This window comes from Chiloscyllium plagiosum, unplaced genomic scaffold, assembly GCF_037043375.1.
Source record: "Chiloscyllium plagiosum isolate Xiang-an unplaced genomic scaffold, Cpla_swu_hap1 HiC_scaffold_48, whole genome shotgun sequence".
NCBI lineage: Eukaryota > Metazoa > Chordata > Chondrichthyes > Orectolobiformes > Hemiscylliidae > Chiloscyllium > Chiloscyllium plagiosum.
In genome coordinates this window covers 1,816,852-1,888,342 of record NW_028270186.1, presented here as the reverse complement: position 1 = coordinate 1,888,342, position 71,491 = coordinate 1,816,852, and the positions used below count along the sequence as shown (strand labels likewise).

The following is a 71,491-nucleotide window of genomic DNA, read 5'->3' as shown; positions in this document are numbered from 1 at the left end:
CCATGATATTGCCTATTTTGATGTCATCTGCAAACATACTAATCATGCCTTGTACATTCTTATCCAATACATTGATATAGATAACAAACAGCAATGGGCCCAGCACGGAACTCTGAAGCACTCCACTAGTCACAGGCCTCCAGTCTGACAAACATCCTTCCACTGTTACCCTCTGCTTCCTATCACCAAGCCAACTCTGTATCCAATTTGCTGCCGCCTCTGGATTCCATGCGATCTAACCTTCCAGAGCAGCCTACCATGTGGAACCTTATCAAAGGCCTTACTGAAATCCATATAGACTATGTCTACCACCCTGCCCTCATCAACCTTCCTGGTCACTTCATCAAAGAACTCTAACAATTTTGTGAGGTGTGATCTCCTGCTCACAAAGCCATGCTGACTGCTCCTAATCAAACCCTGTCTTTCCAAATTCATGTATATCTTATTTCTGAAAATCTTCTCAAGCAACTTATCCACCACAGATGTTAGGCCTATTGGTCTATAGTTGCCAGGTTTTTCTTGAATAAGGGCACAACATTCGCCACCCTCCAGTCTTCTGGGACCTCATCCATGGCTAACAATGACGCACAAATATCAGCCAGGACCCCTGTAATTTTACATCTATCCTCTTGCAGTGTTCTTAGATATATCTGGTCAGGACAAGGAGATTTATCTACCTTCATACATTCATATACGTCTACCTCCTCCTCTCGTGTAAAATAGATTGTCCCCAAGATATCACCACTAACTTCCCCAAGTTCCCAAGTCATCATGTCTTTCTCCACGGGAAACACAGAGGAAAAATAATCATTGAGGACCTCACCCATTTCCTGCATGTTTACACAGACATGACCAGTTGGCTCCTTGACGGGCCCTATTCTCTCTCTAGTTCTTCTTTTTTCCTTTAATATACTTAAAAAAACATCTTTGGATTCACCCTCATCTTCTCAGCCAAGGCTATCTCATGTCTCCTTGTCACCCTCCTGATTTCCTACTTCAGTAAAGTCCTGTATTTCCTGTATACCTCCAGGGATTCCCTTGATCCCAGCTGCCTGTACATGAGCCATACCTTCTTTGTTTCTGGTCAAAGCCTCAATGTGTCATCCAGAGGTCCCTATTCCTGCCAACCTTGCCCTTCACCCTCATAGGAACATATAGACTTTGAACTCTAGCTATCTCACTTGTAAAGGCCTCCCACTTGCCGGAGCTCCCTTTGTCTGCAAACAAACTACTCCAAGCGACCCTTGCAAGCTCCTGTCTAATTCCATAAAAAAATGTACCTTGCCCCAATTCAGAACTTGATCCTCTGGACCAGTTTTGTCACTCTCCATAACTATTTTAAAATTAATGCAACTATGGTCACTGGTCCCAAAGTGCTCCCTCACTGTCACCTCTGTCACATGTCCTGCCCTATTTCCCAAGAGTAGGTTAAGTTTTGCCCCTTCCTGAGTTGGACCCTCTATATACTGCTTGAGGAAACTTTCCTCAATGCACCTAACAAATTCCACCCCATCTAAGCCCTGAACACTCTGGCAGTCCCAGTCTGCGTCAGGAAAATTAAAATCCCCTAATAGGACAGCCCTATTGTTCCTGCAAGTCTCCCCAATCTCTCTGCATATTTGTTCCTCTAATTCCCGTTGGCTATTTGGGGGCCTATTTACAACCCGGATCACATCACTATCCCCTTCTTATTTCTTAGCTCCACCCACAAAGCCTCACTGGATGTTTGTTCAGTGACTTCAACTCTGATTACTGCAATAATACTCGCTTTAAATGCAACTCCCCCTCCCTTCCCTCCACCACTTCTGTCCCACCTGTAACCTGGTACATGAAGCTTCCAGTCCTGTCCTTCCCTTAGCCATGTTTCTGGAATGGCTATAATATCGCAGTCCTACCGACCTAGCCATGCCCTGAGTTCATCAGCCTTCTTGCACTGAAATAGATGCAATTTAATCCAACAGGCATTCCTTGCTCCCTGTCGTGTTCCAGCCTGACCTGTCTCTTCACTTTACTATTTCTGATGACTGTATCTTCTTCTTGCCTCCCTGCTGTTGAGGGTCCCACTTCCCCTGCCAATCTAGTTTAAAACCTCTCTTGTACCATTCGGAAAATCGGCTGCCGAGACATTAGTCCCCCTCCAGTTCAGGTGCAACCCGTCCCTCTTGAACAAGTCACCGCTGCCCCAGAAAAGGTCCCAATGATCTAACAATCAGAATCCCTGCCTCCTGCAGCTTTTCTTTAGCCACACATTCATCTGCCACATTGTCTTGTTCTTATCCTGGTGAGCATGTGGCACTGGGAGTAACCTGGAGATTACCACCGTCAAAGTCCTGGTTTTAACTTTTTTTTCCTCGCTCTCTGTCAGTAATCAGGACCTCATCCCTAATTCTACCCCTGACATTTGTGCCAACATGCACAATAACTTCTGGCTGCTCATCCTCTCCCTTGAGAACGTTCTGTAGCCGCTCTGAGAGATCGGAGATCCCACTCCATCCGGGTGTCAGTGTGTGATCGCTCCCAGAATCTGTCATTATTACAAACCTTCAAACAAAGCATTGACACAGCAACATTCAGGCCATTCAGCCCTGCTTCACCATTGTGTGTCAAAGTGGCTAAGCCTCCATCCTGCTTACTCCCCATTCCCCTTCCCTTTCAATTGGTCATGTTTAAAAGCATTCACACTTTAAAAGTGTTACTTTGCCGAAAAGTATCAAAGGATGCTGCTGTTTTATTCATTTGCTGAGTCCTGACAGTCCATGTCCCACCTACTCACTGTTTGAAGGCTGTGGTCATTAGGAAATCTCAGTCAGGCCACTGGAAGGGCAAGCTGGGTCCCAGGTTTGGGGGTTGGGGGGAAGGCAGAAGCTGGGTCCCGAGGGGAGGCCAAGTAGCCTGAAGCCTTGCCCTTTTCAAACCGCGATGTGTTCAGCTGCTCCCTGTGCCGTGACAGAAAGAATAAGCAATTCTCCTTTAGTTTTCACCTCTCTTTTTTTTTTCTCTCTCTCTCTCTGTGTCTCATTCTCTTCAGGATATCCAACATAAAGCTTTTAGGCACTTAAAAAAAAGAAACAAAATTGATCCTGAGCCACATATTCATAAAAAGCAGCAGTCATTGTGAAGGGGACTGGTTTCTCGTGATGTGGGCCAGCGAGCGGTGAGTGTCAGCTGAACGGAGACTCAGCGTCTACCTGAGCACCGAGAAGGAATCAAACCCCAGCCATCATCACATCCACGCCAAGAAGGTTTGACTGGATCTCCACCTCCTGTCCAAGTAACAGCCACCTTACCCAGTTAGTTCTGTACATGTGTCCGGACTGATTTCTTGAAGAATGTTCACGATGAAGAAGAAAGTGAAAAGGGAACAGTCAGAAACGATTGTGACGTTGGTTAGAGCTTGTGTTGAAATGACCAAATCTGGACTGTTGCAGTCACAGTGTTTCTGTCTCCTCCTCAGGATCAGAGTAGGCCCAAGTTCCCTGACAGTCGGCCCAGGTTTGAGGTGGAGTTGCTCCCAGTGTCTCAGGAGGAAGCTGTTTGGAGGCGAGCCCTTTTTCCCCGGGGAATCCGAGGGGAGGTGCTGCCCTGGGAGAGATTGAAACAAGTTTCTTCCAAGTCATGCCCCACCTTCATTGCTGTTGGGAAGTGCAGTTTTACTCAGGCTGACCTGTGATACCATGGTCCCCCAGTCACTGGGACATGAGGGGGATATCTGCACCTCCTCAAAGTGGGGCTTCCACACCAGAATACCATAGTGTGCTTCCTCAAGTCACTGTGCTAAGTCAGTAAGAGGCTGATGGTCTCCCATCTCCTGGATGTTCACAGAGAAATACTGGGCTCTGTGAATGGGTCATGAGAGGGACCAGTCACTGGGTATATCAGCATGGCCACAAGGACATTGGGTGCCACCAACTCCACTTGTCCATCTCATTAACCCAGGCCAAGTAGGGACCGAAACACAATCAGGGAGCACGCACACGCACGAAGGGGGTGGGTGGGGTGGGGGGAGAGGAGGAGAGAGAGAGATACACACAAACAGAGGCAGACACCTGAAATTGGGACCAGTCTGATGCACATCTGCCCTGGTTCAGCATGGTCAGGCATCGCCCCATTTCGATCCTGTTTGGGCATTCGGGGTTGATTTGGTCTTTCACCTGCTCCCAAACAGTCCCTGATTCCCAAATGGAGGACAGAGTCAGGCTGGGCTGGGATCCAGCCACAGAACTGCTCCCCTGGTTAGGAACCAGAGCCACGTGCTCTGGAGTCTCGGGCAGCTGTACCCAGGCGGAGCAAGTGACTGAATCCTTGTGGCGCACATGTAACAGAGATGGGGGCGGGGGGGGTGGCCAATAGGAGGACGAGCTCAGAGAAAAGGCAACAGTGCAGATGTGGATCTCGCCTGGCTGACCTCACCGCTGCTGATGTTATATCGTTGTATGTGCTCACCTTGTGACTGAGCAAAAGGTGATGTGTGGTGTCTGCGAGAAGCCAATGTGCAATGGAAAGTTCCTCTTGTACAGTTTGTGTATAGTACCTTGTGTTTAGTTTATTTTTAAAGGTCTCCTCTATAAAAGCTTGCTTTTAATCATTGATGAAATTGTTGGGCTGTGAGTGAACAAGCATCTGTGCAGGTCCGTGTTGTGGAGATGTTTCTGGACAGTGGGGTGGGGTGGAGGTGGCTGCTCATTCCAGTGTGTTCCTGTGTGTTCGCTCAGCTCCTCTCCCCTCATTCAACACTACACCACATTCCTGCTGCTGACTGCCTTCAACACCAACCACGTTGGGGCGTGTTGCTGTTGTCGGTGCAGCTTTGAACTTCCTGCCAATCGGGAATTGTTAAGTTGTGTGGGATGTAGGATGGAGCATTTGGGTGAGATGTACCCGCCGCTCCCACTCCGTCCCACCCTCCGGGTGTGGCTCTGTTCCCAGGTACAGCTATTGATGGCAGGAGGGAATCCCTTGTGGGAGAGGAAGCTGCAAATGGAGTCTGTGTCCAACCCAGGGATCTGTCCAGACCTCACTGATGGAGGCAATTATTTCTGGTCCCCGGGGAAATAGTTTCAGGGGTGATGCCTGTCATGGTCAAATATCCAAAGCTAACCTGGTCTCGCAGGGAGATGTGTGTGGGTCAGCTATGGTCTGGTCCCTGGACTTGCACCTTTTTAGGGAAGGCTTTTTGTTCATTCCAATCTGTCAGCCATTTTCTCAACAGCATCCTCACCACAAGTGATTGGCCAATGCCACCTCTCCCATCAATGTCATTTCTCCACAGCACAGCCTCCCCCCGCCTCAAACACATCCCAAACCCCCTCCTCCCAACCTCCAGGCGTTGCTTCGATCTGTTGACTGGGGTTTTGGCCACAATCTTTGCCAGTTTTCTACATTTTCTTCTTTGAGATTTGTTCTGTGGATTTTGTATGTCATCTTTCTCCAAGCAAAATATGCATTGAGGGATGTGGTTTGTGATTTTCTTTGTTTATTTTCACCTTTTGAGGGACCCCTTGAAGCTGTGGCCACCCAGCTCCCTGGGCCTGAGTGCCTCAGTACGCTCCATGTACAGGGACTGACAGGTCCCTTGCTGCTTGCTGAGGTTTGTGGCAGCTTCAGAGTTAAGCTGTTTTTCCCCCTCTTGAAGATGCTTGCTGATCAGGTAATGTGTCTAACAGTCACTGCGTTATTAAACAGTCCTGGCTTGGCTTTCCCGTTGTTTTCAGATCCTCAGCAGAGCACCAGGCTGTTTGGTCCATCCTCTCACCTTTCACCCTCCTCTTGAGCCTTTCCCCTTTGTGTTTTTTGCAACCTTTAAGAACATCCAGAGGATTTCTCTTCAATAGCCCGTGAGTAGCAGGCTCCAGAGCCTCAGCTGGGTCAGTTCCCCATTGGGTTATCCTTGCCTCTCTGAGCGATGTCTGTCTATACTCTCCCTCCTCCCGCTCCCTCCTCCCGCTCCCTCCTCCCGCTCCCTCCTCCCGCTCCCTCCTCCCGCTCCCTCCTCCCGCTCCCTCCTCCCGCTCCCTCATCCCTCCCCCCCCCCCCCCCCCTTCCCCCCCTTCCTCCCTCCCCCTCCTTCTCTCTCTATGCCCCCCCCCCCCCCCACTGTCTGAACCCCTCGATCGCCTGACAAGCTTCTGTTTCCTGGAGGACTGCCCCACCCCCCCCATGAGACTTGCACCATGCCCCCGGTGTTTTTCGTCAAGGGAGTAACATGCCCTCTCCTTACTCCCACCCGCTCTGCCTTCACTCTCCCACAGCCAAGGAGCAGGGATTTCTCACCTTCCCTGGGAAAGGGAGCTCTGTCTCTGTCAGGGGACTTTCCCCTATCCTGTCCCCCCTCACTCCAGGGCTCTGAACACTTGGTCTATGGGAGTGTCACAAGTTGGAAAATTTACCATAGCTTTGCAAATGGTGCTAGGAAGGAATTTTCTGACGTGAGTGAGTGTGTGTGTGTGAGAGATTGAGTGCCTGTGTTAGGGTAAAGCAGAGGAGGTGCTGACTGATGGAAGGTGTTTGGTGCTGGAGGTGACACTGGGTGACTGTAATGGCCCCATGTCCCTCTGGTTGCAGGAGAGCTGAGGGTTTTTCAGACATAACCATAGTAACTTTCTTCTTTCACATCCACCAAGTCAGAAACTGAGAACAAATCCATTTCTCCCAATCTCCTCTCAAATCAGTGCAAATATGTTTTCTCCCATTGTAATACATCGAATTACTCACCTCAACAAAAGGGCCAGTCAGTTCATCCTGTCTGTGTGTGTGTGTGTGTGTGTGTGTGTGTCTATCTGTCTCTTTCTCCTTGCACCCTTGTTCCTTTGAGCTGACACATTTTCCTTCACAAGGATTTTTTACCCTGTTTCTTTTCTGCTGCTTCTGCCAGGGAATTCTCCATCATGGCAACACGTGCTTTTTATCCAATCCCAGGCATCATTTCTCTGCTTCTTCTGCCAACTCTCCTGGAAGTGAGTGCTTCCCAGGAATCCACTCCCTGTACTGGCAAGCCCTCTCTCTGTTCGTTTTTTGTTGCTGTATTCAAGTGGTGATCCTTGTGAATTCGAGAACAAATCTCCCTCCAGCATCCCTGTTTGAGGCAAATCATCCCGGCTTCCAAAAGCTCTCCCTCACGCAGATCACCCCCATCTCAGGAACCATTCCGAGAGAATTCCTTGTTTGCTCTCTCTCCCCTCTGTATTCTTCCAAAAATCTGTTGCATTGATAATTGATGCCAGCATCCCTGAGGCCTGTAATCAAGTTGATCAAGTGGCATTTCTTTGCCGTGATGTGTAATGAGTTTGTGGTTTACGGCCAGTGCACAGAACAGACACCAGGTCCCACCCTTGTTTCTGCTGAATGGTCTGTATGCGTGTGTCTCTGTGTGTGTGTGCGCGTGTGTGCATGTCTGTCTGTGTGCGGGGGTAAGCATTCTGATTTTGGGAGACCCGAGTCTTGTCTGACTCAGGCTGAGAGCTGTGTGCATGAACTGGGAGCAGACCCACACTGATGGATTAAAACAGAGGGATGATGTCCACATCTGGAACCATTTACCTTCTTGGGGCAGGCCCCAGGAAAGGTTCAAACTTGGGCACTGTTCCTGCTGGATCCCAGCAAACGTTGCCATCTGGCAGCTTTTTTCCTTCTTTGGGTGATGGGAAGTGTCAAAAAGAACCTCCCAGGTTTGTGTTGAGCAACGTGTCGTATATTCTGCTGGCTGTCCTTCACCCAGACTGGGGATTCTCTGGGTGACTGGCAGTTCCCATGGTGTCAGCTGGCCTCCGTGAAAGCAGCAATTCAGCTTGGGTCTACTTGCATCTTCATCCTTTCAAACAGACTGCCATTTGCCTTGGAAGTTCTGACCCACTCTGTATCCTGCAGCTGGCCAGGGTGGTGGGCCCTGAGATCAGCTGGCCTGGCTCAGTTAGTGAAACCCCCTAACTCCAGTGTTGTTCCCTCTCAACCCTCCCTGAGCATGCTCCCTCCTCCTTTGCTCTGTGCCAACTCTGCAGCACTTTCCTCAACGCTGGGAAACTGGCATTTTCAATTCCTCCACAATCCACACCTCCCCTGGAGGCCACTTATTTTCCACCGCAAGGACATTTCATCGGGTTTTTTTTAAAGTTGAACCGGAGCTTGAATGTGAAACAGAGAGAGATGCACAGGATGCTGTGATTATGATGAATGAAAATAAATGAATTGAAAAAGACTTGTCTTGTGTTATAGCTGGATGTTATCTCCATGTGACTGACTTTCTTTGTATCTGCTGGATGTGTTCCAAACGCAGGCTCAGAACGCCATGGTATTTTCCCTTCACAGGCTGTGGGTAGTGGTGATGAGACCAGCATTTCCTCCTGAAATTCCTACATTTGGAAAAGTGGTCATCCACTCGGAGCCATGGGGATTGTACCGGAATCTGGCAGATGAAGTTTAATGTGGATAAGTGGGAGATTGTCCATTTTGGCCGGTAAAATATAAGGGTAACTTACTATTTAAATGGGAAACAGATTGGTCGTGTGTCACTGTAGAGGGAGCTGGGTGTCTCTCTACCTGAATTGCAGAAAAGGGGTACACAGATGCTGCATGTTTCTGTCCTTTATATAAATGATTTGGGTGTGAACATAGGAGGTAGAGTTAGTAAGTTTGCAGGTGACACCAAAATTGGAGGTGTAGTGGACAGCGAAGAGGGTTACCTCTGATTACGACAGGATCTTGATCAGATGGGCCTGTGGGCTGAGAAGTGGCTGATGGAGTTTAATTCAGATAAATGCAAGGTGCTGCATTTTTTTTTAGATTAGATTCCCTACAGTGTGGAAACAGGCCCTTTGGCCCAACCAGCAATCCACCCAGACCCATTCCCTTACATTTACCCCTGCACCTAACACTGTGGGCAAATTAGCAAGGTCAATTCACCTGACCTGCACAGGAGGTGAATTGGAGCAACCGGAGGAAACCCACGCAGACACGGGGAGAATGTGAAAACTCCACACAGTCAGTCGCCTGAGGCGGGAATTGAACCTGCACCTCTGGGGCTAGGGAGTGTTGCTGAACAAAGAGACCTTGGAGTGCAGGTTCATAGCTTCTCAAAATGGAATTCCTGGTAGACAGAGGAGTGAAAAAGATGATGGGTTACATGCTTTTATCGGTCAGAGTATTGAGTACAGGAGTTGGAAAGTCATGTTGCGGCTGTACAGGACATTGGTTAGGCCACTGTTGGAATATTGTGTGCAGTTCTGGTCTCCTTCCGATCGGAAAGATGTTGTGAAACTTGAAAGATTCAGGAAAGATTTACAAGGATGTTGCCAGGGTTGGAGGATTTCAGCTACAGAGAGAGGCTGAACAGGCTGGGGCTGTTTTCCCAGGAGTGTCGGAGGATAAGGGGTGACCTTACAGAGGTTTATAAAATCATGAGGGGCATGGATAGGATAAATAGGCAAAGTCTTTTCCCTGGGGTGGGGGGAGTCCAGAACTAGAGGGCATAGGTTAGGGTGTGAGGAGAAAGATATAAAAGAGACCTAAGGGGCAACTTTTTCACGCAGAAGGGGTACGTGTATGGAATGAGCTGCCAGAGGAAGTGGTGGAGAGTGGTACAATTACAGCATTTAAGAGGCACGTGGATGGGTATATGAATAGGAAGGGTTTGGAGGGATATGGGCCGGGAGCTGGTAGGTGGGACTAGATTGGGTTGGGATATCTGGTCGGCATGGATGGGTTGGACTGAAGGGTCTGTTTCCGTGCTGTACATCTCTATGACTCTCTGGCCGTATTTGAAGATTTCTGAATCCTCCCGCACAGCCACTAATGTTTGCAGGATGCTTTTGAAGAATTAGTGTCAGCTGCTTGGTTCAAACAAAAGGGTCTCTCATGTTTACTCCTCTGGCAGGAGAAGAAGTGATTGACTGTATACAACTTTCAAGCAAATGGTGTCCACCAGAAATATTCTCCGAGGTTGGAAGCAGGGGCATGTGGTCAGGGGTTAGACAACGAGCAAGTGCGTAATGTCCGGAATTAGGGCCAGTGCCAATTGGGTACAAAATCGAAAGAGGAGGCATGTCTGGAATCAGGGTGAGAGAGGGGCGGGTGCCGATTGCTGAGTCCCTGGGAATGGCTCAGGAAGAGATAAGCCCCTGGACAAGCCGGGGTAGCACATGTACAGAGCTGGGACTCAGGGCACTGCATTTTCCTCCTGCTCTTTGGGAAGTTTTAACTCCAATGGGAATGTGGCAACCAGGAGAGAACATTAGGAAATGGCACAAAGGTTCACCAATACTCGGAGAAGCAACCTTCCGAAAATCGGGAGCAACGGGTGAAGCTGTTGGGTTGGAGTTACAGAACAGACAATGCACTCCGAGTCTGGCTTGCGCAGTATAACCTTCACACAACGGAGGGGTCCCAGACACACACTGGGGTTACAGTGGGCACAGACACATGGCTTGGAGCTCTGGGATATTAAATACTCTGGGCTGTCCTGCCTTCTCAAAAAACAGCAAAGGGAAAAGAGGAGGGGAGGTTAATGAGAGTTGTGTCAGCCCTGGAGAAAGCAACTCAAAGCCAGGATGTTTGGGCTGGTGCTGAGGGAGGGGGAAGGGTGCTGACCAACCACAGGTGGGAGAGAGAGAGAGAGACAAACAAATGAGCAGAGAAATTACAGAGGGATGAGAACAGGAAAGAGGTGTTCTCAAGAGAGATTTGAGCAGGTCTTAGCAGAGACCATGGTCGGGAAGGGGAAGGGTTCCTCAGTGGTGCTAAGGAGAATGTCATGTGACAATCAGTATCAGTCCAATGAGAAAGGAGTCACTGGGCGAGCTGGTTCCTGGGAATGTGGTGGGGAACTCAGTGAGGTGACGGGCTAGAGACATCCAGTGGCACTGCTGAATATACAGTGTGAATAAGGAGAAACTGCTGAGGTGGGGAGAGAAATGTCGGTGCTGTCAAAGGGTAGAGGATTTCAGTCCAGTCCAGGGATGTTCCTTGAAACAGCAAAGATCAGGACAACAAAGCCAGCACTACCTACATGACCCAGGGGAGAGAAATAAAGGCTGGTTCTGACAGACAGGAAGGACAAGTGGGCACCAGGCAGAAGAATGCAAGGCCAGGGGCAAAGAGGGAAAGAAATACAATCAGTAAAGCGGGATCATCGAGCTGCTGTTAGTGCGTTCACTGTTCGATAGATGCCAACCTGTTCCACACATCAACAGCGAATGTGAAATAAAATCTGCAAGTCACCTATACGTACATCACCAGGCAAACAGCAGTCAAAGGATTCAGGCCAATTCGGGACCAGAAAGGGCAATTAAGCAAGGGGAGTAGCTGTCATGTTTGAAACATCTCCAATATACTCTCATTATTTCCACGTGGAGAGTCCTTGACACTGATTCAGCTCCCTCAGACCTCGCTCTCAGTGTGAATCCACTCTCTGACACTCCTGACTGTCAGCCAGGGCTCCCTGATTGAACCAGGTTAACAGCCCCAATCTGGGAACGCAGATGTTATGAGCTCCCCCTCCCCTGGCCGACTTCATTCCAATCACTACCATGTTCAGTGAAAATGTTGCATCTGTGCTGATCTTTAACGCAGCTGGTGACCAAACTTAAGCACGAGCAAGGCTTCTTATTGAGAAGGAGGAGGTCTGGCTGCATAAAGCAGTGATGTTGGAAGGAATGTATTCCGGGATACTGGAGGGAGGGAAAGTGGAAATTGTCGAGGCACTGGCAATGCTTTTCCAATCTGCCTGGATTTGGGGATGTGCCGGCCAGCTGGAGAATTGTAAACTTTCCCTTCTTCTTCAAGAAGGGCTGTGAGTTCAACAATTACAAATTAATGTGAAATTGCTGGCCAAACTCTGCAGGTTTGAATTATTGAATTCTTATTGAATTCTTATTGAATTCTTTGAAAAGGTGACGAAGGAGGTTGATGAGGGGAAAGCGGTAGATGTGGTATATATGGATTTTAGTAAGGCGTTTGATAAGGTTCCCCATGGTAGGCTACTGCAGAAAATACGGAGATATGGCATTGAGGGTGAGTTGGAGGTTTGGATTAGGAATTGGCTGGATGGAAGAAGACAGAGGGTAGTAGTTGATGGCAAAGTTTCTTCATGGAGTGCCGTCACTAGCGGTGTTCCGCAAGGATCTGTTTTGGGACCATTGCTGTTTGTCATTTTTATAAATGACCTGGAAGAGGGGTTAGAAGGTTGGGTGAGCAAGTTTGCGGATGACACGAAAGTCGGAGGAGTTGTTGACAGTGAGGAAGCATGTGGCAGGTTACAGCAGGATATAGAGAAGCTGCAGAGCTGGGCAGAAAGGTGGCAGATGGAATTCAATGTAGCTAAGTGCGAGGTGATTCACTTTGGGAAGAATAACAAAAAGATGGGGTACTGGGCTAATGGTCGGATACTTGGTAGTGTGGATGAGCAGAGGGATCTTGGTGTCCATGTACACAGATCTCTGAAAGTTGCCACCCAGGTAAATAGTGCGGTGAGGAAGGCATATGGCGTACTGGCTTTTATTGGTAGAGGAATTGAGTTCCGGAGTCCTGAGGTCATGATGCAGTTGTATAAGACTCTGGTACGGCCGCATCTGGAATATTGTGTGCAGTTTTGGTCGCCATACTATAGGAAGGATGTGGAGGCATTGGAACGGGTGCAGAGGAGGTTTACCAGGATGTTGCCTGGTATGGAAGGAAAATCGTATGAGGAAAGACTGAGGCACTTGGGGCTGTTTTCACTAGAGAAAAGAAGGTTTAGGGGTGACTTGATTGAGGTGTACAAGATGATTAGGGGGTTAGATAGGGTCGACAGTATGAACCTTTTCCCGCGTATTGAGTCGGGTATTACAAGGGGGCATAGCTTTAAATTAAGGGGGGGTAGATATAGGACTGATGTTAGGGGTAGGTTCTTCACTCAGCGAGTCGTTAGTTCATGGAATGCCCTGCCAGTAACAGTGGTGGACTCTCCCTCTTTATGGGCATTTAAGAGGGCATTGGATAGGTATATGGAGGATAGTGGGTTAGTGTAGTTTAGGTGGGCTTGGATCGGCGCAACATCGAGGGCCCAAGGGCCTGTACTGCGCTGTATTCTTCTATGTTCTATGTTCTATGTTCTATGTTCTATGTTCTATGTTTGATAGCATCTGGGAGAGAGACAAACAGAGTTAATGTTTCAATTCGAGTGAACCTTCATTAAAACCGTTTTTCCAGCAATTACTGTTTCTGTTTCTGATCTCCAGCATCTGCTGCTCTTTGGGACTGTTTTAATGACATGGAAGATGTGGTTGATTCAGCCAGCGTCTGTTCAGAAAAAATAATGTGGATCATGTTGGCGTCTATCGAACAGTGAACAGAAAAGCTCTGTGGCAGGAATTCGATTGATGTGATGTACACAGACACCCAAAAAACAGTGCCACACAACAGACCTGGAAGCAACGTAGGAGGTCATGGAATAAGAGGGACAATAGCATTGTGGATACCAAATAGTCAAAAAGACAGGGAGCAAAGAGAATGCCCGATTGCTATTTCTCAGGCTGCAGTGAGATTCCCCAGGGATCAGTCCTGAAACACTGCCAGCTGCTGATCGATAGAAATGACTGAGGCCTTGGTGTTCAGGGGATAATTTCCAAGTTTGTGAATGTCACAAAGCTTGGGAGAATTATAAAGTGGTACATGGATAGTGTCGAACTTCAAATGGACATTGACAAACTGGATTGGGTGCTTGGTGGCAGACCAAGTTTCTTGAAGTAAGGGGGAATATAATTTCTGGAAGATAATCCAGAATAGGTCTTTGTAACTTCTCATTGTCTTCTTGTAGGAATACAGCACCGGCATTCACATCACTCACACTGATAGCCATCTTGAATGGCTTTGTGTAACAAGGTGTGGCTCACACTGAGGTAGTGGTTAACACAGCTTTCACGCTCTCTAAATGCCTTCTGACAGTCTTCATGAAAGAACTGAAACCAACATGATCATTCTAAAAGATGAGAGATTTAACAAACAATCCAGGTCTTTTTCAAGATATAATTTCAGTTACATCACACTGTAACCTTTTGCTATAAATTCTGTGTCTTACAATCTTATTCTCCACAACCACCTGATGAAGGAGCAATGCTCCAAAAGCTGGTGCTTCCACATAAACCTGTTGGACTATAACTTGGTGTTGTGTGGTTTTTAACTTTGATTTCTTGGCAACTTTCTGTTTCATCACATGCTGAGTTACTTTTAAATGCTGTCCAACCACTTACCTGCTCTAATCAATCTTTCTCGAAAATTTGACACTTTGTTCAAATATGTTGTCTCTGACTCACCAATTTCTCCTTAATGAATTTTAGTGGGCCTCTCCCTTTCTGCCCCAAACATAATTGAAATGGGCTGAATTTGGCAGATTGTCTTGGTGCAGCCCTAATTGCAAAAACTATCAATGGAATCCTTGTACCCCAAGGATAGTCTGGACTGTAAATCTTCAACATGGTCTTTAAAGTTTGATGCCATCATTCTAATGCTCTGCGATCCTGGAAAGTACATGGTGGATTTGAATTGATTTATTCCGAAACTATCTCGAATGTCCTTGAATAATTTTGATGGAGAATTTGACCCTCAATCTGATTGTATGTCTGTGGGTAGTTTGTATCTCGTGAAAAATTTGAGTCACTCTTTGACAATCCTTTTAGCTGACATACTGCGTAATAGAATGGCCTCCCAAAATCTTGGAGACACAGCCATTATTGTTAACAAATATTGAGCCTCACTCTTTGTTTTACATTGGGGTCCAGCACAATGAATGAAGACACTTGTAAAAGTTCCTCAATGGGGGTTAAGGATGTTGATTTTATTCCCTGACAGTCATGACATGTCCAGCAAAGATTAACCACGTCCTGGTACAGTCCAGGCCGGTAAAAATGTTTTTGTATTTCAGCTTTGAGTTTTCCTTCCTCCAAATGAGCACCTCCTGGTAAGTCATGCACCACCCACAACACCTCCTTTCCATAACCCATTGGTATGACAACATGATGAGCTTCTGCCCATTTCTCGTCTGCGTGAAAATGTGACAGTCTCCATTTCCTCATGGAGTCTTTGTTTCTGAAACTGACATTCTGGGATACAATCAGATTCTTCTTCTGAGTACGTGTTTGATATAATTGCTTTGTTGTTCATGTTTCTGTCATGATTCAGGTCAATCCTCTGAACTAAAACTATCCACTTTGTCCTCTCACTGTTGCTGTTTTTTTCTTCAACTGTTCAATCAAATATGCTCTCGAATAATGACACTTCAACTTCCTTGTCTTTACTCACTCATTTCTCCTCCTATTTCTTTGATCTGTGGCTTTGTGACCTTGTCACCATTTGGTCAGGAAAAATCCCAGGATACACTTCCTGTAACACCTCAGTTGCCTGATTTTCAACTGGCTTTTCAACCACGGTAGGCAGCACTCCTACCAGTGAACCAGCTTGTCATTAGCAAGGACCATTTGTATTCCTGGAGCTGAGAGTTTCTCCAGTATTCCTACCACAACTTCCCCACTCTTCACTGGATATTCCAACCCCAGTTTATATCATGGAACATTGCCCTTCTCACTATGAATTTCACATATTCCCACATTTTCTGACAATACTCCTTCTGAATTACATATCTCCTCATCCTACAGCATCACAGATTGAGAAGATCTGTGTCTCTTCATATTGTAACCTCTTTACCTGCGGCTCCTGGCCAATGTGAGTAAACTTTACCTTTGCAGGTGTATGGTTTAAGGAGATCTGGCACTTCATCCTTAACCACCCTTTGACCAGGTTGTATATTCTGGCCCAACTTTTTTAGCATCCACTGTGCTCTCCATTCCCACTCCAACAAAATTCACTGGCTTATCCTGTTTTCCTACATCTGTCTTCCCAGTGCTTTTCCTAACCCACCAACACTGTGTATTCATATGGCTACTTTACTGCAATGATAACACCAGAGCTTTTTAACTTCTCTTTTCCCTTCAAGGGTTTCCATTTTATCCTGTGGTAAATTATCCTTGTGATCTTCACCAAGATCTACCTTTCCCTTATTATGTGAGGATTTCTCGTTGAGCCAATTTCTATCCCTCACGGAATGAAATAGATTTTGGACACCAAACTTTGATTTATGAACCAACTCATTATCATCAGTCCTTTCAGCTGTTCATCTTGCCATTTTAACTCTCTGCTCTTCCACGTGACTTCTCACTAATTCAGGAAGTGAATTTTTGAACTCCTCCAAAGTAATCATTTCTGTCAGAGTGTCATGGGTTTGCTCTATTTTAATGCCCTTAGCCACCTATCAAAATTACTTTGTTTGTTCCTTTCAAACTCACTGTAGGTTTGACCAAGGTCCCTCTTGGATTCCTGAAACATTGTCGAAAGGCTTCTGGCACAAGCTGAAATGCACTTAAGATGGCTTTCTTTACTTCCTCATATGCCCAAAATATCTCCTCTGAAAGTAATGAAAATACTGGGCTCTAACTACAAATTTTGTTTGCATCAACAAAACCGATATGGTCACTGGCCCCTTCATTTGTTTAGCCACCTTCTCAATTTAGATGAAAAAGGCTTCTACATCCTTCTCATCAAATTTAGGCAATGCATGAATATGTTGACACAGATTCTCACCAGGGTTTTGGCTAACCTGGGTTTGCTCATCCTCACTCTCTTCCTCATCAAGCTTACCTTCACCTTTCATCTCCATCCTTTAAAGCTGACTTTCCTGTCTCAGTGCCAACTTGTAAAATTCACACTTTCTCTCTTCCTTTTCTCTTTCTTTTAGTTCATTTCGGGATATTTGTTTCTTTTGTCTCTAATTTCCAAGGATTCTGATAGAATTTCCAGCAATGTTGAATGTTGAGTTATTGATGTAATGACCTCCCCTGTTCTCCATGGACCAATGCGAGCCCAACTCCAATTGGTTGGCCAATTCCAACATCTTGACATTGGTCACTTCCTGTAAAGCTCCCATAGCCATTTCCTCCACTCCCTGGAAATTCTTAGTGAGCAGAAGAGCCATTACTACACAAGGCACACCCTGTTTAAGTTAACCAAATCCAACACCTGAAACTAAAGATCCAAATACCTCCCATTCACTGCCTGCGGGTCCAACAATCCGAAACCCAACCTGGAATGAGAGACTTTAATCCTGCCAAGTGCCCCCAGTGTGTTACGAACCAGACCGAGCCCCCTCAGAGTATTTTAGGAAGATAGTCTCCACTCTCATCTTTTCTTATTTTAAATGTAGCTGTGGAGAGTGTCTTCCAGATGTGGTACAACTGGTCAGACTAATTGACGATAAGCAAAACACAATTTATTTAAACACTGTTGTTAAAATACAAACAAAAGAAAGAGGAATTGAGAATAACAACTCTACTGGAAAACTTCACAGAGGTTTAGAATTTTTAAAGTTTTATTTAGAATCTCTACAGTGTGGAAACAGGCCCTTCGGCCCAACAAGTCCACACTGACCCTCTGAAGAGTAACCCACCTAGACCCACTCCCCTACCCAGTTATCCTATATTTACCCCTGACTAATACACCGAACCGACACATCCCTGAACACTTTGGGCAATTCATCACGGCCAATCCACCTAACCTGCACATCTTTGGATGATGGGAGGAAACCGGAGCACCCGGAATAAACCCATGTAGACACAGGGAGAATGTGCAAACTCCACACAGACAGTCACCCGAGGGTGGAATTGAACCCGGGTCTCTTGTGCTGTTGTGCCAACTACTGAGCCACCATGCTGTTCCCACGGTAGACACAGTAACTATTCTGAATACTGTTCCAATATAGTAACATCTCATAAACACACCTTTGGCGAAAAGGCAAATTCAGAACACACATTTTCTAACATGCAATGCTTGCAATAGGAAGACACATCTCAGCTTCTACCTTCTGCTTAACCCTAAAGCTAAAGAAAATGTGGAAATCCTGGATCTGTGAGAGTTGAACCACGGCCATCCAGGCTGCTTCTATTGTTTCAACATCTGAAAGCAAGCCCTCAGACCTCACTGACTGATTATGTTCCCACAGACTGCTCAGCACCTCTTGTTCACTCTGCCTATGAAAAGAAGCCAGAACAAAATACATTTCCTCAAGCCATTCCATGATCCTTCCTCAGATGTAGGGGTCATGGGGACCCACCTGGGTTATCCCAGTTATGACTTTATTGCTGGAACAGCACAGCAGGTCAGGCAGCATCCAGGGAACAGGAGATTCGACGTTTCGGGCACAGGCCCTTCCTCAGGAATCATCTTGGAGTTTCGGCCTGTGCCCGAAACGTCGAATCTCCTGTTCCCTGGATGCTGCCTGACCTGCTGTGCTGTTCCAGCAATAAAGTTTCAACTTTGATCTCCAGCATCTGCAGACCTCACTTTCTCCTCTTATCCCAGTTATCCCTCTCTCGTGTGGGGTCTATGCAACATTTTTGCTCTCTCTCTCTCTCTCTCTCTCTCTCATACATCGAAGATGTTATCGGTGCTATTTTCTGTTCCCAGGTCCCACCTTCCATGGGAATCAGTGATTAATTTCTTTCAATCTCACCTTCTGTACCTGCTGCTCATTAATATTTACTAATTCGTTCCCAGAATGTGAGCATTGCATTTATTACCCATCCCTAATTGCCAAGGAGTTAGTGTGGGTCATTGGAATGGCATGTCAAGCAGACTGGGTGAGGACAAGCAGACTGTCATCCCTCTAGGACATGAGTGAGCCAGACAGGTCCCTGTGTTCACCCAGTTACCATGTGGCCACATCGCTGGTCTCGATTATGGTTTAGAGGGGCTCGTGTTCCACAACCATGGGCAGCCAGAGTCACCACTTTATACAGCACCTCCACTCTGACCGAATCTGTGTGAACGAGTCCAACAGTCTCTTGTATTCCTCATGATTCCTGTGTGTGGATCAGACAGCAGTCTGTCACAGGGCTCAGGGCGACAGGGAGAGCTGGTTATGGAGTCGGGACTTGCTTGTCCTCAAACCCTTACTCAATGAATTTATGTCAACACTGCATCAGGGCAGCTTCAGACTGAGCTTACTCTCCTTCCTTTTCCCATTAGGAAGTGCTTTTCACAGAGAAACCAACACAACACTCTTCCAAGAGGCAGGATGGAACATATCTGGGACGGACCTCAGGAATGACACATCAGGGCAATTAACAAGAGGTTAGCTCAAAGTTCCTGTCATGGACAGGCTGAGAGGAGGAGACCAGCTGAGTCAGAGGGGCTCTCAACAAAACACTCTTCTTGGTAGAGACAGAAACAGAAATTACTGGAAAAGCTCAGCGGGTCCAGCAGCATCTTTGGAGAGAAATCAGAGTTAATGTTTCAGCTACGGTGACCCTTCCTCAAAACCTGCTTGAGTTCTGGGTCCACTACTTTTCGTCATTTACATAAATGATTTGGATGTGAGTATAAGAGGTACACTTCGTAAATTTGCAGATGACACCAATATTGGAGGTGTAGTGGACAGCGAAGAGGGTTACCCCAGATTACAACAGGATCTGGACCAGATGGGCCAATGGGCTGAGAAGTAGCAGATGGAGTTTAATTCAGATAACTGCGAGGTGCTGCATTTTGGGAAAGCAAATCTTAGCAGGACTTATACACTTAATGGAAAGGTCCGAGGGAGTGTTGCTGAACAAAGAGACCTTGCAGTGCAGGTTCATAGCTCCTTGAAAGTGGAGTCACAGGTAGATAGGATAGTGAAGAAGGCGTTTGGTATGCGTTCCTTTATTGGTCAGAGTATTGAGTACAGGAGTTGGGAGGTCATGTTGCGGCTGTACAGGACATTGGTTAGGCCACTGTTGGACTATTGCGTGCAATTCTGGTCTCCTTCCTATCGGAAAGATGTTGTGAAACTTGAAAGGGTTCAGAAAAGATTTACAAGGATGTTGCCAGGGTTGGAGGATTTGAGCTACAGGGAGAGGCTGAACAGGCTGAGGCTGTTTTCCCTGGAGCGTCGGAAGCTGAGGGGTGACCTTATAGAGGTTTATAAAGTCATGAGGAGTAAGGATAGGGTAAATAGACAAAGTATTTTCCCTGGGGTCGGGGAGTTCAGAATTAGAGGGCATAGGTTTAGGGTGAGAGGGGAAAGGTATAAAAGTTGCCTAAAGGGCAACATTTTCACGCAGAGGGTGGTGCGTGTATGGAATAAGTTATAATTACTTCAACACTTTAAAATGTATTTTGAAGAACTGAGTCTTTAATGTTTATATTTGTTTGTTGTTTCAGTCTTGTGGAAAAACGGTATTTTGTTGAAGGTTGGTGGAGACTGGCACAATGACAACATTTAAAAGGCATCTGGATGGATAGGAAGGGTTTGGAGGGATATGGGCCGGGTGCTGGCAGGTGGGACTAGATTGGGTTGGGATATCAGGTCAGCATGGACGGGTTGACCGAAGGGTCTGTATCAGTGCTGTATTTCTGTGTGACTTTAAGACTTGGTTAGGGAATTCCCAACCTTTGAGCCAATCCCCGAGGCAGAATGGAGAGAAGGGGGATTGCTGACAGGCCAGAATTCCAGAGTTGAGGACCTCTGTACGGAATGCAGGATTTCTGTAGTATTCCCTGGACTGATTTGAAAACAGTGATGGAAATGAGTGAGTCAGAGCCGGGCCAGTGCCGATTCTCCAGAAGTTTGTGTGAGTGATACATGAACAGGTTGCTTCTGGAGAATGGGGAATGGGAAATTAACCAGGAGACACTGAGGGAAGTGAGCTGAGAGGGAACAAAAGCATTTTTGGGCCTTCCAGCAGCCAGCTGAAATGAAGCTGTGTGACAGAGATGGAGATGATCTCACGTTCAGATGGTGAGAGTCTGGTGTCGGGGTGGGCTGTCGTTTCCCCAGGATTGTTCCAGTCAGGAGTCTGGTAACAACCTTCAGACTCATGCCTGGAATAGACGCTTCATTCTGGGCAAGATGTCATTCCGACAGTTTGGAAAAGTGAGCTTTGGAAAACGCTGGGACTACTTTGTTGGGAATAAGAACTACTGGAGGGAAATGGTCAATGGGTGAGGGACAGGAGGAGAGCAATCTGAACTGTATTCCCTCAGACATGAGAGTCAGACCCTATCACTGCTCCCTCAGGTATTGGGCAGTCCCAGTCTCTGAAGCGGTGGATGGCATGTCACCCCAGTATTCATTTGCAATTTTTGTCTCTCCACTAACATTGCAAAATGCAACGAATGAATCACTGATGTCCATCCTGTTAACAGGATCGATTATTGCATATGCAAAAGGTCCTGACATTACATCAACAACATTTCCACAACCTCTCAACAGTGGGGAACTGCGTAAGGATGTGTTGAGATTGTGAGAGGTGCTATGTAAATGCAAGTTCTTTTTTGATTTAGTGGACAGTGTGGCCTTGAAAGGGTTAATGGGTGAAGTCTTTAATTGATGTTAATCCCCAATCCTGTTCAGCTGGCCTCATGGCCAATTCCTTTATAAAAACCTGAGTGGGGGCATTGTTCCTGTTTTTAATTTGTTCCATTTTTGGATTAAAGGAGGGTAAGTATATTTTTTTCCTGGATGGTTTCTTCACTGGGAGAAAGTTTCTGACTTTTATGCCTTTTTTTCTTGATGGATGCACACTGTTTTAATTGGTTTGGAGAGGGCTTTCTGTTGCAGGTGGTGAGGGGTAGAGAGCTAAGTACTTCTAGGTTCCCCAGCAGGTTTTTAATTGTTATTTTATTTTTTGCTTAATCTCACTTGTGCCATTCAAAAGTTTCATGTTGTGTGCACCCAAGTCTCTCCCTCTCCTTGACTCTGTCCCCTGTTGTGAGTTTTTTTTCCCAATTTGATTTGTCTGTAATCCAAGTCCCCTGGCTGAGACAGGATTCAATGGGAGACTTTCCTCGTGTGTCTTCAGTTTACTGTTGCTGGGAGCTGAGGATGATAGAATTGTCCCTGTTGCCCACTCTGTGAAGTGGGAGGGGGGGTGTGGGGGTTTTCTGTGTTTTTGAACTTACTCTGTTTTGAGCTGGCCTTTACATTCTCCAGTTCAAATGTGCTGAAAGATTTTTTTTCTGTTTTTTACCTTTTAGAGCACCCAAGAATGACTTCAAATAAAAGTGTAACCAGCAAGTCAGACAGACCCATTGCTGTTTTATGGAGTAAGGGCGGTCAGGCCTTCATCCAACTCTGTTTTGTAAACTTGATTGCTTTACGGTTTGTCCTCCTGGTTTGGTCACCGCTATTCTGATGTTTAACTTCCCAGTCATGTTACATTCCTGTTTCTCTGTTCGAGTGTTGCTTTGGTAGAGACCTGGGAACACTAAGCTTTTTGATCTTAACTGTCTCCAAGCCCAAGGGGCAAGAGGCTATGCTGTCTGCTCAGTATGGGTGGGTGGTGGTCAGGGTTCTGTGGGAGCGTGGGTGTTGTGTGCAGGGGTGGGGGGCCTCCTGTTTGGCTGCCATCTTGTTTTGTAGAGTCACACACCACAGAAACAGACCCTTCGGTCCAACTCCTGGTACTGGGCTGTGTACCCTAATGGGAGACTGATTGATTTGGTGATGTTTCCTGTGGAGAATGATGCAGCAATTGGCCATTTCAGTGACTGCTTTCCCCATACTGTTGTGAAAGTAGGAATTCCTTTTTGCTGAAATACAATGGAATCCTGCATTACCTTTGCACACATTGGAGGCTAGTTATCACCCTGCTGAGTTACCTGGTCATGCTGAATCTGTCTGCACTGTGATTTCAAACCCAGTCTGGTTTCCTTGGTGAGTGTTGCTCAATATCAGGATAACCTCTCTGTGGGACCTCTCATTGAGGGTTATATACCACATCCACTTGGAGACTGTTCCCTGCAGTGGTTAAACCCTATGTTCTGCCGTTTGTTGGACTTCATGGGACCACACCAGAGTCTCAAGGCCAATACCAGACTGTCCCTTTCTGGTGCATTGTTTCCTGACCAAACCCTTGTCTGTGTTTCCATCAGCCTGCCTGATCAAAGAATAACGAGACACAGCTCCATGTTAAACTGCATCTCCATGGCAACAGCAGTGCACCCAATCACTGTTGCTGTCTTCCTGGCTTCAGCCATGTTCCTTTCCTAGGTTTCCCATGCTCCTTTGCTGAAGAGGACAGGGTGAAATCTTAGAAGTGCTCTCCTTCTCTGAATGTTGACTGATGTCACCCCCCCTCAGTAGTTGCAGCCCTTCCTCTGGGAGTCCTTGACGGTATCTCTTGTCTTTGGGACAATTTATTACCTGCCCCTGAAAGTGCACCAGGTTCATGCTACTCATTGGCCTGAGATTCCTTATTCATGGACGCTATTCGGAAGCAATTGATTATCTTATTGAGTTGGTTGAGATTGGTTTTGAGTCTGAGTCCTAAGGACAGAGACAGGACCATCCATGCCAAACCTAAGTATCCATCTAGGAGAAAGTGAGGTCTGCAGATGCTGGAGATCAGAGCTGGAAATGTGGTGCTGGAAAAGCACAGCAGGTCAGGCAGCATCCAGGGAACAGGAGAATCGACGTTTCGGGCATGAGCATGATTCCTGAAGAAGGGCTCATGCCCGAAATGTCGATTCTACTACTCCTTGGATGCTGCTGAGCTGCTGCGCTTTTCCAGCACCACATTTTCAGCTTTAAATATCCATCTACTCTAACTCCAGGTCCCTGCACTGGACCCATATCCTCCTTAACCATATCCTAAAGTCCAAATGCCTTTATTTCAGTGTGTTGCTGTGTGCTCCCAGCATCTCTCATTTGACATCCTTTCATGCTTAAGATGGTTCTGAAGTTCTTTCTGAATACCAAGGGTCCCTGTACCTGTGTTGTTGTGGGAATAGTGGGCTATCCTGGTGTAGTTATGACTGAGTTCCTTTGAGTCTCCTGGCTATAGTCAGTCACTTCTCACATGGACTGTAGTGGTTCAGGAAGGCAGCCTCCCCCTGCCCCCCAGCTTTCCCAGGGAAACTAGGGATGGGCATTATGTGCTGGTCCACCCAGTGATGCCACTGTCTCAGGACCCATTTTAATACAGATGTGCTTTGTCATGAGTGTAAACGCAGGCGATTGAGTTCATGGGAAGATGTCTTATGTTCTGACAGCTGTGACTGGGGCTGAAGGATTTGCTGCTGACCCCCCTCTCAGGGTAGCTTGGGACACGCTGAGATGTGGACTGACGGAAGGCCATGCCCAAGTGTTTGCTTCCACAGGACTTGGGCATTTGACCAGTTCACCCTGAGTCATTGGCAATGAAGTCGACCAGTCCAGGCACCATGTGTGGATCCCTGGCCTGATACCATCCCTGATCTCTTGTCCAGTTGCCATCTTGTGCTGACATGATTACTGTTTGGGACATGCTCTGAGCTTGGGCATGGTTTGGGAGAATTCTCCCTGGTAAGAATCCCACTGAGCAGCTCTCAATTCAGATTTGCATTCAAGCCACCTGCTTTATCTCTTCTTTTGGCAAGTCACGTGCTGTCCTGTAACTGCAGCCCCACAGCAGTGTTACCTCGGGACTGTTGGGGACAGGGAAATAAATGCTGTCTTTGCATTGCAATGCCTGTAGTCCATGATTGAACTGTCAAAGTGACAGAAATGTCAAGAAGTCTGTGTGTGATCGTGCCTTTCCCATCATTGCAGGTTGTGAGCTGAACGCTAATCAACTGACGCAGAAGTTGAAGTTACAGATGATGAGCTCAGTGAACATCAGCTGGTTTTGAAGACGGTAATGTGCTGGTTGTCTTCCTCCCCCCCCCCCCCCCCCCCCCCCTCATCTTGTGCTGTTTGGGGCTAGTTACGGTCTATGCTGTTTGCCTGGGGTCTAAGAAGTCATCAGCTCTCCAAATGCTGCTGAGTTGTATGGACAGTGAGCTGAGCTCCTCTCTATCCCTGGGCATTTCGGTCCGAGCACAGCTTGGCTTGCCCACCTTACTGCCTTCCCATGGGCCCCTGGGGCTGACAGGTCAAGTGCCAAGTGAGTGAGACTTCACCAATCTCTCCCTCCTGTTTGTATTTTAACAGTGAAGATAATTGGGTTCCTGGGAGAATTTGAAGCCTGGCTTGGGGGGGTGGTCTACTCCAGCATTTGGATAAAACAGACAAGAGCCAGACTGACCCCAATTTGGTATAGGGCCTTGGGGAGTCTTTTAGAACAGACCTCTGGGTTCAGGTCCATTATTGGAAGTTAGCATCACATCGTTTGGGAGGTTAAGACTGTTAGTATGCTCGCCCCCCCCCCCCCCCCCCCCCCTGTTCAGTCCTTCTAATATAAGACATTGGTGAGAGCTCCTGGAATACTGTGTCCATTTCTGGTCAACCTGTTTTCGGACGGATATGAAGTTGGAGAGGTTTCAGAACACACTTCCCACTAGGGGTTGAATGTATGGCAGAGCAGTAGGCATTGTTCACTTGTACATCGGTCTAGCCTTTGATAAGCTTCCACATACACATTCATCGAGGTAGATCATATCGGATTGTGCATGAGCTGCCAACTGGTTTGTCAGGTGCCTGTTATGGTGGACGGTTGGAGGCCTGTGACCAGCAGTGTTCCACAGTGATTGGTGCTCGGTCTTGTTTTGTTGGTCATCTACGAATGATTTAGATGAGAATGTAACAGGTGTGGTTATGAAGTTTGTGGATGACACCAGGATTGGTGATACTGTGGACTATGAAGAAGATGATCTCAGAATACCAAGAGGTCTTGCTACATGGGATCATTGAAGAGGGAGTGTCAGATGTAGTTAATTGGATGAATGCGTTTCTGAGAAAATGAAGAGGACTTATACAATTAAGAGCAGAGCCTTGGGTAGTGGTTTTGAACGGAAAGAGGTTCAAGTACAGAATTATTTTGGGTCTGCATCATGCACTGAGAAGGTGGTTAAGGAGGTGTTTCGAATGCTTGCCTGCATTGCTTCGACTTTAGACTGATTGTTGGGATGTTACGTTGATGTCCAGGACATTGGAGAGGCCTCTTCTGGATGACTGCGCAGTTCCAGTTGTCCTGTTTCAGGAAGGATATTATTAAATTGGAGAGGGTTCAGAGTTTTACCGAAGTCTTGTTGAATGTGGAGGGTTTGTGATGTAGGGAGAGGCTGATTTCATTCACTAGTCTAGGAGGTTTAGGGGTGACCTTCAAAGGTTATACAAGGATGAGGGTTCTAGACGAGGTGAAGGGTATGTTTCCTTGGCTGAGGGTGAAGTTCAACATTTGGTGGCATTTTGCTGAAGATTGTGAAGACATGGAGACAAATTCTTGTCAAGTGTTTTGTGTGTGGGACCCATTTGCAGAGGTGGTGGTGGATGTCTGGACAGTTCATGTTTGGAAGACAGTTGGACAAGTGCATGGATAAGGAACATTGGAGGGATATGGGCCAAGTTCAGGCAGGTTGGGTTAGCTTAGTTTGGGATTGTTTGGCCATGTTGAGTCTTGACTCCTGCTGACATTGTGATTGGATAGGAGTTGAGCTGTACAAACCAGGCAGATCCCATTGATCGAGGGTCTGCTGTGTTGGAATTTGAAGGGTTAGTGCCATAATCTGGCCCAGTTTACTGAATGATGTTGGGGTGTGTGAGGCTTGAGGCGGTGCTAGATTGGGATGTTCTGCAGGGTAACAAAATGATCAACAGCTCAGCATCACCACAACTATCACGCAAGTGAATAAATGCTTGTGGTCAAATGGATCTGTCAGGATATCTGAAGCCCTGGTCCAGTGTTCTCTCAACCAGAGTCAGTGTGACCTGAGGCTTCCAGGGTTTAGCATGAGCGAACTTTCCATTTGGGACACCACGGAAGGAGTTGCCTCGGAGTTGTTGAATTGAGTCTTCAACTTAGCAACTCAAGGAATTTGGGACTGACTCTAGCAGGTGTTGCTATCATGTGAAATAAGCACACAGAAAAGCTGATGGAAGCCAGGCAAATCCTTCAATATATTTCCCTTCAGTTTCACCCACTCCATGTACATGTGGTTTACCTTCTGTGTTAGCTTGAGTATTGTTCTGCATCCCTGTTTAAGGCTGTGTCTGTTTAACTTGTAGATATGTTTGGGTGTCGGTGCAAAGGATGAAGTGAACATTGTGGAAATAGTACCAGAGGATGAGAGTGCACCCATTCCTATTGCGACCTTGCAGCTGTCCATCTTACCAATGGTTAGTCATGGAGTTCCTCACTTATTGGAGCCTGTGTATGCACACAGTTCCCCCTTGAACAATGCTGCAGTTTGGCCTTGCTATGCTCCCTAACTTGTTTACTTTGAGTTTGTCTGGCTGGGTTTTCCCGAGTGTCTCTTTACACAGAGTAACTATGCCATTTGTTGCATTTTTATTCCTTCCTAGACCACCATCTGTGGTATTGAGCTGACTCCCCCTGTTACCTTCAGACTGAGGAATGGATCAGGGCCTGTCTATGTCACAGGACAGAACATGGTCTGTAAGTATCCCAGTCAGCCTCTGACACTCTGTTCTCACTCTGTCTCAGAGCTGGTTCTTCTGCACTCTGCTTTCTCTGTTCATTCGCTCCTTCAGTTGTTCATCTGAGTTGGTGACCATCAATAGTTGAACCAATTGAACATATCCAGCCAGCATGATCTGTCTGGGGGAGTTAGCAAGGAAACCTATTTGAATTCTGACCATGTAGTGACTGTCAATTATCACAAAGGAGCCATTAACTTCAAACGTGCCCTTTGGCTGCAGCGGAAGCCACCTTAGTTGCCTGGTCTGGAGTAACTGCAAATCTGTGACCCATAGCAGTGATGGTGGCTTTCCTTGACCTTCAAATGGCTGGGCTAGACATGGCAGTCAAGGGCAACTAGTCAGCCAATGGCTACAGGCTACACAAGTCAAAAGCAAAGTCCCTGATCAAGGGAGGGATGAGGCTTGCTATTTGTACAAAATCCTCCTGAAATCAGACAGCAACTGTGGAGTGAGCAACAGTTCACATTGGCATTAACAGAAAACCAAGATCAAAGATCCAGTTAGGAAGCAAAAACTGAAATTGCTGGAGAAACTGTGGCTCTGGCAGCATCTGTGGAGAGAAGCAGAGTTAATGTTTGGAGCTTTGTTCTGAAGAACAGTCCCTGGACTCCATGTTAACTGTTCCTTACTCAGGGATGCAGTTCAATGTAGCTAAGTGTGAGGTGATTCACTTTGGTAAGAGTAACAAGAAGATGGGGTACTGGGCTAATGGTCGGATACTTGGTAGTGTGGATGAGCAGAGGGATCTTGGTGTCCATGTACACAGATCTTTGAAAGTTGCCACCCAGGTAAATAGTGCGGTGAAGAAGGCATATGGCGTACTGGCTTTTATTGGTAGAGGAATTGAGTTCCGGAGTACTGAGGTCATGTTGCAGTTGTATAAGACTCTGGTGCGGTCACATCTGGAGTATTGTGTGCAGTTTTGGGTCGCCATACTATAGGAAGGATGTGGAGGCACTGGAACGGGTGCAGAGGTGGTTTACCAGGATGTTGCCTGGTATGGAAGGAAGATCGTATGAGGAAAGGCTGATGCACTTGGGGCTGTTTTCATTGGAGAAAAGATGGTTTAGGGGGTGACTTGATAGAGGTGTACGAGATGATTTGGGGTTTAGATAGGGTCGACAGTGAGAATCTATTTCCACGTATGGAGTCAGCTATTACGAGGGGGCATAGATTTAAATTAAGGGGGGGTAGGTATAGGACAGATGTTAGGGGTAGGTTCTTTACTCAGCGAGTCGTGAGTTCATGGAATGCCCTGCCAGTAGCAGTGGTGGACTCTCCCTCTTTATGGGCATTTAAGCGGGCATTGGATAGGCATATGGAGGATAGTGGGCTAGTGTAGGTTAGGTGGGCTTGGATCGGCGCAACATCGAGGGCCAAAGGGCCTGTACTGCGCTGTATTCTTCTATGTTCTAGGTTTGTATGAAATGCTGTCTGATCTGAATATTTTCACTATTCCTGATTTCCAATTCAGATTTCCCATATGGTGCTTTGTTGATGGGATTAACGCATCAGGAGGGTGATAGAGTATTCCCCACTTGCCTGTATGGATGCAGCTCCAACAACACTCGAGGCTTGACACCATCCTGGACAAATCTGTCCCTGTTTGACTTGTACCACATCCACAAGCATTTACTCCTCCTCCACTGGTGCCAATAGCAGCAATGTGGACTCTCTACAAGCTGAACTGCAGAAATTCGCCAAAGAGCCTCAGACAATACATTCCAAACCATGACCACTTGTATCTAGAAGGACAAGGGCAGCATACACATGGGAACGTCACCCCCATACCAGTTCCCCTCCCAGCTACTCACCATCCTTACTTAGAAATATATCGCCATTCCTTCACTGTCACTGGGTCAGAATCCTGGAATTCCCTCTAAGGCATTGTGGGTCAACCCACAGCACATGGACTGCAGTGGCTCACGGGGCAACTTGAGACAGGGTGATAAATACTGGCCCCAGCCAGTGACACCCACATCCCACAGGAGAGGGGAAACAGCCTTGTCATGTGGCAGGTATTATAAGTTCAGGTTGGCAGTGGGCTGTGTGGGGGAGAGTCTGAGCATCACCAGCCCTGGCCATACCTGACCCTGCACCTACTGGGGGACAGTGTTCAGCATGAAGCTGCCAGTATATGACCTGAGAAAGTCTCTCCATGTTGTCATCACTTCCCAGCTCCTGTTCCTTTTGTTTTGAGTCACTGAGTAAACTTGTTACCAGGTGGGTTATAGGAGCTGACACACTGGCCCCTGATACATGATCCAATGACAGGAACGGATGCTCAATCAGGACAAGGCTATTTGAACTGTCTGTTCTCTCTCTTTCTCTCTAGTAGAGGATTATCCATGGGGTGAGGAGGAAGAACAGGAGGAGGAAGAGGAGGAGGAGCAGGAAGAGGAGGAAGTGGAAACACCCCAAAACCAGTGAAAAGGACTGCATCCACCAAAAAAGCAGGACTTGCCAAGGTGGCTGAGTCGCGGTGTGGGGAGGGGGGTGGGGGTAGGCACTGTGGGGGGGGGTCACTGTGTCCCTGTGTGTCACGGTGTGGGGAGGGGGGGCTGGCGCTGTGGGGGGGTAGGGGTCACTGTGTCCCTGTGTGTCACGGTGTGGGGAGGGGGGTGGGGGTAGGCACTGTGGGGGGGGGGGGTCACTGTGTCCCTGTGTGTCACGGTGTGGGGAGGGGGTGGGAGGTAGGCACTGTGGGGGGGGGGGGGGTCACTGTGTCCCTGTGTGTCACGGTGTGGGGAGGGGGGTGGGGGTAGGCACTGTGGGGGGGGGGGGGTCACTGTGTCCCTGTGTGTCACGGTGTGGGGAGGGGGGTGGGGGGTAGGCACTGTGGGGGGGTCACTGTGTCCCTGTGTGTCACGGTGTGGGGAGGGGGGCTGGCACTGTGGGGGGGGTCACTGTGTCCCTGTGTGTCACGGTGTGGGGAGGGGGGGCTGGCGCTGTGGGGGGGGTCACTGTGTCCCTGTGTGTCACGGTGTGGGGAGGGGGGGCTGGCGCTGTGGGGGGGGGTCACTGTGTCCCTGTGTGTCACGGTGTGGGGAGGGGGGGCTGGCGCTGTGGGGGGGTAGGGGTCACTGTGTCCCTGTGTCACGGTGTGGGGAGGGGGGTGGGGGTAGGCACTGTGGGGGGGGGGGTCACTGTGTCCCTGTGTGTCACGGTGTGGGGAGGGGGGGCTGGCGCTGTGGGGGGGTAGGGGTCACTGTGTCCCTGTGTCACGGTGTGGGGGGGGCAGTGGTGCTGTGGGGGGGGTCACTGTGTCCCTGTGTCATGGTGTAGGGAGGGGGGGCTGGTGCTGTGGGGGGGGGGGGGGGGGTGGTCACTGTGTCCCTGTGTGTCATGGTGTGGGGAGGGGGGCTGGCACTGTGGGGAGGGGGGGGTCAATGTGTCCCTGTGTCACTGTGTGGGGGGGGGGGGGTTGCGCTGTGTCCCTGTGTGTCACGGTGTGGGGGGGGGGTGCACTGTGTCCCTGTGTCGCGGTGTGGGGGGGGGGTGGCGGTGGCGGTGTGGGGGGGGGTCACTGTGTCCCTGTGTGTCGCGGTGTGGGGAGGGTCACTGTGTCCCTGTGTGTCGTGGTGTGGGGGGCGGTGGCGCTGTGGGGGGGGGGGGGGGGGGGTCACTGTCCCTGTGTGTCGCGGTGTGGGGGGCAGTGGTGTTGTCGGGGGGGTCACTGTGTCCGTGTCGCTGAGCTGCTTCCCTTTCCTTGTCCCTTTCAGAAGAAGAGGGTTGACGCTGACAAGTCGGAGTAAGTACCTATTCAGTTAACATCCTCAGGCACTTGACCATCAGCAGCGGTCAGTCCATGTTGATTGGTGACTTTATTTGCAGAGAGGAATCTGGTGAGGAACAGCCTGTGAAAAAGGTAGGCTTCTGTTTAACTCTGTCTAAAGTTGCAATCTGGTCATGGAAGTGTGCTTTGTGAAAGTGTTTGCTTGTTATCCCAAGTGGTGGGTTTTCCCAGTTGTGACTGTGGCCTCTGTGGGATAGGGGTGTGTTGATGTGGAGGTGAGCTGTTAGCCTGTCTGCTCTGCCCACCGTATTGAGAGATGTTTCTGTTGTGTGAGGCACTCCACAGTGACGGTTCAAAATCCCAGCCTTGGCCATCTCCATTTCTGTCTGCAACCTCTGCAGCACGTACCCCTAAGGAGCTGCCTAAACCAGCAGAGAACCCAAATGAAACCCAATGGCTTCTGTGATGGACCGGACCAGGCCAGACCCCCCCACCCCCTCCTTAATACATTTCAACAAGGTAGCCCAGACCCTCCCTTTGCTGCTTGTTTTTGGCAGGAGTAAGGTGGGTATTCCAGGAGGGATGCAGTTGGTTCAACCACCCTGTTTTAAACCAAACATTTGAGAGTACTGAATGAAAGACAAGCCAGAGAGTTTAGAGTAACTTCACCTGTTAAAAAGCCAGTGCACTCTATCACAACTTTGGATGATGTTCCAAATATTTGCAACATCTCCATAAACAGCCACTTCATGAGAAAGGTAAAGTCAAACCCACGTTCTTACAGGAGTGCTGTCAGTCAGCCAGAAACATCTATTACATCAGGGAACCTTTCCCAACAGCTTACACTAGACTGCTTGCTTAACCCAAAACTATAAAAACAGCGAAAGATCCAAACTGGGAGAACTGGCCACTCTCCTGTCGTACAACTGTGAAAACAACTGAAGCCTTTTCTTGATTGTTGCTAATGACTGACAAGTATTCCCCAAAGCAAAGTCTGTAAGCTCAGACAAATCGCAACCTCTGTCTTTTACAACCCCTCTTTGCAGAGGGGCTGGATAGGAAAAATCAAAGGACAACTGTTATGAGCTGCATTGCCTCACTGAGGTGAGGGAGTACACTGTGTGATCCCTGTGCATGTCCTGGAGTGTGCTAGCAGTGGGTTCACAGGGCAAGGGGTGGGGCTCCTGAGCTCCACCCACCCTGTGGCCCTGCTCCTAGGCTTGGCTTAAGTGACCATTGACAGGTCGAGGCAGCAGGCTGTAGGGTTGGTGGTTCCTGCCTGCCTGTCCCTCTTTCCATGCTTTGTACTGACTGGCACAATCAAGACTTTTCAGGTCCAGTGGGCAACGCTGGGAAAGGAGTATGGCATGACCCTGCTTCAGTCAGTCTGTTGACTGTTGGCCTTGGATACATGGAGGGCTCTGTCACTTGCCTTGAGGCATGTTTTGAGTTGAACATCAGACGCAGAGTGAATAAAAGGAGGCTGGGTTTACACAAGGATGTTGATCATGATTGAAAGTGTGGTGAGTCGGAAACTTGTTTACTTAAACAAGAACAGTCTAATTTAACAACTCTTTCTGTCTGCCTTCTGAATTCCCTGTCCATTTGGTCTCAAGGCTGAACACATTTGAGAGGCAGGAGAGAGAGAATTGCAGGAGCTGGATATGGCGCAGCCCAGGAAGGAGCAAGGAACCTTCTGGAAGTTCATCCAGATGTTGAAGTAGAGGATCAGTGTTAGCTGTGGCCACAGCTGAAGGAACAAGCTTTGAAGGAGTGTGTCTGCTTGAGGAAGTGTCACTGGTTTGGGCTGTTACTGACCTCGAGGTTGGTGTATCACACTGTACCCCTGGTTGGACAGTAACAGTACATGAACCAAGCTGGCTCCTGTTTTCAGGCTGAGACTTCCAGATTGTGACTCCCTTTGGTGTGAATTAGAATTAGAATCCCTATAGAGTGAAACAGGCCCTTCGGCCCAACAAGTCTGCACTGGCCTTCCAAAGAGAAACCCACCTGGACCCATTCCCCTACCCTATATTTACCCCTAACCGATAACCTACACTATGGGCAATTTAGCACAGCCAGTTCACTTGACTAAGCTGCTTATCTTTGGACTCTGGGAGGAAACCAGAGCAAATCCACACAGACATGGGGAGAGTGTGCAAACTCCACGGCTACCTGAGGCTGGAATTGACCCTGGGCTCCTGGCACTGAGGCAGCAGTGCTAACCACTAAGCCACCATGTTCCCCAAAGTGCTCTTTGATCTAACTCTGAAAGACTGAGCTCCCAGTTGCAACTTGGAGTCTTCTTGTGAAAGGGGATGTGGCGTTAGACAATGTCACTTATTGTCTCCCTTTACAAGAGCTTTATTTGATGGTGAGACTTGTAGTCAGCACACACGCTGGGCCGATACAGAGTCCTTGCGCTTTAGTTTTGAAGGCTGTGATGCTCACCCACATCTTGCTATATGGAAGTAGGCCATTTGGCCCATTAAGTCCATACTGACCTTGTGCAGACCCGCCTGTAATCCTGTTATTTCCCACGGCTAGCCCACCTTGAGTGCAACGGACAATTAGCATAGCCAATTTCCTGTTTTACTGAGACGCAGTGCAGAAGGTGGTGACAGAGCACGTTCAGCTTGGGTACCTCCTCTGGTACAGCTTTCAGATGGACCTCTGGGAATCTGCTGGTCCACTCCAGCACTTGGCCTCTGTATTCCTGTTCTCCGGCTGCTGGATCAATCTCTGTGAGCTGTCTGCTCCCACCCTTCTGTTGTCAGGAACAAAAAGGCACAGCAGAACATTACTTCCTCGCAGAGAGACTCTGGCCTGACAGTGTGCTGATAATGGCACGTGACCAACTGACTTTTCCGGAACGATACTGACTGTGGGGAGGGCACAAAGCAAGCTCAAGATGCTAGCTAATAATTCCAAGGCTTGTTAGTGCAGAGATGAGGAGACTGGCCAACTTGGAAAGTGTTCCTGACTGCATCCAACCAAGGGAAATTCTCTCAGAAATCTCATGTGAAATATCTCAACAGACAATGAAAGATTGTCTCAGTATATGTAAGGGCCTGGTACAGCTGAAGTGAACACTGGTGTCAGATGAGACTCTGGAGCTAATGGTTGGTGGAGAGACTAAACATGCAGCTTCAGATTTTGGTGGAAGATGCAGATACCATCTCCAGGTCGGAGACTCCAAAACAACAAGGCGTGGGGTTAAGGGGAGACCGGAAAGCCTGGTAAAAGGACTGAAGGGGTAATTTTTTCAGTGGTTCCTGTGGAGTGAGCTGTCAAAGGAAGTGCTTGATGCTCCAACATTTCCATGACATGAACATGGTAAATGAGCAGCTGAGATTTCGAAGGATTTTTGCCAAATGCAGGCAAATGGGACTAGTTCAGGAAACCTGGTCAATACAAAGGGTCTGTTTACATGTCTGATTCTGTTGCAATGATAACAGCTAATGCAGTGGTAATAGGAAGCAACGTGTCTGAATTTGTGGCTGTGATAAGCACTGCTCCCTCACAGCACTGGGGACCCAGGTTCGATTCCAGCCTCGAGCGACTGTCTGTGTGGAGTTTGCACATACTTTGTCAACGTGGGTTTCCTCCCACAGTCCAAAGGGGTGTAGGTGAGGTCGATTGGCCACGGAAAGTGCAGGGTTATGGGGATAGGGTAGGAGGATGGGGTGCTCCTCGGGGGTCAGTGTGGGCCCCATGGATTGAGCTTTTTTCAGCACAGTAGTGATTTTTTTTTTATTCCAGCAATCATACGCTGAGGGACATTTACTGAGCAGACAGGACCCCAGGCCCTTGAAGATATGGTAATGGATCCACTGATGGTAATATTTTCCAAGTCCCTGAGTAAAGTGAAGGCTCATGTATTTGACCAGGAAGGGAGGCAGTCAATAGGAAGCTACAGACCAGTTAGTTTCCTATCTATAGGAAATGGTTAGAATCCTTTATGAAGCGTGTAACAGGACATTTGTCAAGTCAACACAATCCATCGGTAAGCTTGGTTTTTGGAAGGGTAAATCCGTTAGATTCAATTTTAGCTCTTTGAAGATGTAACAAGCCAATGGGAAAGATGCAGATGCAGAATATCTGGATTTTTGGAAGGTGTTTTGGATGCCCAGTGAAGGTTCACCCAAAGGCAAGGTCAGAGTTTCTGGGTCAGAGGGGTCAGAGGACTGCCTTACCAACACAAGGTAAAAAAAACCATAGCATGCTAGATTATAGTCCAGCAGGTTTATTAGAAAATGCAAGGTTCCAGAGCATTATTCCTTCGTGAGGTGAAGGAGCAACGCTCTGGGAGCTTGTAATTTTAAATAAACCTGTTGACTCTCTGCTGGAGTTGTCTGACTTGGCACCATTTCCAAGCCTGCTTTAGTGTAGTCCAGACCACACTCAAACCTGCAAATACAGCCGAGGAAAATGGTGTGCTTCCAATTAAACCTGTTGGACTATAACCTGGTGTTGTGGTTTTTAGCCTCGGGCAGGTTTTCTCCAACTCCAACATGACTTGCCTACTTGGGGAGACACTGCCCTGACTGGTGGAGCATGTTGTATACTCGCTACACCAGCTTTCTCCCCACTTGAGTTGCCACTCTCAGGGAGTTATGGACTTGCTTCCCAAGATCCCTCTTTATTGATACTTGAAAGGGTCCTGCCATTTCCTGCCTACTTTTCCCTTGGATTTAACCTCCCAAAATACATCACCTCATTTGTCCATCTGCCATTATCTCTGTCTAACTTTTCCACTAATGGAACAGAACTATCTCTCAAAACCTGTTCAGTGACACTCCGTTGGGGCTCCCGATCTCACTCCAGCCTTGGTTCAAACATGGACGGAAGAGCTGAATTCCGGAGGGGAGGGGAGGGGAGAGGAGAGGGACAGCCCTTGACATCAAGGCTGCATTCGGCCAAGTGTGCCATCAAGGAGCCCTGGCAAAACTGGAATCAATGGGTATTGGGCAGACCTAACACATGGGAAGATGGCTATAGTCATCAGTTAGTCATCTCTGATCCAGGGCATCTCTGGGAGCTCCTCAGGATAATATCCCCCGCACACAACCCTGCTTCATCAGTGACCTTCCCTCCATAAGGACAGAAGTGGGATGTTCACTGACTGCATTATGTTCAGCACCATTTGCAGGTCTTCAGTTAATGAACAAACCATGTGGAAATGGATCAAGATTTGGACAATATCCAGGCTTGGGCTGACAGGTGGCAAGTAACATTAGCGCCACACAAATGCCCTGTTATGACCATCATCTCACAGAAAATCTAACCACTCCCCCCTTGACCTTTAATGTTATTACCATTACTGAACTCCCTCCATCCTCTCCACCCCCCCCCCCGCCCCGCCCCCACCACCCCCTCCCCTGCCCGAGCATCATGGGGGATAGCATTGATCATAAAGTGAACAGATTTGTTTTAGTATAAGTCAAATGTTGGAAATCCTGCCGTGAGTAACACACCACCTGTCTCCCAAAAACCTGTTCACCATCTACAAGGCCCAGGTCAGGAGTGTGATGGAACACTCCTACTTGCCTGGATGGGTGCAGTTCCAACAACACCGGAAGCTTGACACCATCTAGAATGAAAGAGCCTGTTTGGCACCGTATCCACCAGCATCCAGTCCATCCACCACAGTGTACCACCCACAAGTTGCACTGCAGGAAATCAAAGATGGTCAGATAGCACCTCCCAAAAGCATGACCACTTCCATCTAGAAGGGCAAGGGCAGGAGATACATGGGAGCACCACCCCCACTCATTCCCCTCCAAGCCACACATCCTGACCTGGAAATGTACCACTGTTCCTTCGCTGCTGCTGGGCCCGAATCCTGGAATTCCCACACTAAGGGCATTCTGGGTAAACCCACAGCACATGGACTGCAGCGGTTCAAGAAGGCAGCTCACCCCCCACCTTCTCAAGGGGCAACTAGGGATGGGATAATAAATGCTGGCCCAGCCAACACACTTGTCCCATAAATGAATAAAAAAAACTTGCTATTGCCTTAAATGGCCTTCCTTACTATACCCAATTCACACCAATTTTTATCTCAACTTGGAATTAGACCACCTCGATTTTCATCTGTATCACTGACTGCTAACAAACCAAGGAGTGCAGTACTGATCCTGATGGAAGATCATTGACTACAAACCTTAGTTGGAAGGACACCCTCGACAGCTCCCTTCTATTTCCTCTGACTAAACCAATTTTATATCCAAATTACCAACTCACTATGGATCCCAAGTAACTAAATCTGAACCAGCATACTGTGGGGCACCATGTCAGATGTTTGAGTCAAATTGGTGACTATATCCATGGTTCTACCCTGATCAGTCGTCATCCTCCTGAGAAAACTCATGGACACCTCCCTTGCACAAAGCCATGCTTCCTATCAGGAGTAATGTCATGAAATGCTGTCCCTCAGATTTGTCTCCAATCATTTCCCTGCTGATTTAAGCTTCATTGGTCTTTAATTTCCTGTGTCATACCTGTTGTCCTTTAACCAAAGGAATGTCATTGGCTCATCTCCAGTGTTGAGACTTCTCCTGTGCCCAAGATCAGCCAGGGTCTCAGCTCCTCCTTTCAATATCCTGGGATAGATTCCCATCGAGCCTTGGGCACTGGGCTACCTTAATGTTTTCCACAACACCACCTTCATGATGCCCTGTGGTTAGATTTGGTGAATGGGTCACAATGGGCAGCTAAGGTTTAATGCTGCAAGTGTGAGGTTGTGTTTTGCTCAGGAATAGCAAGGTGACTTGGGATTGAAATGCAGAGGAAGCTCTGGTTCGTGGTAGAGGGATCTGAACATTGTGCCTATAGATAGGGAAGTGGTGTGTGGGGCGAGAGTTAAGAAGGAAGACTAGTGAAATTTTGGCCCTGGTTTAGGAATAGAGTATTGAAGTTGGGAAATGTCGTATTTGTAGAAGGCATTACTAAGACTGCAACTGGAGGGTTGTGCCTGGTTTTGGTCCCTGAATTGAGGAGTGAAGTGTTTGTCTTTGGAGGCAGTTGAAGGAGACTCACTTGGTGGATCCCAGAGATGAGGGACTTCTCTTGTAAAGAAAGATGCAGTGAAGCATTAGAGCCTAAAGCCTATACTCTGGCATGAACCAGCACTCTTGGAGATTGGAGCTGCTAAAAGTGATTGATGGAGATGTGGCAAGGATCCTTCCCCACATGGGACTATCTGGAACAAGACATCACCCTTCCAGAATAACAGGTAGGAGGTTGAAAATGGGGCAAATGGCATCTCTCCAAGGATGACCGATCTGTTCCTGAGCCCAGAGGACTGAACGCTGGGATGTGGAGTTTGAGGGAGGAGACAGATGATTGTGTGAAGGGTTAGGGAATTGAGGCAGAGCTAAGATTGAGTTAACCAGCAGGCTCGCCTAGAGGGGCAGAATGGCAGCCTCCTGCTGATCCTTGTTCTTGGCCAGGTTTTTCCTGCTCCAGGCTCTTTCCCACTCTGCAGGGGGTACAGGACTTGTCATCTATGTCATCACAACTCCACCAACCAATTAGCAAGCTGTTACTGTCCTGATCTGTGTGCACACTGCCCCTGGTGCCAGCCCTGAGACCAGCCTTCCTCACTGGGGCCCAAGGAGCATGGACCACCCCACTGACTCAGGGTTTATCAAGGAGCCCTGATTCCTTGCTGCTTGGCCCCATTCTGTTAGTCAGCAGTGTCAATGGCAGGAGATTGGGCCCATGTGAACTACTTTGACCTTGTCTGCATGGAAATCAGCTGAACTGTTGCTGGGCAAATGGGTGCACTGTCAACTGAAAACCTCTTTGCTTACTCTAGGGAAAAGAGTCAAGCAAAGTCAAAAAGGGAGCAGCCAAGAAATAAATGGTTTTTGTAAAAAACTGAGGAATTTAAAAGGTAAGAGCCCAAGGTTTAATCATCTCCTGGAAGCTCAGTTGGGTTTGGATGTCACGACCCGAGTCTGACTGGGGAATGCAGTAATGTTTCTGTTGGGGGGAAGGCTAGTGTTGTTGGAACCACTTCCAAACTTCCACTCTGTTTGCTCTTGGGGTGCTCTATACCTGGGTCAAATGTCGAGCTACTGATGGTACCCAATGGTGCACCAGGTTGGATCAAAGCACTTCCTGTGACTCTGGGGGTGCTCCGGAATGATGCACTGGGCTTGGCTTTGGCTTTGGTTCCACTGAATCCATGAAGGTTATGTTGAGTGGTGAGATTGAACAGCGTGTTCCAGGGAGTTCAGCACCACAGTGCTGACGGGGTGGGGGGGTGGTCAGCAGCATTTATTCCAAATCCAGCTCTGCCTGGTTAGGTTTGAGAAGAAACTCTGCTTCTCAATGTGAACAATGAGAGTTCTCTCGCTCTCTCTTGCCCCCAATCTCTCTCTTCCCCCCCCCCAATCTCTCTCTTCCCCCCCCCCAATCTCTCTCTTCCCCCCCCCCAATCTCTCTCTTCCCCCCCCCCAATCTCTCTCTTCCCCCCCCCCAATCTCTCTCTTCCCCCCCCCCATCTCTCTCTTCCCCCCCCCCCCATCTCTCTCTTCCCCCCCCCCATCTCTCTCTTCCCCCCCCCATCTCTCTCTTCCCCCCCCCATCTCTCTCTTCCCCCCCCCCATCTCTCTCTTCCCCCCCCCCATCTCTCTCTTCCCCCCCCCCAATCTCTCTCTTCCCCCCCCCAATCTCTCTCTTCCCCCCCCCCCAATCTCTCTCTTCCCCCCCCCCCAATCTCTCTTCCCCCCCCCAATCTCTCTCTTCCCCCCCCCAATCTCTCTCTTCCCCCCCCCAATCTCTCTCTTCCCCCCCCCAATCTCTCTCTTCCCCCCCCCAATCTCTCTCTTCCCCCCCCCAATCTCTCTCTTCCCCCCCCCAATCTCTCTCTTCCCCCCCCCCAATCTCTCTCTTCCCCCCCCCAATCTCTCTCTTCCCCCCCCCAATCTCTCTCTTCCCCCCCCCAATCTCTCTCTTCCCCCCCCCAATCTCTCTCTTCCCCCCCCCAATCTCTCTCTTCCCCCCCCCAATCTCTCTCTTCCCCCCCCCAATCTCTCTCTTCCCCCCCCCAATCTCTCTTCCCCCCCCAATCTCTCTCTTCCCCCACCCCAATCTCTCTCTTCCCCCCCCAATCTCTCTCTTCCCCCCCCAATCTCTCTCTTCCCCCCCCAATCTCTCTCTTCCCCCCCCCAATCTCTCTCTTCCCCCCCCAATCTCTCTCTTCCCCCCCCCAATCTCTCTCTTCCCCCCCCAAACTCTCTCTTCCCCCCCCAATCTCTCTCTTCCCCCCCCAATCTCTCTCTTCCCCCCCCAATCTCTCTCTTCCCCCCCCAATCTCTCTCTTCCCCCCCCAATCTCTCTCTTCCCCCCCCAATCTCTCTCTTCCCCCCCCAATCTCTCTCTTCCCCCCCCAATCTCTCTTCCCCCCCCAATCTCTCTCTTCCCCCCCCCAATCTCTCTCTTCCCCCCCCCAATCTCTCTCTTCCCCCCCCCAATCTCTCTCTTCCCCCCCCCAATCTCTCTCTTCCCCCCCCAATCTCTCTCTTCCCCCCCCAATCTCTCTCTTCCCCCCCCAATCTCTCTCTTCCCCCCCCAATCTCTCTCTTCCCCCCCCAATCTCTCTCTTCCCCCCCCCAATCTCTCTCTTCCCCCCCCAATCTCTCTCTTCCCCCCCCAATCTCTCTCTTCCCCCCCCAATCTCTCTCTTCCCCCCCCCAATCTCTCTCTTCCCCCCCCAATCTCTCTCTTCCCCCCCCAATCTCTCTTCCCCCCCCAATCTCTCTCTTCCCCCCCCAATCTCTCTCTTCCCCCCCCAATCTCTCTCTTCCCCCCCCAATCTCTCTCTTCCCCCCCCAATCTCTCTCTTCCCCCCCCAATCTCTCTCTTCCCCCCCCAATCTCTCTCTTCCCCCCCCAATCTCTCTCTTCCCCCCCCAATCTCTCTCTTCCCCCCCCAATCTCTCTCTTCCCCCCCCAATCTCTCTCTTCCCCCCCAATCTCTCTCTTCCCCCCCCAATCTCTCTCTTCCCCCCCCAATCTCTCTCTTCCCCCCCCAATCTCTCTCTTCCCCCCCCAATCTCTCTCTTCCCCCCCCAATCTCTCTCTTCCCCCCCCAATCTCTCTCTTCCCCCCCAATCTCTCTCTTCCCCCCCCAATCTCTCTCTTCCCCCCCCAATCTCTCTCTTCCCCCCCCAATCTCTCTCTTCCCCCCCCAATCTCTCTCTTCCCCCCCCAATCTCTCTCTTCCCCCCCCAATCTCTCTCTTCCCCCCCCCCCCCCCGTCTCTCTCCTTCCCCCCCCCCCCCGTCTCTCTCCTTCCCCCCCCCCCCCCGTCTCTCTCCTTCCCCCCCCCCCCCGTCTCTCTCCTTCCCCCCCCCCGTCTCTCTCCTTCCCCCCCCCCCCGTCTCTCTCCTTCCCCCCCCCCGTCTCTCTCCTTCCCCCCCCCCCCGTCTCTCTCCTTCCCCCCCCCCCGTCTCTCTCCTTCCCCCCCCCCGTCTCTCTCCTTCCCCCCCCCCCGTCTCTCTCCTTCCCCCCCCCCCGTCTCTCTCCTTCCCCCCCCCCCGTCTCTCTCCTTCCCCCCCCCCCGTCTCTCTCCTTCCCCCCCCCCCGTCTCTCTCCTTCCCCCCCCCCCGTCTCTCTCCTTCCCCCCCCCCCGTCTCTCTCCTTCCCCCCCCCCCGTCTCTCTCCTTCCCCCCCCCCGTCTCTCTCCTTCCCCCCCCCCGTCTCTCTCCTTCCCCCCCCCCGTCTCTCTCCCCCCCCCCCCCCCCCCGTCTCTCTCTTCCCCCCCCCCCCGTCTCTCTCCTTTCCCCCCCCCGCCCGAGTTGATGGAATGCAGTTCACTGAACACTGAGGTTGGGAGAGCTGTTAGCAATGGAGGATCCTTTTTAGTTGTTGCTTTGCTGTTCTGAAACTGAATCATTTTTGGAAGTTTTGGAATGCCAAGGATCTATCATCCCTCCTTTTGACCAAGTTAGTGGTCCTCCTGCTAGTGTAGCTGTTCCCTTTGTAACTTGCTCGTCTCTCGGTTCCACATTCTTTCCTTCCCTCAAATTGTTTACCTTTTTGTCTTTCCCTCTAGGTAGACCACAAAGCCCGGAGGAAGGACTTAACTTATTTTTGTAGAATATTGCGATACAATGAATTGGAATAAAGTTGACCCTTTAATACATTGGTGTGTTCTCTCTGTGTACAAAAAGCTTGATCAAGGTGTTAGCATCCATGGGGCCAGGGGATCGATCACCCAGGCTTGTATTGGAAGGCACCAGTCTGTGGGTGGGAAGCACTTCATTTCCTTGGAGTTTGATCTTTAGGTGTGGAGATTTGAAGGAGCTGAGGTGGATTTGTCAATGATTGTGTGGTGGGCACCTGCACCTTATTATAGTTGATGGAGCCAGAAACTTCCATGGCATTATTAAGTTTGCATTCACAATATCACCAGATGGAGAGGGTGAGGTGGATGTGGGTGGAATTTATCATCTGGGTGTGTTAGGACCTGACCAAACCCTTTTCAAATATCCCAGTGAGATGGCCAACACCTCAACTTGTATCTCAACACAAGTGGAAGATGCTGTGCCCCAGATGTCACCTGACTAGTGACATGACTCTGCTTCAAGCAAGTTATTCAGTATGCTTTTCCAATCGCTAAAATAAACTTGGTATGGTTGAACTTTAGTTCATTTGTTATCCAAGAGCTGTCCAAACCATTGTTCCCCTGTAGTAACATACTATTAACGCACTTGGCAAACACCAAGTCAGTAAAACAGATAAAACAGGGGCATTTCAGGGGCTTGGAGCCAAGTGCATGAAATACATAAGGAGTGTAGAGATGTGGGCCAATGGCAGACAGAAAGGATTAGTTTAATTCAGTCAAATTCAACACAATGTTGTGGGCCCAAGGGCCTGTTCCTGTGCTGTTCTGTGTCCTTGTCTCATGTCCAATTACTTCAGATAGAATGTAGGCTTTCAGCTCACAGACAATTTCCCCAGCCAGCTTCCAAACTCCCACCGCAGAATGAAAGCTCCACTAAAACCTATTCCAGCTGCATCTAACTTGTTACAAACCCCCCAGTACCCCTCAAGCTGTTCTCCATCAGTTTGAAAGAGACAGCTCAGCACCGAGACAATAGGTGCAGGAGTAGGCCATTCTGCCCTTCGAGCCTGCACCACTATTCAATATGATAATGGCTGATCATCCTTAATCAGTATCCTGTTCCTGGCTTATCTCCATAACCCTTGATTCCACTATCTTTGAGAGCTCTATCCAACTCTTTCTTAAATGAATCCAGAGAGTGGGCCTCCACTGCCCTCTGGGGCAGACCATTCCACACAGCCACCACTCTCTGGGTGAAGAAGTTTGTCCTCATCTCTGTCCTAAATGGCCTACCCCTTATTTTTAAGCTGTGTCCTCTGGTTTGGGACTCACCCATCAGTGGAAACATGTTTTCTGCCTCCAGAGTGTCCAATCCTTTAATCTTATACGTCTCAATTAGATCCCCTCTCAGTCTTCTAAACTCAAGGGTATACAAGCCCAATCGCTCCAGTCTTTCAACATAAGATAGTCCTGCCATTCCAGGAACTGACCTCGTGAACCTACGCTGCACTCCCTCAATATCCAGAATGTCTTTCCTCAAATTTGGAGACCAGAACTGCACACAATATTCCAGGTGTGGTCTCACCAGGGCCCTGTACAGCTGCAGAAGGACCTCTTTGCTTCTATACTCAATCCCTCTTGTTATGAAGGCCAGCATGCTATTAGCTTTCTTCACTACCTGCTGTACCTGCATGCTTACCTTCATTGACTGGTGTACAAGAACACCCAGATCTCTCTGTACTGCCCCTTTACCTAACTTGACTCCATTTAGGTAGTAATCTGCCTTCCTGTTCTTGCCACCAAAGTGGTTAACCATACATTTATCCACATTAAACTGCATCTGTCCACTCCCCTAGCCTGTCCAGGTCACCCTGTAATCTCCTAACATCCTCCTCACATTTCACCCTGCCACCTAGAGCTCAAAGCCGCTGACGGGCCATCACAGATGTGAGCATAGGAGATATAGTTACATCAGTTTGTAGATGACACCAAAAATGGAGGTTTAGTGGACAGCGAAGAGGGTTACCTCTGATTACATCAGGATCTGGACCAGATGGGCCGAGAAGTGGCAGATGGAATTTACTTTAGGTAAATGAGGTGCTGCATTTTGGGAAAGCAAATCAGGGTAGGATTTTTACACTTTTAATGGTAAGGTCCTAGGGAGTGTTGCTGAACAAAGAGACCTTGGAGTGCAGGTTCATAGCTCCTTGAAAGTGGAGTCGCAGGTAGATAGGATAGTGAAGAAGGCATTTGGTATACTCTCCATTGTTGGTCAGAGTATGGAGTACAGGAGTTGGGAGGTCATGTTGTGGCTGTACAGCAGAGGTTAAGCCAGTTTTGGAATATTGCATACGGTTCTACTGGCTCTCTTGGAAGGTTTTTAAAATGACAATCACAATTATACAGCCTTTATTCTCCCCCAGCTGTAATCCTGAACTAAAGTTGACCCACCGACCTGCTCCTGGCACACATCCTTCCAAACCTTTCCTCTCCATGTACTCACCCAAATGTCTCAAATGTTTTAACTGTACCTGCATCCACTGCTTCCTATTACACGTGCACGCACACACACTTTAACAAGTTGCCCCTCATGTCTTTGCCAAATCTTCTTTCTCTGCTTAAATTTCCTGCAGTCTAGAAATCCCCCACCTAAGGGCTAGGACACCAGCCATTCACCTTAGCCAGAAGCCCTCATGGTTTTATAAACCCCCATCAGGTTACCCCTCAACCTCCAACACTGCAATAAAAATGTCCCTGATAACACAGTTGCTTCCTCACACTCAAACCGTCCATTCCTGACAACATCCCCCTAAATCTCCTCTGCACTGTCATCAGTGGAATAATATCCTTCCCATAACGGAGTGACCAGCATTGCACTCCAGGGAAGCTCTCTCCAACATCCTGACAACCTCACCATTACAATCCCAACTCCCATTCTCACTGTCTGAACAGTGAAGGCAGATGTGGTGTGACTTCCCAATAATAGTGTACCTGACCCCCTCAGTCTCTGTTCCCTAGCACTACCCAGGGCCCTAACATTAATTGTGTACGTCCTATGTTTGTATTACCTAGATACAATGCTTCTATTTATCATAAATTAAACTCCATCTGCTACTCTACAGTCCACTGACCTAAATTGACCAAGATCTCTCAGTAATTTTCAATAACTGCCTTCACTGTCCACGATCCCATCAATTTGGGTCTTACTGCAAACTTCCTAACAGTGCTTCCTATATTCCTGTGTAAATGACAGAAGTAGACCCATCACTAATCCCTGTAGCATGCTGCTGGTTTATATGGCTCCAGTCTGGGAAAAAAAAACCAGTTTCCACCATCATTGTTTCCTGTCATAAAACCAATCTTGTCTTCCAATTGGCAAGCTCTTTGTGAATCCCACGTGACCTAACTTCACTAATGATCGTCGACCCTTGCAGAACCTTATCTGAAGCTTTACTGAAGTCTACATCAGCAGTGTCTACTGCTCTGACCTCATCAATAGACTCTGATGTACAGGATGGAAACAGACCCTTCAGTCTAACTTGTCCATGCTGACCAGAAATCTGAAATACATCTATTCCCATTGTTGTGTGTGATGCTGGAAAGGCACAGCAGGTCAGGCAGCAGCCGATGAGCAGGAAAATTGACATTTCAGGCTGGGAGCCTCTGGTGGAGAGATCTATGGGAAGGGGTGGGGCTGGGGGGTGAAGGTAGCTATTCCCATTGATCCATATCCCTCCAAGCCCTTCCTATTCATATATCTATCCAAATGCCTTTTAAATGTTGTAATTGTACCAGCCTCCACCACATCCTCTGGCAGCTCGTTCCATACACGTACCACCCTCTGGGTGAAAAAGTTGTCCCTTAGGTCCTTTGTTTGAATCTTTTCCCTTTCACCTTCAGCCCATGCCCTCTTGTTCTGGACGACTCCACCCCAGGGAAAAGACCTTGTCTATTTACCCTATCCATGCTCCTCATGATTTTATAAACCCCTATTAGTCACCCCTCAGCCTCCAACGCTCTGGGGAAAGCGGCCCCAGCCTGTTCAACCTCTTTGCTACAGCTCAAACCCTGGCAACGTCGCTTTCTGAACCAGTTCAAGTTGCACCACATCCTTACTATAGGAGGCAGACCAGATTTGCGCACACTGTTCTAAAAGTGGCCTAACCAAGTCCTGTATGGGATGTAGGTTTGCTCAGAGCTGGAAGGTTTGTTTACAGATATTGCATCACCGTACGAGGTAACCTCATCAGTGAGGCGCTGGTGGAGACTGCTTCTTATGGGTTTCGGTTTCCTTGGGTTGGTTATGCCATTTCGTGTGGTGGTGTCGTTTCTTGTTCTTTTTCTCAGGGGGTGGTAAATAGGTCCAAGTTAATGTGTTTGTTCAGAGAATTCCGGTTGGAATGACACGCTTCTAGGAATTCTCGTGTGTTTCTGTTTGGCTTGTCCTAGGATGGATGTGTTGTCCCAGTCGAAGTGGTGTCCTTCCTCATCTGTATGTAAGGATATTAGTGAGAGTGGGTTATGTCTTTTTGTGGCTAGTTGATGTATCCTGGTGGCTAATTTTGTCTGTTTGTCCAATGTAGTGTTTGTTACAGTCCTTGCAAGGTATTTTGTAAATGACATTAGTTTTGCTCATTGTCTGTATCGGGTCTTTCCAGTTCATTAGCTGCTGTTTTAGTGTGTTGGTGGGTTTGTGGGCTACCATGATGCCAAGGGGTCGGAGTAGTCTGGCAGTCATTTCAGCGATGTCTTTGGAGGGGAGAGTGGCTCGGGTTTCTGGAAGTGTTTTATCTGCTTGTTTGGGTTTGTTGCTGAGACATTGGCAGACTGTTTATTGGGTACCTGTTCAACACCTTGATATGGATCCCATTTATCACCCCCGACACAGAACTGGAAATGATGTCACCAACCCCAGGAAACTTTAACCCATGAATAAAAAGTGGGCTCTGCCACCAGTGCTTCACCAGAGGCTCACTGATGTGACCTAGTATGGCGATGAAACATCTGAAAACAACCTTTCCAGCTCTGAGCAAACTTGCATCCAGAGCTGACGCCTGAGCTACAAATCTTCTCCAAACTTGTTAATGCCTTGTACAGCCGCAACATGACCTCCCAACTCATACACAATGCTCTGACCAATAAAGGAAAGCATTTAAAACACCTTCTTCACTATCCTATCTACCTGCGACTCTACTTTCAAGGAGCTATGAATCTGCACACCAAGGTCTCTGTTTAGCAACACTCCCTAGGACCTTTCCATGAAGTGTATAAGTCCTGCTAAAATTTGCTTTCCCAAAATGCAGCACCTCACATTAACCGGATTAAACTCCATCTGCCACTTCTCAGCCCATTGGCCCATCTGGTCCAGATCCTGTTGTAATCTGAGGTAACCCTCTTCGCTGTCCACTACACATCCAATTTTGGTGTCATCTGCAAACTTACTAACTATACCTCTTATGTTCGCATCTAAATCATTTAGGTAAATGACAAAAAGTAGAGGACCCAGCACCGATCATTGTGGCACTCCACTGGTCACAGGCCTCCAGTCTGAAAAACAACCCTCCACCACCACCCTCTGTCTTCTACCTTTGAGCCAGTTCTGTATCCAAATAGTGAGTTCTCCCTGTATTCCATGAGATCTAACCTTGATAACCAGTCTCCCATGGGGAACCTTGTTGAACACCTTACTGAAGTCCATATAGATCATGTCTACTGCTCTGCCCTCATCACTCTTCTTTGTTACTTCTTCAAAAAACTCAATCAAGTTTGTGAGCCATGATTTCTCACACACAAAGCCATGTTGACTATCCCTAATCAGTCCTTACCCAAAAAGATCTTTTCCGTCCCAGGAAAACCTCTCAGATTTGAGCAGTTGAATCTCTGAATGTGATCCCAACTTCATTATTCATTGATATGTCTCCTGTTTCTCGTTATTCTTTCCCGATTTCAGTTGGTATAGAACAGTACAGCACAGAACAGGCCCTTCGGCCCTTGATGTTGCACCAACATGTGAACTTTTCTCAGCTCGTCCTACACTATCCCAAAATCATCCATGTCCTTATCTAAGGATTGTTTAAATCTCCCTAATGTGGCTGAGTTAACTACATTGGCAGGTGGTGCATTCCATGCCCTTACCACTCTCTGCGTAAAGAACCTGCCTCTGACATCTGTCTTAAACCTATCACCCCTCAGTTAGTAGTTATGCCCCCTCGTACACGCAGATATCATCATCCTAGGAAAAAGACTTTCACTGTCCTCCCTATCTAATCCTTTGATAATTTTGTATGTCTCTATCCAATCCCCTCTTAGCCTTCTTCTTTCCAATGAGAACAGACCCAAGTCTCTCAGCCTTTCCTCGTCAGACCTTCCCTCCAGACCAGGCAACGTCCTGGTAAATCTCTTTTGCATCTTTTCCAAAACCTTTCCTACAACAGGAAGTGAACTACTTTGGTTGTTCTGGTTTTTTTTTAACCTTACATTCAACTCTGCAAAGCCTTAACCCTTTCCCTCACTGTGTTATTCCTGCCAACGTGTGCAACAATTTTCTGCCTCTCACTCTACTCTCCCTTTTGATGATCTGCTTCAAATGTTCCTTCATCTGACCCCAGGAAAGCAACCCACTCTCAGCTGCACAACCTCCTGCCTGTGCCCCTTGATAGGACAGTCCACTGGAACAGTCATTCTTTTAAACTCTGCATCATTCTTCGTGCCCAAGATGTTTCTGTCTTTTGTTTTTCCTCTGACAGACTCTGCTTTCCAACAGGACCCAAAAGGGAGAGAGAGACTGTGGTAAAAAGGAGCAACTGCCAGAGACTTCTGAACTTCTGCCTTCCCTTTTTCTGACACTCCCCTCTCTCTGACTGATCCTGCAGTGTAATCCCTGTTTGAAATTTCCTGACCATCTCACTCCATCTCTCTTGTTTACTCTCGATGGCATTGCGTTTTAAGACGCAGCTTTTAAAGGCCCCTAATAGTGGAAATAACTCACCTTTCCTTACCTGAAGAATTAATACCAAGCATGTGAGCAGTCCTTAACAAAAAGCTAACTAAAATCAGCCTGAAGACTGGAAATAAAAATGACACCTGCTCCCGTAATCCAGAAGACTACACTCAATTCCCTGGTTTTAAAACAAATCTCACTCCAAAGCCATCCAGATGTCAGTCTTTCCAAAATCACCATCGAAACAACTCCATTTTTCAAAAAAAAAGTGTTTTGCTTTGAGTTTTTGATTATGAAAGAAACAAAATTAATTAAAATAAATATCTAGCACTTCTGAAAAGGGGCCTAAAGGCCGAGGGTGGTACGTGTATGGAATGAGCTGCCAGAGGAAGTGGTGGAGGCTGGTACAATTGCAACATTTAAAAGGCATTTGGATGGGTATATGAATAGGAAGGGTTTGGAGGGATATGGGCCAGGTGCTGGCAGGTGGGACTAAATTGGATTGGGATATTTGGTCGGTATAGACAGGTTGGACCGAAGGGTCTGTTTCTGAGTTATATAACTGTCTGACTCTGTGGTTACACAATAGGTCATGTTGCTAGTTTCTGTCCAGCCTGAAGTAGGGCAATGGAAGAGATATGGGTTAATAGGGCTGGACAGGTCACGCTCACAGTAACAGTGATGTTAGGATTGAAATACCAGAACCACCATGAAGGCTCAGTACAGTCGGAGGATTGCGTGATGCTGGATGGGAGCATTTGGATCGTGTGAGCAGGTAGGCAAAAGTGAGGACTGCAGATGCTGGAAACCAGAGTTTAGATCAGAGTGGTGCTGTAAAAGCACAGCAGGTCAGGCAGCATCCGAGGGGCAGGAGAATCAACGTTTCAGGCAAAAGCCCTTCATCAGGAGTGCAGGGTTTCATCAGGGCTTTTGCCCACAACTTTGGTTTTCCTGCTCCTCGGATGCTGCCTGACCTACTGTGCTCTGGTGTGAGCAGGTGGCAGGAATGGGGGTGGAGGTTGGGAGGCCAGACCGCCATTGGAATGCAGTCTGAATGGATTGAGCATCTTCATGTTGACAGACTTAATGTAACTTTCCACTCAGCCAACATGGACAAACTGGAAAAGCGTAGCACTGAGAAATAATTCCAAGTCATTTTCTGTCCTTTATGCTGGATCATCCCTGCCATCATTTCCAAGGGTCAGATTGTGAAACTCTTTCACATTTGGGTGTGTAATTAATAGGTTGGAGAACTGTGCTGCTTTGCGTTTCATTTGCTTCAAATCTTTGCTGCCTTTCAAGAGTAGAGTGTTGGTCTTGATAGTGTCCTGTTGGGTTTCTGCTTTGGTCATGTATTGTTGCAGTAATTTCATTTCTCAGTGCCTGTGGCTTGGACTCCAACTGCAATCCTGTCCCTTCCCAGAATACAGTCACTTGGTCGATGCTGTACTCTTGCTGGCCTCAAAGGGGCAGTGTTTGCACATCTTCCAGTTCCTCAGGTGTTTGGTATTTCAAAAGTAAACTTCATTCATAAAAGAGATTTTGTACGTATACATCGTCACTGCATTTCAGATTTGTACAGTAGCAAAGTGATGAAACAAACATCAGAGTTTGACTCTGTTCAGACAAACCAGAGACATCTCTTCCACATACAATATTAATATTTACATGCTGTTGAGGCACTAGGATGGAGAGGTAACGGAACAGATTCCCATTTCCCTGCAGCAGAAAGACCTCAGACAGGGACCGTTCCCCACACAGCCTTGGCATCAGCTGCCACAAGGTTTACTGCATCCCTCAGCACATAGTCCTGGACTTTAGGATGTGTCAGCCTGTAACACTCGGTCAGGGTCAATTGCTGGCTCTGGAAGACCAGCAGGCTTCGGGCAGACCCAAGAGCACCTTTCACTGAGCTGGGGCATGAGTTGGCCAACTGGTGCGGGGTTGAGGTGGGAGGGGAGGAGAGAGAAAAAGCATTGTCTAAGTGACCTTGAGTATTCCCAGTCACTGAGCTATCAGTGTGATCCTGACGGACCACAACTGCCCAGTTATACTTAGTGTTCAAACATTGCAGTGAAAGCTCAAATCACCCAGAATGCTCTGGTGAAACCATGCGATGAAATGGTCTCTGCTGTTGTGTCAGGATCCTAGGGTCACGAGCAGCTGGTGCCTATTTGCTCTCTTGCTGGCTCTTTTTGCTGATTGACTGGGGAATACTCACCAAGTCACTGAGCTGGGCCCTGTCTGAATTGCTCAGTGTTTTGGAACCTATCCCCTGCTTGGCTGGGAAGCAGTTGCTGTCATTGTCTGTGGTGTTTTCCTTTGCTGCTCCCCAGCTTTCTGGGTCGGATGCTGACGTGGATGTGGACCGGTTGCAGGACCTTGGCCCAAACTATTGCCTCAAGCCCTTGACTCTGATGAAGTGAAGTGCAGAAAGCATGTTGGTCATCTCTCGACTGTGTGCAGTCCCTAACCAAGCTGAGTAGCAGTACGGTGGGCAGCTGTGAACACTAATCTCCGTGTAGGGAGCACAGTCCTCCAGGGCTGGGCTGGGGCTGTTGCCCTCGATAATAAATCCAGGGAGCCCTGAACTCCTGCCAGATGATTCGATGGCCTGCTTCACTGGCAGCATTGTAAATGTCCATAAACACGGAATGTCTTCGGAAGAATTCTCTCAAACATAAACCTGCTTCCCCTTTGTCCAGATCAGGCCATACCCGGTGAGCACTCTGCGTTTTATCGACATGAGCTTTTCAGCATCAAATCAGAGTCAATTGGACTGGAAATGCTGGCTTGCTGTCTCTCCATGGATGCTGTCTGACCTACTGTGATCTCCAGCATTTGTGGTTTTCTTGCAAAGTTTATCAGAAAGAGGTGAAGTGGTCAGGAATCAGGTCGGAGTTTGCTGTGCATCAACGGGTTATTTTGAGTCCTCCCTTCAAACACAAACTGCACTGAGATCACCTCACTGTTGGAGCTCTTTGGCATGTCCTGAAACATGGAGCTGATCTGCAGTGAGTGAGAAACCATCCTGAACTGAAGGGTGGCTGGCTCAACGTTCCTGCTGCCTGGTCTCACAGAGATTGCTCAGAGTGGTGCTTCAGTCTGGTCTGGGTCGGAATAGTCAGTGTGTGTGACCTGTGTGGAGGATGGGAAAGCCAGCTGTCTCCTCCTTCCCCGTTCCTGGGTGCTGACTCCCACCGGCTGGTCCAGCATTTCAAGCTGATCCAAGTGTCAACCACATCGCTGTGGGTCTGGAGTCACATGTAGGCCAGAGCAGACCAGAATAGCAGATTTCCCTCTCTGAATCACACCAGAGAAAACTATCTGCCTCACGAACAGTTGACAACAGTTTCATGATCACCAGATTGTTAATTCCAGATTTTTGGGTTTCACATTTAACCAGCTGCCATAATGGGACTTGAGCCAAGTACCCGGAATATTCCATAGATCTCTGACTTAACAGACTGGCACTCCTCCTCAATAGGCAGCCATCAGCTCTGCTGGTTGTGCTGGTACTTGCTCTAACTCATGGTTGACTCTCCTTACAGGGTTAAAAGTCTCACAACACCAGGTGATGGTCCGACAGGTTTATTCGGGATCACTAGCTTTCGGAGCACTGCTCCTTCCTCAGGTACTGAAGCTGTTGGACTATCGCCTGGTTGTTGTGTGACGCCTTCCTCCTGTTGTTTCTCACTCCTCACTGTACCCCTTGGACATGGCTGTCAGGAGCTGACACCACTCAGCAATGTTCACCAGGCAGTGGAGTCGGCTTGGAACTTCGCACCAAAAACGAGGGTTCAATACCCGACCAAGGAATGCACCACCTTCTCCAGCCTGCCCTGTGTCTGAGCTGGGGCATGGCCATCACTCAGCCCCAGCAGCTCATTCAGATATAGAATCCCAACAGAGTGGAACTCGGCCATTGGGTCCACACTGGCCCTCTGCAGAGCATCCCAGCCAGACCTGCACCCTGTCCTTGTAACCCTGCATTTCCCCTGGCTCACCCACCAAGCCTGCACATCCCCTGACACTACAGGGGAGTTTGGTATGGTCTGACTGCCAGTAGCCCATGGCCTGTTGGAATAGGGGAGCGGTCACAGAGATATGACAGTTACTGTCTTCATGCTTCATGTCAGACATGCTCCCTGGTCACAAACACTTCAATTGGGCTCAGACCATTTGTTTTGACCGTGTTGTGTGAGGGATAAGTATTTGCCCCTGGGCAGGACTTTGTCTCACTGAGGTAGTGGAAGGAGCCTCTGTTTAGCAGCTCGTGCAAAAGCTATCCATGTTCGAAACTTTAGTAAATCAGGTCTTGTTCGAGAAACTGCCCAGGTCTGGAACGACTTTCCGGCCAACACACAGGCCTTGGGTCTCAAGGCCAATAGGAGCAGCTCCTGGATTCCAAGTGAAGCACTGCCCCCTGCTGGGAGCTTGGGGGGAGGCAGACAAAAATTGTCAGCCTATTGACAGAGTCCTCACTGTCCAACACACCGCAGCGCACAGCCTCTGGTAATGTGGGAGCATTTAACTTCATCTCTGAGATCATCACTCACCAGCAGGACTTTGGTGGGAGTCTGTTCAGGAAAATGCCCTTTAATGCCAGAACGAAGGGATGGATGCTCCCCCTGTGTCCTTCCACCATGCCACCCTATCACTCTGTTAAACCTTGCAGCAGTCAGAAACCAACACTGCTCTGGTATATTCCTATTTCCCTGCGGTTTCCCGGGAGAGTCTGGCTGGATTTGGCCATGTGATTCACAGCTGGACATAAGGGACAGCGAGAGAGGGAAATGTTCAGGGGAGGCAGGTCCACAACCTTGGGGTGGGGGTGGGGAGGGGGGGGGGGGGGGGGGGGGGGAGGGGAGAGGGGAGAGGGGAGAGGAGTCCCTCACAGCCAATGGCGAAGAGATTGGAATGGGAAAGATGTAAGGGTCACTATGCGAGGAGCACAGAATTCCAGGCTGGGAAGGGAGGAATGAAGCTGTGAAGATTCTTCTTGTGACTGCTCCAAGGAAGTCCGAGATGTGGGAATACTGGGGTGCTGCCCTGTGGCCTGCGGTGATACCCTGACTGTTTCGCTCAGTTTGGTGGGGACACAGCACGATTTCATTAATCTCTCTCTGTCTCTCACACACACTCTCTCAGGGTTAACTAACTGCTTGCTTCTTAACTCCTCTTCCTACAACCCCCCCAACCCCTGTAACTCTCCTGTGTGCTCCTGTCAGTTGAACAAAAGGTCCTTGAAGGTGGGTGTTCAGTGCCCTGGGATTGTGTGTGTGTGTGTGTGTGTTGAGAGAGAGCCTGGTACATTTGGCAGAAATCAGTGGGTGAAGTTTGAGCAATACCTCCTCCTGCCCACCATTTGGTCAGGCTGCCAATGCTGGTGTGGGGCCTACTTGGATTAGCAGGCCTGCCCTTGTGCCTCGTTCAGACACCATTTCTGTGTTCCTGGTTTGTATCAGCTCTACACACACAGACACACTCTCACTCACTCTCACTCACTCACTCTGTCTCTCTCTCACTCAATCTCTCTTCCTAACACGACCTGTCCCCTCCCTGTCCCCATAGTGTGTCTGTGTTCGTCTGTGGGTGTATCCCCAACTGCACAGGCTTTTCACTCTCTTCGCTTTTTGGTGGCAATGAGAATGGGCAGTTTCCATACCATTCATCCCAAAATCCCACTCCTCCGTTCTTCCTGCAACCACTTCCTCTCCCATTCCCTTTGCCTGGCTCATGACCGTCAGGGCAATCAGTCAGCTTGTGCTGAAACAACACTGACACTCTCACAACATCTACACAGAGCAAATCTGAGACTCCCCCGAATCCTGTCACCCGTACCTGCTCATCTGAGCAGGTTCTCAGGGAGGTGGCTGAGGAAATAGCGGAGGCGTTGGTTGAGATCTTTCAGAAGTCATTGGAGTCAGGGAAAGTCCCGGATGATTGGAAGATCGCTGTTGTAATCCCCTTGTTCAAGAAAGGATCAAGCCAAAAGATGGAAAATTATAGGCCAATTAGCCTAACCTCGGCTGTTGGTAAAATTCTAGAATCCATCGTTAAGGATGAGGTTTCTAAATTCTTGGAAGAGCAGGGTTGGATCAGAACAAGTCAACATGGATTTAGTAAGGGGAGGTCGTGCCTGACAAACCTGTTGGAGTTCTTTGAAGAGGTGACAAGTAGGTTAGACCGGGGAAACCCAGTGGATGTGGTCTATCTAGACTTCCAAAAGGCCTTTGATAAGGTGCCACACGGGAGGTTGCTGAGCAAGGTGAGGGCCCATGGTGTTCGAGGTGAGCTACTGGTATGGATTGAGGATTGGCTGTCTGACAGAAGGCAGAGAGTTGGGATAAAAGGTTCTTTTTCGGAATGGCAGCTGGTGACAAGCGGTGTCCCGCAGGGTTCAGTGTTGGAGCCGCAGCTGTTCACATTATATATTAATGATCTGGATGAAGGGACTGGGGGCAGTCTGGCGAAGTTTGCCGATGATACGAAGTTAGGTGGACAGGCAGGCAGTACTGAGGAAGTGGGGAGGCTGCAGAAGGATCTAGACAGTTTGGGAGAGTGGTCCAGGAAATGGCTGATGGAATTCAATGTGAGCAAATGCGAGGTCTTGCACTTTGGAAAAAAAAGAATACAAGCATGGACTACTTTCTAAACGGTGAGAAAATTCATAAAGCCAAAGTACAAAGGGATCTGAGAGTGCTAGTTGAGGATTCTCTAAAGGTAAACATGCAGGTTGAGTCCATGATTAAGAAAGCGAATGCAATGTTGTCATTTATCTCAAGAGAGTTGGAATATATAAGCACCGATGTGCTACTGAGACTTTATAAAGCTCTGGTAAGGCCCCATTTGGAGTACTGTGTCCAGTTTTGGTCCCCACACCTCAGGAAGGACATACTGGCACTGGAGCATGTCCAGCAGAGATTCACATGGATGACCCCTGGAATGGTAGGTCTAACATATGAGGAACGGCTGAGGATCCTGGGATTGTATTCATTGAAGTTTAGAAGATTAAGGGGAGATCTAATAGAAACTTACAAGATAATACATGGCTTGGAGAGGGTGGACGCTAAGAAATTGTTTCCCTTAGGCGAGGAGACTAGGACCCGTGGACACAGCCTTAGAATTAGAGGGGGTAAATTCAGAACAGAAATGCGGAAACATTTCTTCAGCCAGAGAGTGGTGGGCGTGTGGAATTCATTGCCACAGAGTGCAGTGGAGGCCGGGATGCTAAATGTCTTCAAGGCAGAGATTGATAAATCCTTGATGTCACAAGGAATTAAGGGCTACGGGGAGAATGCGGGTAAGTGGAGTTGACATGCCCATCAGCCATGATTAAATGGCGGAGTGGACTCGATGGGCCGAATGGCCTTACTTCCACTCCTATGTCTTATAGTCTTATGGTCTTATCTCGAGATAGAATCGCTCAAAGTCTGACCAACGGAGATGCCTGAGAGAACGAACTGAGAGGGTCAGGCACAGTCACATCTTGCTTTCCCCAGGGGCAAGTCAGCAGCAGCAGCAACCCCTAAAGAGTAACAGGTCAGAGGGGAAAGTGGAGCCCAGCCACCAATCAGAGCAGGGGCCTGAAGTGGAGGAGCTGACTCTCTGGAGGGCAGGGGGAGTTTACAGGCCCTAGCTCTGTCAGAAGGGAAGAATTTTGAAATTGGGATGTGTGTGGAAATGTATGTCGGTTAGCAAGCACAGAGATGGTGGTGGGGTGGGAGTGAACCTGAACCTACATCCTGTGCCAGCCTTGTATACCATTGGAGAGAGCCCCTCCCCCCCCCCCCATACACTGCGTGTGAGAGATGAGAATTGGATTAGTCTGTCTGTGGAACTGGGAGCAAGCTGCTGCACGGAGTTCAACACTGGCAAAAAACCAAGTGTCCAATCAAGCCGCACCTCTTTGTGTCATGGAGTCATAGAGATGTCCAGCACAGAACCAGACCCTTCGGTCCAACCCGTCCATGCCGACCAGATATCCCAACCCGATCTAGTCCCACCTGCCGCACCCGGCCCATATCCCGCCAAATCCTTCCTATTCATATACCCATTCAGATGCCTCTTAAATGTTGTAATTGTACCAGCCTCCACCACTTCCTCTGGCAGCTCATTCCTGACACGTACCACCTTCTGAGCGAAACAGTTGCCCCCTCAGTCCCTTTTAAATCTTTCCCCTCACCCTATACCTAGTTCTGGACACCCCCCTACCGCAGGGAAAAGAAACACTTGTGTATTTACCATATCCATACCCTTCATGATTTTATAAACCTCTATAAGGTCACCCCTCAGCCTCCAATGCTCCAGGGAAAACAGACCCAGTTGATTCAGCATCTCCCTGTAGCTCAAATCCTCCAACCCTGGCAACATCCTTGTAAATCCTTTCGAGTTTCACAACATCCGTCCAATAGGAGGGAGACCAGTTGTGATCTTGAACCGAAGCACAGAGCAGTACCACAGGACAGAACCGAAGCTCAGAGCAATACCACAGGACAGGGATTCTGTTTTAATCTGAGCAAACACAAGCTCTTACCTCAGAAAATTGAAGGTATTTGCATCATGTGTGAATCGATATTAATTTGTTCAGCGAAAGTGACTGACTGGGGACTGAAACAGTCTGTGTTCTGGGCTAGCGTACCTCACGTACTAACAATTCACTACCTAACATCTGTTACCAACATTAGGAAGATCTCAAGAGAATGCCAAGATCAAACATATAAAGATCTGTAGAACATGATCCAGTCAAATCAAATTGAAATCTCTTTCCTCTCTCTCTCTCATTCTGCACCTCTGTCCACTTCATTCAGTGTCTGTCATAATCCATCCCTTGTGTTAAAACCTCTTTCTTCCCCTTTCTCTGTCACACTGTCTCTCTTTCTCTCTCAGACTTTCCTTTTCTGAGCTGGATAACAGCTGAAGAAGCAAGCCCTATTTATTTTTAAACACGGACAGTGAACATAAAAACCAGGGAGTGATGTGGAAATTGCACAAGACTTTGGTTTGGTTCCTGTTATAGGATTACCACGGGACACTGTACACAGCAGTTCGGAAAGAAACGAGATCAGAGTCAGTTACAGAAAGGCTCATCAGAGAGTAGCCGTGAATATCGATCACTTACAATCTCCAAGGAAGTGAGAGAAGTTTATAAAATCATCCCAAGTTTTCAGAGCAGAGGGTTAAAGCTTTGTTTTCCCTGGAGAGCCTGTGATTTTGGAGTTGTCATTTCAGGTTGCCCTGTCAGTGAACTAATAGATCTCTGAACAATCCTTTCCCAAAATGTTTGGCCCACTGTCTTCAATTGGCAGGAGAGTAGTCGAGAAAAGATCATAATTCCGCTGGGTTTTCAGGGTGGATTTTCCTAGCTTTGGGAACTGGCCAATCCGGAGCTCACGGGTCGAGAGGTATTCTTTCCATGGTGCAGTTGGAGGCTGAGGGGTGATGTGACTGAGGTTTGTAAAATCACCAGTCACACCACACCAGGTAGGGTCCAGCAGGTTTATTAGAAATCACAAGCTTTCAGAGTGCTGCTCCCCCATCAGGTGAAGATTTCATCTGGTAAAGGGGCTGCACTCCGTAAGCTTGTGATATCTAATAAGCCTGTCGGACTATAACCTGGAGTCGTGTGACTTCTGAGTCAGTCCAACGCCAGCACCTCCACATCATAAAATCATGAGGGGCATGGATTGGGTAAATAGACAAGGTCTTTTCCCTGGGGTGGGAGAGTCCAGAACTGGAACGCATAGGTTTAGAGTGAGAGGGGAAAGACATAAAAGAGATCTAAGGGGCAACCTTTTCACGCAGAGGGTGGTGTGTGTATGGAATGAGCTGCCAGAGGAAGTGGTGGAGGCTGGTACAATGGCAACATTTAAGAGGCATCTGGAAGGGCATATGAATAGGAAGGGTTTGGAGGGATATGGGCCGGGTGCTGGCAGGTGGGATTAGATTGGGTTGGGATATCTGGTCGGCAAGGACAGGTTGGACCGAAGGGTCTGTACATCTCTGTGATTCTCAAAATCCTTTTGACATTGGTGTTAGACTTGCCTCTCATTCAGGGGTTGATTGATCAGGGAAGGTGAGCTTGCACTGAGAGAGAGAAAGGTTCCAATGAATCGATAGTGTTTCCCCATGTCCTTTCGGCCTTCCTTCCTTGATGTTATCCAATGGATTCAAAGTTGTTTGGGTTCCAGCCATACTCTCCTGGGCCTGTCTTTGAGGGAAACTCCTGGGGGGCGGGGGGGTTACGACAGAGCTGCAGAGCCAAGTCCAACCCTGTTGTATAAGGTGACAGACTGGGAAAACAGTTTGACGGTTCCTAATGGGTTCAGGACTGTTATGTTCACTGTGTGATCTGAATAAAAGAACAGAAATGCTTTCATGTGATGGGTTGTCTTGCCTCAGGGAGATCTCCTCCCCCCTTCCAAAACCTCAGCACTCAAATCAGTCACATTAGTCCCAGCACCACACTCAACTGAAATACCTGTTAGCCATTGTTACCACCTCAATCGTTCACAATAGGGAGATAATTGTTTCCAATTGCCTTTTGTCGCTCTCTGTGGTCCTTTTTCAGACACAAGCCTGTAACTAACCAGTGGCCCAGTTAAATCTTTTAGCCCCTCCAGGGTCAACAGCGAGTGTTTTGTTTATTGCACATCGAATAGATCCAGACTTTGAACACGGACTTAGTCCTGAGCAGTTTCCCAGGCGAAGGTACCTTTTTCGATATAGACCTTACAAAGACCATTAATTTTGACAAATATCTGCACCACTGGGGGTGGGCGGGGTTCCCAATGAGCTATAGGTAAGTGAAAGATCATCAAAGAGATGAATTCTCAGCTCAGCAAAGAAAAGGAATGTTTCATTCAGCAGTGTGACCTGGTGGATTTTCTGAAGTGGGGACAATGTGAGGTAGAATTGCAGTAGATTGAACCACAGAGGGACCAGGCTGGACATTTGCGTGGGGATGGGTGAGATGGATACTCCTCCCCCCCCCACTTCAGAGTGAAACAGCATTGTCCTGTCAAACAGCGCAGTGGCAGGGACATTGTCTGAGACGTGTTTCAGTTTCTCAGTTTGTTCCCATTGGGCCCGACCTTGACTGTTGAGAAACTTTGAGATTTGTTTCCTGCCCAGTCACAGGATGAGTGTGAGACAGTCCACCATGTTGTTCATGCCATTGACCATTTCCTCTCTCTTCATGCTGCAATGTGCTGTCCACTGGGCTGAAAGGCCTTTTGTCCACTGTCCGATTCGATATGATCTCCTTGTAGCTGAGCAAACAGGTAGGTGGTGTCTGGATCATTGCTTACCTGAGCTACGTGGAATGTTATTGCTATTGCCTGAGTGTTCACACCTTAGTGTGGCCTGGCAGTGACTTGGTGTGGTCACATGACAAGCTTGTACAAGTGGCTAAGCTGGAGTTCCTGGTTTGGACCTTCCCATTGATTCACACGCTCAAGTAATCTCAGTTCAACATGTCACCATCTCCCTGTCTTCATGAGGCCCTCACACCCCTGAAACATGGTGACAGGACAGGGTGGGCAATGTTCAGCCTCAACCTTGTCCATGGTACCTTGAGCCAGCCTTCATCAGGTTCAAAAGCCTCTCCTGCGTAGCTCTTCACCCATCACCCACTGGGCTCACTGATCAACAGGACCTCCCCTCCAGTTGAACACCTCTCACCCTCTTCCCCCTTCCCTACCTCAGTGACCTTCTCCAGCATTCTCCAACATGTAAGACCTTACATTCATGTAGCACCTCTCCCCAACTCGCAATCTCTCCAGCTGCCTGACAGGAGTGTGACTGAACCAAGTCCAATTCCAACCCGTGCAACAGGATCCTCGATCAGCCATGATCCTATCCAATGGTGGAGTTGGCTCGAGGGGCCGAATGGCCTACTCCAGCTCCTATTTCTGTAACCGAACAGCTGAGCTGGAGGTGCCTATTAATGAATGGAAAGTCAGATGGAGATGGAGTGGTTTCAAGCAGAGATTTCAGAGCTCAGGCAGCTGGAGTATATGGAAGAATAGTGGGGATGGAGAGACAGGGTGAGGAGAGGCTACGGGGGGATTGGATAGTAAATGGTGCATGTCTGAGAGCCAGCGATAGTCAGCAGGAACAGGACTTCGCACTGCCATCTTCAGATTTTGTTCACGCTCTCCACCAGCAACACGCAGTCACAACAGTGTCTACTACTATAAGCTGCAGGTTCCCCTCCAAGCCACTCACCATCCTGGCTTGGATCTTCCATCTTTTTGGGGCACAGCCCTGGACTTCCCTCCCTCACAGTACTGTGGCTGTCTCCCCATCAAATACACAGCGCCCCTCTCCAGGGCAACTCTGGATGGGTAATAAATGGTGGCCCAGCCGTCAACACCCACATCGCCTTAACAAACCAACCAGAGGCCAAGTCTCGAAGATGACCTCACCTTTCGCCAGGGCAGTAAATGGTCAATGCAGAAGGAGGGTGTTGGAATGGTCTTGTTGAAAAAGCAGTCAACACAGATGAGGAAGTAAATTCGGGTGAAATGAACAAAAGGATGGCAGACGCCGGAAATCTGAGACATAAACAGACATTGCTGGAGAAACTCAGCAGCTCTGGAAGCATCTATGGAGAGAGAAAGAGAGTGAACCTTTCCACTCCTTCTGAAACCTTAACTGTTACTCCTCTTGTGACAATGCTGCCCCTTCAACAAGGTTATGTTGTCCTTGGCGGTGTTTGCAAGAGGGGTTGTAAAAGCAGAGGTTCCGAGATGTTTGGAAATGGCCGTTTGACGACAATGGCAGGGGAATGGCTAGTTCTCCCAGTTCAGGTTTCCTTTCCAGTTTGGTCTGTTTTAGCGAGCATCAGAAACTGCAGGACAGTAGAGAAGCAGCGACAGTGAAAAGAGGTTCCATGCTTCAATAGGGGTCTTGCCTGAACCTTCACTCTGAAATCTCTTCTGCGTATAAGAACCTGTGTCTGCATTTACCATTTGCCAACGTATGTCTATGGGATGTTGTGAGAACTGGAACATCTTCGTTAAGTTGTGATTTTGAGTTGGTTGGGCTTTCAAATGAGTTGTTATTCTAAATCCTGTTTTCTTTTGTTCGTCTTTCATCTGTAATGTTTAAATAAATTATGTTTTGTTTAAAGTTGAACGGTTTGACCAGCTGTATCACTCCTCAAATATCCACTTCACATCTGCCTCATAAAAAACTAAAATTTCAAGTTTCGACTATCTTCTCCAAGCCATTCTGGGAGGGATCTGGCCTGCTCCGTAGGCCACAGACACTGCCAGACCTGCAGAGTTTCTCCAGCTGTTTCACTTTTGGGAGTGGATTTGTCTCTCTGGCTTCACCGTGAGTTGGTTCTGCAATGTCCTGTCGATTATTTGGAGCAGCCCCGTGATATTGTTGAGGAAGGCTCACGGTGAGGGCAGAGTGCACAGAGAGAGAGCTCTGTGATCCTTGCAGAGACACTGAGTTGGAGTGTCCACTGCCTTAGGACGGCCTGAGAGAACAAGCTCTTCCCTGGCCCCATCATCCGTCACTGATCGAATCCTCCTGTCAGCTCAGCGCAGACCTCTCAACTCTCTCTCACTCCTGACCAGACTCGGTTCCCTCACACCACACATTGCTACCAGAGCTCTGGTCTCAGGCTTGGTGTGCCCATTTCGGTTTTCTCCTCCAGAACGGGTACACCATGCCCAAGGCCAGCGCTGGCCTCATTCTGGTCCCATGTGACACAGCAAGTATGGGATCCACCTCTCATACTCTCCCCTTCGCCATGACACCATCACCTCCCTGGTTTCTCCCCCAGTCACACACTCTCTGTGCTCCACACCATGGGTGACCCTCTGCTCTGAGACTGTCCAAAGTAGGAATGGAAGAAGGCCATTCAGCCCCTCAAGCTTGTTCTGCCATCTGACACTCCTCACATCCACTTTCCTGCATTTTGCCCAGAAATGACTGATTAAGAATCTATCCATCTCAGCCTTAAATATACAGGAAGACTCTCCCCCACAGCTCTCTGTGACAAGGAGTTTCAAAGACTCACAACTCACTGAGAGAAGAAATGCCCCCTCACCTCAGTTTTCAATTGGTGCCCCTTTATTCTGAGAGTGTGTCCTCTGGTCTGATACTCTCCCATGAGGGGGGACATCCTCTCAACAAGCCGCTGAAGAATTCTACGTGTTTCAATTAGATCGTCTCTCACTCTTCTACACTCCAATGAGTAGGGTCCCAACCTGTTTCACCTTTGCTGATAACATCATCCCTCCATACCAGGGATCAGCTTTGTGAATCTTCTCTGGGCCTCCCCCATTGAAATGATATCTTTCCTTAAACAAGGGGTCAAAACAGCTCACAGCAGTCCAAATGTGGTCTCCCCAGTACCTTACAAGGTTGCAGTTAGACTTCCCGACTCTCATACTCCACCCTCCGTGTTCTATGTTCTCTGGAGTGCTTGTGAGTAAATTATTAAAGAGAATTATCATGAAAGGGCCAATATTCCATGAGCTTTCCCAATTACCTGCTGCAATGTTGTCCAGCCTGTGGATACATCCCCACAAGTCCCTTAAGTTGTAGCTTTCTACAACTTTTCTCCATCTCAATAATACTGTTCTCCCTTCCAAAATGAAGAACTTCCATGCTGTACTCCATTTGCCAACTTTTTGGGCCGGCAGTCCTTGAAGCTGGGGCCTCCTAGCCCAGATGCAGGGACAGTACCACTGCCCCAGAAAAGCCCTTCCCAGTTCCAAAGACCCACTCAGTTCACATCACCTTCAGCTTTCCATTGAAGCTGATCTGTTCTGTTTATTCACTCATGGGACATGGAGGTCACTGGCTGGGCCCAGCATTTATTGCCTGTCCCTAGTTGCCCCTCGAGAAGGTGGGGGTGAGCTGCCTTCATGAACCGCTGCAGTCCATGTGCTGTAGGTTGACCCACAATGCCCTTGGGGAGGGAATTCCAGGATTGTGACCCAGGGACAGCGATATATTTCCGGGTCAGGATGGTGAGTGGCTGGGAGGGGAACTTGCAGGGGGTGGTGTTCCCATATATTTGTTGCCTTTGTCATTGAGTCATAGAGTCAGACCCTTCGGCCCATCCAGTCCACACCGAACTCAACCCCAAACTAAACTGGTCCCACCTGCCCGCTCCTGTTCAGATCCCTCATACCCTTTCCTGTTCATGTACTCATCCAAATGTCTTTGAAACATTGTGACTGTAGCCACACCCACCACTTCCTCTGGCAGTTCATTCCACACACTATTCATCCTCTGTGTAAAAAACGAGCCCCTCGTGTCTTTGTTGAAAATTTTCTCTTCTGAAGTTAAAGTGTGCCCCCCCCCAGTTCGGAACTCCTCCACCCTCAGGAAAAGACACTTGCTATTCACCTTATCTCTGCCCCTCTCAAACCTCGAGGAGGTGACCCCTCAACTTCCTCAGCTCCAGTCCCAGTCTTTCCAGCCGGCTGTTGGAACGCAACCCCTCCCTTCCCTGTAACAGCCTGGGAAATCTCTCAGGCTGAACCCTCTCCAATTTCATAAGGCCCTTCATGTCACAGGGTGACCAGAACTGCACACAGTATTCCAGAGCAGGCCTCATCAACATGGCACCCCAACTCCAATAGTCAAAGCTCCGAGCAATGAAGGCGAGCGTGCTAAATGCCTTGTTAACCACTCCGTCTATGTGTGACACACATTTCAATCAAGGCTATGGGTCAGTGCTGGAAACTGGGATCGGAATAGCTCAGGCGATATTCCTTCTCGATGGAAGTGGCTGTGGGTTTGGAAGATTAAACGCTAGACTGGTGCAGGTTTCCAAAATCGTAAGAATCACAACTTGTGTCGTCAATCCTTCTGCGGCTGAAATGTTTCTGGGCCACTTTGGCCCTGATGTTAGTGTCCTCCGCGCTGACGCCCCCTCCCCCCGCCCCCCCCCAGTGCTGTGGCTCTGTCGGCAATCTGCCCACAATACCAATGATGATAGGGAGAGTCTCCCTTCCTGAGTTCAGGCTGCATTGGCAGTATCAGAGGGTGAGGGGCTGGGGGAGGAGGGAGTCACTGCACTCAGACTGAATGAGCAGCAGCACTCACATTATCAAGCAGGTGGGAGCTGCAGATACACATGTTTCCCTCTCGGTTACTTCTGACAAAGAAGACATTCTGGTTGAGGCTGGCTGTGGGCCGAAAGCGTGGGCAGAGTGGGCTGCCATGCTGCTGGTCACGAGACAGCTCCCCACCCCCCCCCCCCCCCACCCCCACCCCCACCCCCACCCCATTGCACCGCCCACTCTACCCCGGTCAGTGAGGCCTCCAGCAGCCATTCCCAACTGGGAACAGCAGGGTCTGCGTATTGTGTTAGCTCCCCGTCACAAAACAGACCTGCTGCTTCCTGCAGACAGAAAGATCTGGGAGTTCCAGTTGTCTCTGGCACCACCCGAGAGCACCCAGCAGTCAGTGGAGTGAGTGCTTTTCAAATCGCACCCAATGCCACGTTGGAAACAGCAGTCTATCAGTACACAGCATGATCCCACAAACACCCCAATCGAATAAATCCAGACACCCAGCAGGACCCCCCCTGCTCATCTCTAGCATCCTGCCCGCCCACATCTGAGATGGCAGCCAGAGGCTGAGGTGAACACATTGTCCATTAGCCAGCAGCTCTGACAGTGTAATCCTGGTACAGTGTAATCCTGGTACAGTGTAGCCCTGGTACAGTGCAGCCCTGGCACAGTGTAGTCCTGGCACAGTGTAACCATGGTACAGTGCAGCCCTGGTACAGTGCAGCCCTGCCACAGTGCAGCCCTGGTACAGTGCAGCCCTGCCACAGTGCAGCCCTGGTACAGTGTAGCCCTAGCACAGTGTAGCCCTGGCACAGTGCAGCCCTGGTACAGTGTAGCCCTGGTACAGTGCAGCCCTGGTACAGAGCAGCCCTGGCACAGTGCAGCCCTGGTACAGTGCAGCCCTGGCACAGTGCAGCCCTGGTACAGTGCAACCCTGGTACAGTGTAGCCCTGGCACAGTGTAGCCCTGGTACAGTGTAGCCCTGCCACAGTGTAGCACTGGCACAGTGTAGCCCTGGTACAGTGTAGTCCTGGCACGGTGTAACCCTGGTACAGTGCAGCCCTGACAGTATAGCCCTGGTACAGTGCAGCCCTGGTACAGCGCAGCCCTGGCACAGTGTAGCCCTGGTACAGTGTAGTCCTGGCACGGTGTAACCCTGGTACAGTGTTGCCCTGGTACAGCGCAGCCCTGACAGTATAGCCCTGGTACAGCGCAGCCCTGGTACAGTGTAGCCCTGGTACAGTGTAGTCCTGGTACAGTATAGCCCTGGTACAGCGCAGCCCTGGTACAGTGTAATCCTGGTACAGTATAGCCCTGGTACAGCGCAGCCCTGGTACAGTGTAATCCTGGTACAGTGTAGCCCTGGTACAGTGCAGACGTGGTACAGTGCAGCCCTGGTACAGCATTGCCCTGATACAGAGCAGCCCTGGTACAGTGCAGCCCTGGTACAGTGTAGCCCTGGTACAGTGCAGCCCTGGTACAGTGCAGCCATGGTACAGTGTAGCCCTGGTACAGTGTAGCCCTGGTACAGTGCAGACGTGGTACAGTGCAGCCCTGGTACAGCATTGCCCTGATACAGAGCAGCCCTGGTACAGTGCAGCCCTGGTACAGTGTAGCCCTGGTACAGTGCAGCCCTGGTACAGTGCAGCCATGGTACAGTGTAGCCCTGGTACAGTGTTGTCCTGGTACAGTGTTGTCCTGGTACAGTGCAGCCCCGGTACAGTGTAGCCCTGATACAGAGCAGCCCTGGTACAGTGTAGCCCTGATACAGAGCAGCCCTGGTACAGTGTAGCCCTGGTACAGCATTGCCCTGATACAGAGCAGCCCTGGTACAGTGCAGCCCTGGTACAGTGTAGCCCTGGTACAGTGTAGCCCTGGTACAGTGCAGCCCTGGTACAGTGTAGCACTGGTACAGTGCAGCCCTGGTACAGTGTAGCCCTGATACAGAGCAGCCCTGGTACAGTGTAGCCCTGGTACAGCATTGCCCTGATACAGAGCAGCCCTGGTACAGTGCAGCCCTGGTACAGTGTAGCCCTGGTACAGTGTAGCACTGGTACAGTGTAGCCCTGGTACAGTGTAGCCCTGGTACAGTGTTGTCCTGGTACAGTGCAGCCCCGGTACAGTGTAGCCCTGGTACAGTGTAGCCCTGGTACAGCATTGCCCTGATACAGAGCAGCCCTGGTACAGTGTAGCCCTGGTACAGTGCAGCCCTGGTACAGTGTAGCCCTGGTACAGTGCAGCCCTGGCACAGTGTAGCCCTGGTACAGTGTAGCCCTGGTACAGTGCAGCCCTGGTACAGTGTAGCCCTGGTACAGTGCAGCCATGGTACAGTGTAGCCCTGGTACAGTGCAGCCCTGGTACAGTGTAGCCCTGGTACAGTGTAGCCCTGGTACAGTGCAGCCCTGACAGTATAGCCCTGGTACAGTGCAGTGCTGCTACAGTGTAGCCCTGGTACAGTATAGCCCTGCTACAGTGCAGATGTGGTAAAGTGCAGCCCTGGCACAGTGCAGCCCTGGCACAGTGCAGCCCTGGTACAGTGTAGCCCTGGTATTGTGCAGCCCAGGTACAGTGTAGCCCTGGCAGAGTGTAGCCCTGGCACAGTACAGCCCTGGCACAGTGCAGCCCTGACAGCATAGCCCTGGCACAGTGCAGCCCTGACAGCATAGCCCTGGCACAGTGCAGCCCTGGTATTGTGCAGCCCTGGTACAGAGCAGCACTGGCACAGTGTAGCGCTGGCGCAGTGTAGCGCTGGCGCAGTGTAGCCCTGGCACAGTGCAGCCCTGACAGCATAGCCCTGGTACAGTATAGCTGAAAATGTGTTGCTGGAAAAGCGCAGCAGGTCAGGCAGCATCCAAGGAACAGGGGAATCGACGTTTCGGGCATGAGCCGTTCTTCAGAGCTTATGCCCAAAACGTCGATTCTCCTACTCCTCGGATGCTGCCTGACCTGCTGCGCTTTTCCAGCAACATGTTTTCAGCTCTGATCTCCAGCATTTGCAGTAATCACTTTCTCTTGGTACAGTATAGCCCTGGTACAGTGTAGCCCTGACATTGTAGCCCTGCCACAGTGTAGCCCTGGTACAGTGCAGCCCTGGTACACTGTAGCCCTGCCACAGTGTAGCCCTGGTACAGTGCTGCACTGGTACAATGTGGCCCTGGCACAGTGTAACCCAGGTACAGAGCAGCCCTGGTACAGTGTAGCTCTGGCACAGTGTAGCCTTGGCACAGTGCAGCCCTGGCACAGTGGAGACTTGGTACAGTGTAGCCCTGGCACAGTACAGCCCTGGCATAGTACAGCCCTGGTACAGTGTAGCGCTAGCACAGTGTAGCCCTGACACAGTGCAGCCCTGGCACAGTGTAGCCCTGGTACAGTGAAGCCCTGATAGTATAGCACTGGTACAGTATAGCCCTGGCACAGTGTAGCCCTGGTACAGAGCAGCCCTGGCACAGTGTAGCCCTGGCACAGTGTAGCCCTGGCACAGTATAGCCCTGGTACAGTGTAGCCCTGGCACTGTGCAGCCCTGGTACAGTGTAGCCCTAGCACAGTGTAGCCCTGGCACAGTGTAGCCCTGGTACAGTGCAGCCCTGGTACAGTGTTGCCCTGGTACAGTGCAGCCCTGGCACAGTCCACCCCGGTACAGTGTAGCCCTGGTACAGTGCAGCCCTGGTACAGTGTAGCCCTAGCACAGTGTAGCCCTGGCACAGTGTAGCCCTGGTACAGTGTAGCCCTGGCACAGTGCAACCCTGGTACAGTGTAGCCCTGGTACAGTGCAGCCCTGGTACAGTGTTGCCCTGGTACAGTGTAGCCCTGGTACAGTGTTGCCCTGGTACAGTGTAGCCCTGGTACAGTGTAGCCCTGGCACAGTGTAGCCCTGTCACAGTGTAGCCCTGGCACAGTGTAGCCCTGGTACAGTGTAGCACTGGCACAGTGTAGCCCAGGCACAGTGCAGCCCTGGCACAGTGTTGCCCTGGTACAGTGTAGCCCTGGTACAGTGTTGCCATGGTACAGTGTAGCCCTGGCACAGTGTATCCCTGTCACAGTGTAGCCCTGGTACAGTGTAGCACTGGCACAGTGTAGCCCTGGTACAGAGCAGCCCTGGTACAGTGTAGCCCTGGTACAGTGTAGCCCTGGTACAGAGCAGCCCTGGCACAGTGTAGCCCTGGCACAGTGTAGCCCTGGTACAGTGTAGCCCTGGCACAGTGTAGCCCTGGTACAGTGTAGCCCTGGTATAGTGTAGCCCTGGTACAGTGTTGCCCTGGCACAGTGCAGACCTGGCACAGTGTAGACCTGGCACAGTGCAGACCTGGCACAGTGTTGCCCTGGCACAGTGTAGCCCTGGCACAGTGCAGCTCTGACACAGTGCAGCCCTGGTACAGTGTAGCCCTGGCACAGTGCAGCCCTGGTACAGTGTAGCCCTGCCACAGTGTAGCCCTGGTACAGTGTAGCCCTGGCACAGTGCAGCCCTGGTACAGTGTAGCCCTGGCACAGTGTAGACCTGGTACAGAGCAGCCCTGGTACAGTGTAGCCCTGGTACAGTGTTGCCCTGGTACAGTGTTGCCCTGGCACAGTGTAGCCCTGGCACAGTGTAGACCTGGCACAGTGCAGCTCTGACACAGTGCAGCCCTGGTACAGTGTAGCCCTGGCACAGTGTAGCCCTGGTACAGTGCAGCTCTGGCACAGTGCAGCCCTGGTACAGTGTAGCCCTGGCACAGTGTAGCCCTGGTACAGTGCAGCCCTGGTACAGTGCAACCCTGGTACAGTGTAGCCCTGGTACAGTGTTGCCCACGTACAGTGTTGCCCTGGTACAGTGTAGCCCTGGTACAGTGTAGCCCTGGTACAGTGTAACCCTGGTACAGTGTAGCCCTGGCACAGTGTTGCCCTGGTACAGTGTAGCCCTGGTACAGTATAGCCCTGGTACAGTGTAGCCCTGGTACAGTGTAGCCCTGTTACAGTGTTGCCCACGTACAGTGTTGCCCTGGTACAGTGTAACCCTGGTACAGTGTAGCCCTGGCACAGTGTAGCCCTGGTACAGTCCACTCTGGTACAGTGTTGCCCTGGTACAGTGTTGCCCTGGTACAGTGTAGCCCTGGTACAGTGTTGCCCACGTACAGTGTTGCCCTGGTACAGTGTAACCCTGGTACAGTGTAGCCCTGGCACAGTGTAGCCCTGGTACAGTGTAACCCTGGTACAGTGTAGCCCTGGCACAGTGTAGCCCTGGTACAGTCCACTCTGGTACAGTGTTGCCCTGGTACAGTGTAGCCCTGGTACAGTGTTGCCCACGTACAGTGTTGCCCTGGTACAGTGTAACCCTGGTACAGTGTAGCCCTGGCACAGTGTAGCCCTGGTACAGTCCACTCTGGTACAGTGTTGCCCTGGCACAGTGTAGCCCTGGTACAGTGCAGCCCTGGTACAGTGTTGCCCACGTACAGTGTTGCCCTGGTACACTGTAGCCCTGGCACATTGTAGCCCTGGTACAGTGTAACCCTGATACAGTATAGCCCTGGTACAGTGTAGCCCTGGTACAGTCTAGCCCTGTTACAGTGTTGCCCACGTACAGTGTTGCCCTGGTACAGTGTAACCCTGGTACAGTGTAGCCCTGGCACAGTGTAGCCCTGGTACAGTCCACTCTGGTACAGTGTTGCCCTGGTACAGTGTTGCCCTGGTACAGTGTAGCCCTGGTACAGTGTTGCCCACGTACAGTGTTGCCCTGGTACAGTGTAACCCTGGTACAGTGTAGCCCTGGCACAGTGTAGCCCTGGTACAGTGTAACCCTGGTACAGTGTAGCCCTGGCACAGTGTAGCCCTGGTACAGTCCACTCTGGTACAGTGTTGCCCTGGTACAGTGTAGCCCTGGTACAGTGTTGCCCACGTACAGTGTTGCCCTGGTACAGTGTAACCCTGGTACAGTGTAGCCCTGGCACAGTGTAGCCCTGGTACAGTCCACTCTGGTACAGTGTTGCCCTGGCACAGTGTAGCCCTGGTACAGTGCAGCCCTGGTACAGTGTTGCCCACGTACAGTGTTGCCCTGGTACACTGTAGCCCTGGCACATTGTAGCCCTGGTACAGTGTAACCCTGATACAGTATAGCCCTGGTACAGTGTAGCCCTGGTACAGTCTAGCCCTGGTACAGTGTAACCCTGGTACAGTGTAGCCCTGGTACAGCAGACTCTGTGCTCTGAGTTACCACCAGCAAGGTGACAGTGACTGAGCTGTGGGTAACATTGTCAGTCCTCATTGGGAATCACATTGAAGACACAAAGTGGTTTTCATTTCCC

General features: G+C 49.3%; 2 protein-coding genes across 3 annotated transcripts in view; both read left to right on the top strand.

The window, feature by feature from the left end:
• LOC122543015 (F-box/WD repeat-containing protein 1A-like) overlaps positions 1 to 4,574 on the top strand; it is a 32,822-nt gene extending 28,248 nt beyond the window's left edge. For both annotated transcript variants that reach the window (XM_087984171.1, XM_043681186.2), the window contains one exon: positions 3,029 to 4,574. The gene's annotated coding sequence lies outside the window, so the exon portion shown is untranslated. The remainder of the gene's footprint in view (positions 1 to 3,028) is intronic.
• A 16,189-nt stretch (positions 4,575 to 20,763) lies between these two features.
• On the top strand, positions 20,764 to 39,012 carry LOC122543224 (nucleoplasmin). The gene is given in 9 exon segments (XM_087984291.1): positions 20,764 to 20,788; positions 24,613 to 24,665; positions 26,975 to 27,085; positions 27,272 to 27,365; positions 29,745 to 29,822; positions 29,825 to 29,877; positions 31,132 to 31,154; positions 31,244 to 31,277; positions 38,968 to 39,012. Coding segments are annotated over 9 exon segments (516 nt in total).
• The last annotated feature ends 32,479 nt before the right edge of the window (positions 39,013 to 71,491 follow it).